Here is a 72,089-nt window from a genome sequence, read left to right as displayed (position 1 = left end):
CACTTCATCCACCACCCACCACCATCACAACACCATCATCCACCACCATCATCCATTGTCCATCATAGAGTGTGTGAGTCGTCTCGGGATCCAAGATTGGTCGTAAGAGTTCTTGAGTGATTCACAAAAAAAAAAAAAAAAAAAAAAATACACCTTCGGCCGAGTGTGAGTGATTTCTCCCGTGAGGTATGTGAACTTGTATATAAATGGAATTTCAAAAAGGCATGTTATGCCCAAATAAGTAATCTCTCTTATAAAACGTTCTAAAATAAATCATAACGAATAGGATTGTAAACAAATAAAAATAAAACCCAATTAAAGATCTTGGATTCCCGACACTCTATGACAAGCCAGAACCTTCTCTTCTACCCATTCCATTTGGGAGTGTAAGCCACATATTAAAGAGTTTTGCTTGAGGACAAGCAAAATTTCAAGTGTAGGGGTATTTGATGTGTGTAAAATGCAACATATAAATTACATCAAATGAGGCATAAACTAACCCTTTTTAAGTACTAATGTTGAAAAAAGAGTGTTTTTGTCTTCCTTTTGTATTTTCAGGATTAAATTAGCTCAAATTAACAAAAGAAGCAAAAAGACAGCTAAATCTAACATATATACAAGAAAAGGAACATAAGTGGATTGCCCGACCCCTCAACAGCATCCTCCCAAGCAAAATAGAGAAGGCAGAAGACTGAACACGCCCCGTGCTCAGCCAGCACGGGGCCGTGCCCAAGAAGCAGCAGAAAAGATAAATCTATAGAAGCTTTTATTGCCCACCACGGGGCCGTGCCCAGTGAACACGGAGGCGTGGCGAAAGTACTGCAGGCGCATTAATTGTAATTGCGAATTACAATTAATGAGGAGAGAGAATATCAGACAGGCACGGGGCCGTGCCCAGCCTTCTGTTCAGCCTATAAATAGGAGTGCTTGGTTTCATTGCAACTCATTCCTTGGCACACCACCTCTCTCACACTTCATCCACCACCCACCACCATCACAACACCATCATCCATTGTCCATCATAGAGTGTGTGAGTCGTCTCGGGATCCAAGATTGATCGTAAGAGTTCTTGAGTGATTCACAAAAAATAAAAAAAATACACCTTCGGCCGAGTGTGAGTGATTTCTCCCGTGAGGTATGTGAACTTGTATATAAATGGAATTTCAAAAAGGCATGTTATGCCCAAATAAGTAATCTCTCTTATAAAACGTTCTAAAATAAATCATAACGAATAGGATTGTAAACAAATAAAAATAAAACCCAATTAAAGATCTTAGATTCCCGACACTCTATGACAAGCCAAAACCTTCTCTTCTACCCATTCCATTTGGGAGTGTAAGCCACATATTAAAGAGTTTTGCTTGAGGACAAGCAAAATTTCAAGTGTGGGGGTATTTGATGTGTGTAAAATGCAACATATAAATTACATCAAATGAGGCATAAACTAACCCTTTTTAAGTACTAATGTTGGAAAAAGAGTGTTTTTGTCTTCCTTTTGTATTTTCAGGATTAAATTAGCTCAAATTAACAAAAGAAGCAAAAAGACAGCTAAATCTAACATATATACAAGAAAAGGAACATAAGTGGATTGCCCGACCCCTCAACAGCATCCTCCCAAGCAAAATAGAGAAGGCAGAAGACTGAACACGCACCGTGCTCAGCCAGCACGGGGTCGTGCCCAAGAAGCAGCAGAAAAGATAAATCTATAGAAGCTTCTATTGCCCACCACGGGGCCGTGCCCAGTGAACACGGGGGCGTGGCGAAAGTACTGCAGGCGCATTAATTGTAATTGCGAATTACAATTAATGAGGAGAGAGAATGTCAGACAGGCACGGGGCCGTGCCCAGCGGACATGGGGTCGTGCCCAGCTTTCTGTTCAGCCTATAAATAGGAGTGCTTGGTTTCATTGCAACTCATCCCTTGGCACACCACCTCTCTCACACTTCATCCACCACCCACCACCATCACAACACCATCATCCACCACCACCATCCATTGTCCATCATAGAGTGTGTGAGTCGTCTCGGGATCCAAGATTGATCGTAAGAGTTCTTGACAATCAAGGCCATGTTTGCCTAAGTCTCTTACATCACTTGGTGAAGACAAGTGTTTAGTATAATACTTTTTATTTTCAATCTTTTGCACTTTTTATTTGGTTTTGTATTAATGACTTTAATAACTAGTTGCTTATGTTGAAGGTGATCTTTCCTTATCGTTTGTCCGTGGTGTCTTGGCATTATTTTACTGTCTATATAAAATAAAAGATTTTCACCATTCATATCTCCACGGTCTATATGGAGGTATGTTGGCTACCTGGTCGGGGGTTAAGGGAACGGTTTGGTAAGGGTCTTGCCCTTGTTCAGCGTTTAGAGGTCCTGCAAGGGACCTGGGTCAAATTTAGTAGGATCTCCTTCAATACCCATAGGTATTGGATGGCGGGGATCCAAACTCTTTGACCCCCTCATGAGTTAACTACTATTAATACTATAACCCGGCTATTTAGGACTGTATCCCTGCTGACTCAGACTACTTAGTCGAGGGTAACGTCACCTCCAAAAGAGGGGCCTACCATAATTTGCATTAATAACTTAATTCATTATCTTTCAATAATCCGACCCTTTAGGATTGTATCCTTGCTGACTCAAACTACTGGGTTGAGGGTAACGTCGCCTTCAAAAGAGGGGCCTACTACAATAACTAAGATAATCTCTTAAACAAGTGCAAAAGTGCGAAAATAATCAAAGGTTATACTAATACACGAGTCGGATTCAAGTGATTCATCTTGTCTATCTGTTTTTATTTTTATTTTATTTTTCAGCATTTAGTTAGTTTTTATTTTCTTAGTTTAAAAATCTTTTCTAACATTTTTGATTTGATTAGACGTTGAGGATAAACCGGTACTAAAAGCTCTTGTGTCCTTGGACGACCTCGGTATCTTACCAACACTATACTACGTCCACGATGGGTGCACTTGCCCATATGTGTGTTTAGTGTTAGTGAATATCGTGTTCTATAAATTTAAAACTTGGCTAAAATTGTAAAAAGGGCTTAAAATATACATCTAAAATATAATACACTTCACGCACATCAAGTTTTTGGCGCCGTTTCCGGGGACACAAAGATTTTAAGAAAGTTAGGAATCAACGGCCTAATCATATTTTTATTTTTTATTTTTAATTTTTTAGGATTTTCTTAGTTTTTCAGCTTATGCAGAGCTTAGCACGGGCCGTGCCCGCTGAACACGCCCCCGTGCTCAATCATTGGAACTGGCAATCCTGTTTTAAGTCAGACAGTAAGCTGAACACGGGGTTGTGCTCACTCAACACGCCTCCGTGCCCAAGATTCACTTACTGAAAACAGAACCGTTAGATCCCGGCGGTTGGTAATTTCTGACACAAACATGAGTGATGGTAATTCTTTTTACTTTCGGCACTCTTATGGTACATGGTGTAAATTATGTGGAGGCGAATATAAAGAATTAGAATGTTATTGTCTAAACTATAAGCCCCACTATATAGACCCACCATCTCCCTATAACCTTAAGAGGGGCGAAAGGAAAAATAATCACTATCTCTCCCTCGAATGCGCCCAGCCAGATATTCTAGGAGAAATGCTCCTTGACGAGTTATTTCAACTAGAAGATCTAATTCTAAATTGGTCAAAAGAGCTTAGGAAGGATTTCCTTAAATCACCCCAAGACGAAGACCATGAAGAAATGTTGGGATCGCATTCCAACAACCTCGTTGCTCCCAAAAATACCTTCATACCAGCGAAGACTTGGACGATAGTCGTCCCTGTGCCGATTGTGCCGTGAAGGACTCTCCATCGACTTCGTTCGGTGCATACATAGACCTGAGCGATTCGGCATACACCTTCTTTAACGAGAGCCCGGGAAAGGGTTGGACTTGTCCACCTAGAATAAAAATAGGAATTACCCTCACCAACAACCTCTTGCGTTCTCGCCTTAGTCTAGAACAATTAAGGTATCTTAGGCACTTTGGGGTTGTTCCAACCAGTCAGGAGCCGCCCGATACTATTAAGTTCCTTAAAAATTACACAAACTTCATAAAACAGTCTCTCAACACGGGGCCGTGTCTAGCCAACACGCCTCCGTGTCCACCATAAGATTCCCTTCTGATCCTTACGTCAGAATACGGACAAACTGTGTCAGAATTCCACCTGCACATGGGGCCGTGTCCACTGAACACGGGGCCGTGTCCAGGATGATGTCGTTTTCTATAAATGCAGTCAAGAATTCTGCACATTTGGACCAACTTGGGACAGAGATTTGAAGGAATCTTCTCTCAACTATCCTAGGTAAGTTCTAAAAGAAGGTTCCAACAACCCATCTTGTCCTTTCCTCTTTTAACCATTTCCTTCTTCTCCATCTTTCTCCAAGAACCACCATTAAAGTTTGAATTTTTCAAGCTTTGTGGTAGGGATTGATGAGTTTTGTTCAAGGAATCTTAGTAAAAATTTGTTGTGTAACATTGTTTTAAGTTAGTAATGTTTAAAAAAGACCCCACAAGTTCAAGAAAATAACTTAAAACCTCAAGTTTTCTTGCTTCAAAACTCTGCAGAAAGATGAACACGGGGCCATGCTCAATGAGCACGGGGCCGTGTCCGGTTTACTGTTTCAACAAATAAACTATTTTTAGTTTATTTTTCGTAGAATGTCAAGTGAAAACAGCGAAACATCTTCCGTGCATTCATCAGACAACCGAAAAGGAAGGAGGCCATCCATTGAAGCCACACTTATGCACTATGTAATAGCATTAAGGGAGGCTCTCGACGAAATGACGTCAGTAGAGGAGGTCCTAATCGACCGTATTAACGATCTTACGGTGGGACTCGAGAGTAGCTTTCAAGAAATTAACCTCTTGCACCAGAGGTTAAATATTCCTGTAACACCCCCAATGGAACCGGTCCTCCCTCAACAGGATTGGAACCTGGCACTCGGAATTAACAACCCTACCGGGTGGGACGACTTTCCGGCGGAACCTCCCATGGAGCACCAACAAGAGATCCCGGTGGAAATCGCAACTCCTCAAACTAATGCTAATGAGCCTTCTTTTTTCCTTCCAAGGGAGGTGGTGGAGTGGCTCGCCGACATATGAGGAAAGCCACACCCGGAAGGAGTTCTATAAGGCCATATCTAACCAAGACTACTAGCTTCTTGGAAATTTTGCTAATTAAAATAAAGTATAGGCTAGAACTCCATGGTTTAATGCTTCTTTGTTTTCTTATCCAGTTTAATATAAATTTAGGACTATGTAAGATCTCTCTATGATTTCAATGGAATGATGGTTTTAAAGTTTGAATGGTTCGTAATAAATAAAACACACTCATGGTGGTAAAGGATGACAAGGGAAACGAGAAACATAGCCCCATGCACAAGAACAAGGCCACCCGACAACAATTTCTCCATTACAGAAGGTTCAGCACGGGCCGTGCCCAGCCAACACGACCCCGTGCTGAACCCCCTGCAGAAAAATGCCCAGTTCAGGTAACTGGACACGGGCCGTGTTCAACAGACACGCCCCCGTGTCCAGACTTCTGTTTCTTTTCTTTAATTATCGTTACTGGCACCTGAACACGGGGCCGTGTCCGGTCCCCACGGGGCCGTGTCCAGACTGCCAGTAACATAAATTTTTGCTTTTAAGCACCATGTTACACATTCAATCAACCTAAAAATTTATTTTTGGGACACATTGAGGACAATGTGTAATTTAAGTGGGGGGGGGGGGGTGTTAAAACCTTGAATTTTGCAAGTCCTAAAAACAAGCCTTACACAAAACTCTATTGGAACCGCTAATCACCCCAAATTTTTTCAAAAAAAAAAATTTCAATTTTTTTTACTTGTCTAAAGTTTAAGTTGGGAATTCTAAGACTAACAAGGTTATATTTTTACAAGTTTACAACCGATAGCGTCGTGATAAAAAGAAATAACATAAGAAAATTATGAAACGGCATGGCAAGCTTAGTTAAAATTCGATTATATATACTTGATCACATAGAAAAACCCATTCCCACAAAAAGTGAGTTTTGAGCCTTTATTGAGCATATAAATACACATCTTTAAGCTAAATGCTCATTTTTCGTTTCTTGTGTGAATAGCCGCTTGGTTCTTACAACTCTAGAACTTGCCACGACAATTCATTCCCGGTCCTCACCAACTTAAACCCAAGTAAGTAAATGATGGAGGCATTAGGACTAACCTTTTTTCTTTCAAAACCATTATTTTTATTTTTCTTTTCACCTACCCAAAAACTCCCCCTAGTTAACCCCTTTTAGCCTAAACCTTTCATTTTTTTACCCCCAAAACCTTTTTACCCACCAAAAACCCTTTTTTTATTTTTACCCTTTATTTTAGTAACAAGCTCGGTTTCGTGTGACTGAAATAAAATGATGAAGTTAGAAATAAACAAACAAAGCTCTTAAAACAAAAGCTTGTTTGAAGAAATACTTCATTAAGAATAAAAAGTCACTAAAACAAAATATTTTACGAAAACCGACGTTTTTTACGCTTTTTCGCCCTTTTCTACTAACCATTAACCCAACTACCCACCTTTAGCCCAAGCCTTTACCCAAAAAGTCCTCTTGATATTTACAAAGGTAACAAGTTAAAAAGGAGTAGGATTGATTGCTTGTCAAGACTATGGTAGGAATAAGTTCCATGCCGCTCTCGAGTGATTCACAAAAAAAAAAAAAAATTTACACCTTCGGCCGAGTGTGAGTGATTTCTCCCGTGAGGTATGTGAACTTGTATATAAATGGAATTTCAAAAAGGCATGTTATGCCCAAATAAGTAATCTCTCTTATGAAACGTTCTAAAATAAATCATAACGAATAGGATTGTAAACAAATAAAAATAAAACCCAATTAAAGATCTTGGATTCCCGACACTCTATGACAAGCCAAAATCTTCTCTTCTACCCATTCCATTTGAGAGTGTAAGCCACATATTAAAGAGTTTTGCTTGAGGACAAGCAAAATTTTAAGTGTGGGGGTATTTGATGTGTGTAAAATGCAACATATAACTTACATAAAATGAGGCATAAAACTAACCCTTTTTAAGTACTAATGTTGGAAAAAGAGTGTTTTTGTCTTCCTTTTGTATTTTCAGGATTAAATGAGCTCAAATTAACAAAAGAAGCAAAAAGACAGCTAAATCTAACATAAATACAAGAAAAGGAACATAAGTGGATTGCCCGACCCCTCAACAGCATCTTCCCAAACAAAATAGAGAAGGCAGAAGACTGAACACGCCCCGTGCTCAGCCAGCACGGGTCGTGCCCAAGAAGCAGCAGAAAAGACAAATCTATAGAAGCTTCTATTCCCACCACGGGGCCGTGCCCAGTGAACACGGGGGCGTGGCGAAAGTACTGCAGGCGCATTAATTGTAATTGCGAATTACAATTAATGAGGAGAGAGAATGTCAGACAGGCACAGGGCCGTGCCCAGCGGACATGGCGTCGTGCCCAGCCTTCTGTTCAGCCTATAAATAGGAGTGCTTGGTTTCATTGCAACTCATCCCTTGGCACACCACCTCTCTCACACTTCATCCACCACCCACCACCATCACAACACCATCATCCACCACCATCATCCATTGTCCATCATAGAGTGTGTGAGTCGTCTCGGGATCCAAGATTGATTGTAAAAGTTCTTGACAATCAAGGCCATGTTTGCCTAAGTCTCTTACATCACTTGGTGAAGACAAGTGTTTAGTATAATACTTTTTATTTTCAATCTTTTGCACTTTTTATTTGGTTTTGTATCAATGACTTTAATAACTAGTTGCTTATGTTGAAGGTGATTGATGCGTGTCGGTGTGTATATATTTTAGATGTATAATTAAGCCCTTTTTACACTTTTAGCCAAGTTTTAAATTTATAAAACACGATATTTACTAACACTAAACACACATATGGGCAAGTGCACCCATCGTAGACGTAGTATAGTGTTGGTAAGATACCGAGGTCGTCCAAGGACACAAGAGCTTTTAATACCGGTTTATCCTCAACGTCTAACCAAATCAAAAAAAGTTAGAAAAATGTTTTAAACTAAGAAAAATAAAAACTAACTAAATGCTGAAAAATAAAATAAAATAAAAACAGATAGACAAGATGAATCACTTGGATCCGACACGTGTATTAGTATAACCTTTGATTATTTTCGCACTTTTGCACTTGTTTAAGAGATTATCTTAGTTATTGTAGTAGGCCCCTCTTTTGAAGGCGACGTTACCCTCAACCCAGTAGTTTGAGTCAGCAAGGATACAATCCTAAAGGGTCGGATTATTGAAAGATAATGAATTAAGTTATTAATGCAAATTATGGTAGGCCCCGCTTTTGGCGGTGGCGTTACCCTCGGCTAAGTAGTATGAGTCAGCAGGGATACAGTCCTAAATAGCCGGGTTATAGTATTAATAGTAGTTAGCTTATGAGGGGGTCAAAGAGTTTGGATCCCCGCCATCCAATACCTATGGGCATTGAAGGAGATCCTACTAAATTTGACCCAGGTCCCAAGCAGGACCTCTAAACGCTGAACAAGGGCAAGACCCTTACCAAACCGTTCCCTTAACCCCCGACCAGGTAGCCAACATACCTCCATATAGACCGTGGAGATATGAATGGTGAAAATCTTTTATTTTATATAGACAGTAAAATAACGCAAGACACCACGGACAAACGATAAGGAAAGATCACCTTCAACATAAGTAACTAGTTATTAAAGTCATTAATACAAAACCAAATAAAAAGTGCAAAAGATTAAAAATAAAAAGTATTATACTAAACACTTGTCTTCACCAAGTGATGTAAGAGACTTAGGCAACCATGGCCTTGATTGTCAAGAACTCTTACGATCAATCTTGGATCCCGAGACGACTCACACACTCTATGATGGACAATGGATGATGGTGGTGGATGATGGTGTTATGGTGGTGGTGGGTGGTGGATGAAGTGTGAGAGAGGTGGTGTGCCAATGGATGAGAGAGAATGAAACCAAGCTCCTCTATTTATAGGCTGAACAGAACGCTGGACACGGCCCCGTGTCCGCTGGACACGGCCCCGTGCCCGTCTGACATTCTCTCTCTTCATTAATTGTAATTGCGAATTACAATTAATGCGCCTGCTGTACTTTCAACACGCCCCCGTGCCCGCTGGGCACGGCCCCGTGGTGAGCAATGGAAGCTTCTACTGGTTTGTCTTTTCTGCTGCTTCCTGGGCACGCCCCCGTGTTCGCTGGACACGGGGCGTGTTCAGACTCTGTTCTCTTCTCTTTGTCTTGGGAGGTGCCGTTGAGGGTCCGGGCAGTTTACTTTTGTTCCTTTTCTTGTATTTATGGTAGAATTAGTGGTCTTTTTGCTTCTTTTGTGATTTTGAGCTCATTTCATCCTGAAAATACAAAAGGAAGACAAAAACACTCTTTTTCCAACATTAGTACTTAAAAAGGGTTAGTTTTATGCCTTAATTGATGTGTTTTATATGTTGCATTTTACACACATCAAATACCCCCACACTTGAACTTTTGCTTGTCCTCGAGCAAAACTCTTTTAATGTGGCTTACACTCCCAAATGGAATAGGTAGAAGAGAAGTTTTTTTTTTTTTTTTTTAACTTGTCCTAGAGTGTCGGGAATCCAAGGTTTGTATAGGTTCTATTTTTATTTTATTTACAATCTTATTCGTCATGGTTTATTTTGAACTTTTCATAAGATAAACTACTTATTTGGGCATAGCATGCCTTAAAATTCCATTTATATACAAGTTCACATACCTCACGGGAGATCACTCAATCACTCGGCCGAAGGTGTATATTTAAGTGAATCGCTCGAGAGCGGCACGGATTTACATTCTCCATATGCTTGCCAAGCGATCAATCCTCCTCCTTTTTAACTTTTTACCTTTGTAAATATCAAGAGGTCTTTTGGGGTGAAGGCTTGGGTTTAAAGGTGGGTGGTTGGTTAGTGGTTAGTAAAAAGGGCGAAAATCGTAACAAGTGTCGGTTTTCGTAAAATACCTTATTTTTGGTGACATTTATTTTTGAAGTATTTCTCCAAACAAGCTTTTTGTAGCTTATGTTTGTTTTTGACTTCATTTTTTTTTTTTTTTCGTCACGTAAAGGGTATGTTTATGAAAAACCGAGTTTGTTACTAAAATAAAGGTGAAAAAATGAAAAAGGTTTTTGGTGGGTAAAAAAAATTGTTTTGGGGGTAATGAAATGAAAGGTTTAGGCTCAAAGGGGTTTTCTAGGGGGATTTTGGGTAGGTAAAAAAAAATGAAAAATAATGGTTTTGAAAGAAAAATAGTTAGTCCTAATGCCTCCATCATTTACTTACTTGGGTTTAAGTTGGTAAGGACCGGGAATGTATCGTCGTGGCAAGTTCTAGATTTGTAAAGACCGAGCGGCTATTCACACAAGAAACGAAAAATGAGCATTTAATCTAAATATGTGTATTTTTATGCTCAATAAAGGCTCAAAACTCACTTTTTGTGGGAATGGGTTTTTAATGTGACCAAGCATATATAATCGAATTTTAGCTAGACTTGTTATACCGTTTCATAATTTTCTTATGTTAGTTCTTTTTATCACGACGCTATCGGTTATAAGTTTGTAAAAATATAACCCTTTTATAACTTGTTATTCCCAACTTAAACTAAGACAAGTAAATAAAATAAAAAAAATGAAAAAGTTTTTGAAAAAATTTGGGGTGTTTAGCGGTTCCAATAGAGTTTTGTGTAAGGCTTGTTTTAGGATTTTGCAAAAATTCCAAGGTTTTAGCATCCCCCCCACACTTAAATTACACATTGTCCTCAATGTGTCCAAAAATAAAGTTTTTGGTTGATTAGAATATGTAAAAGTGTGTTTAAAAACAAAGATTCGTGTTATTGGCGTTCTGGACACGGCCCCGTGTCCATTGGACACGGCCCCGTGGCGAACTGCCAGTAACGAAAAACTTACAGAGGGTGAACACGGGGGCGTGTTGGGTGAACACGGCCACGTGTCCGGCAAAAATCTGCAGGTCAGTAGCCAAACAGCAGAACTGGGAGATGGACACGGGGGCGTGTCGGCTGGACACGTCCCCGTGTGGACAGTCTGTTAGCCAGAAAAAATAGGGTTTTCTCCCGGTTTCTTCCTCCTAGGGCTGCGAGTGCTAATGTTTAGCATTCTAACCCTTGCATTGCACCTGTTCAAGCATTCAATACCATCCAACCAAGCACAAACCATCCTAATCTTACCATAGTCAAATATTATTCAAACATAAAGTAAAAACAAAATAAAGATAAAAAGTAGTTAAGGAAAGTAAATTGTCTTGACAAATGGCACGCAGGCCATGAATTGTTCGATGGAAAAGAAGGGTAATCAAACCTGTGGGCTCATCACCAGCTAGCCCCTTGCTCCTCCCAGCCTCCTACTCCATATCTTCATCACTGTCTTCACCTCCGCCTCCCTGCCTCGCCATGTACTCCCGGATGCTACCGATATCATCTTGTATATCGTTGACGCTGCGTTCGATAGCTCCTACCCGGAGGTGTGTGTTGTTGGCGAGGTTGTAGGTGTTCCTGGTGCACATGAGGTTTTCCTGCAAAAGATCATGTAAACTTTGGAAATTAGGAAAACCGCCTCCTTGAGAGGAGGATTGACCCGGATCGCCTTGGGGAGGGTATTGGTACTGTGGAGTTGGTGCATGAAGAACTAGAGCCTCTTGCGGGTTCCATGCGTAGCCTTGTGTCCTCTGAAAGCTCACCGTCCCGTCCTCCGCTTCATAGAGCAAGTTCATGGCCCGGCAGATATGGTAATCAACCCGTCCCGACCATGGACTCCTTTCGAAGGACTTCGGGATGTTCGTGAAGTGCTTGAAAAGACGGTACACCCATCCCCCGAAGAAGATTGGTGTAGGAGCAGAGGCAAGGCGGTTCAAGTGCATGTTCCGCAGTAGGAGGTAAGGAACATCGAGAGGCTTCCGGTTGTGGATGCAGTGAAGGACAACCAAATCTCTAACCCCAACAACGCCACTACTGTCATGGCGTTGGTTCAGCGAGTACGTGAGGAGCCTGTGGATGTAGCGATATAACGGGTCTCTCAGTTTGGTACTCTTTGTGCTGCTTGAGTTGTAGATCCCATCACCGATTTGAGCCCATGCGGCTTGGCGTTCAGTTGCGTCCAAGTCTCGCAATCCCCCGGTATTCTCTTCATTCCCCGCTTCTTCGTCTTTGTACAGCCCAATGATTGATCCGAACTGCGCCATGGAGGTTCTATAGGTCGTACCCCCACATCGAAACTCGACCGCCTCGTGATCAAACGGTTCGCGTCTCGAGTTGAAGATGAACGTGCTATAGAACTCCAATGTGCATTGATGGACCGACCGAAGTCGGGTAGTCAATGCGACGTGCAGTGGACCCGTCACTATGTTGTTGAAGCGGTCCAGTTGGTTTACCATTGTCAGAAGATCGGTACATGCCCGCCTTGGATACTCTTCGGGCCTTGTTTGTAGGACCTCGTAGCGAGCCCTGGCGTCAAGTTCGCTGGCATTGAACCGTGTGAATTTGGACATCTGAAAAGAATACAGCGAAAGTTAGTGCGAAACATGGAAATTCAGGTTGAAAACTGCAAACAGTGGGCTGGACACGGCCCCGTGTTCAGCGGACACGGCCCCGTGTTCAGGCGTCTGTAACACCTAATTTTCATTTTTTCGTCCCGGTTTCGAAAACCTGAAAATTTTTAGCCTAATAGCAGCGGTTTCCCCCGAAAATGAAACCCTAAGTGTCATTTTTCCAAAATCAAACCATTTACCCTTTCAATTTTGTGTTTTTCGGTTCAAGAACAAGGGTTTGTGTTTTTAGTTGGAAATCGGACAAATCTATCAACAATACATGTCTATTTACTTCCTACTACTCTACTCTAAACTACTACTAACAATTTTAATCAAAAATTTTGAGTTCGATCCGGATGAACATGAAGAACCCTAGATTTCCCCCAATTTTTGATGTTTTAACTACATGCAAGTAACTAATCTAACTACTAAGAAGGATAGAATCATACCTTGACGTTGTTAGGTTCGGTGGTAACGTTCGAAATCTGCAGAAAATCGCCTCTAACCAGAGAGTTTTCGGCGAAACGGGGCGTGTGGAATGGTGTAACTGATAGAAAAAGAGGGTTTTATCCCGACAGTCGCCTCGACACGGCCCCGTGTCCAGCGGACACGGCCCCGTGCCGGGTGAAATTTTTGAAAATTATTATTATTTTTTTTTTACGTGTTCGTGTGCATGCCCCTTATCTCCGAATAATGGTTAGATGATTTTACCGGTTTCGAATGTATACTTACCTGTAACATGTCGGGTATGAGTTTATTCGTTGACCGTTTGAAGTGCGATTTCCTCTTCCTCATCCTCAATGGATCCTCTGTAGAGTTTCAGCCGTTGGCCATTGACTTTAAATGGTGTCCCATTTCGAGTTTTAATTTCTACTGCACCGTGTGGAAAAACATGGGTGACTGAAAAAGGTCCCGACCACCTAGATTTTAACTTACCAGGAAACAATCGAAGTCGCGAATTGAACAATAGAACTTGGTCTCCAACCCGAAATTCATTAGATTTAATATATTTATCATGCAAATTTTTCATTCTTTCTTTATAAATTTCGGAGTTAGAATATGCATAATTCCTAAGTTCTTCTAATTCGTTTATTTGACAAAATCGATTCTTACCGGCAACTTCTAAGTCTAAGTTTACGTTTTTTATTGCCCAGTAGGCTTTGTGAGCGATTTCTACTGGCAAGTGACAACTTTTTCCATAGACGAGTTTATATGGGGTTGTGCCTATAGTGGTTTTATAAGCGGTTCGAAAAGCCCATAAAGCGTCGTCTAGTTTGTCAGCCCATTCTTTTTTATTTATCCCTACGGTTTTCTCAAGTATTCGTTTTAAACCTCGATTAGTCACTTCGGCTTGCCCATTTGTTTGAGGATGATATGCTGTTGAGACCCGGTGATAGACCCCATACCTTGTTAATATTTTTTCGAGTTGATGATTGCAAAAATGGGTACCTCTATCACTTATTAATGCTTTTGGTGTCCCGAAACGAGAGAACAATTTTTTTAGGAATTTTACCACTACTCTTCCATCATTTGTTGGAAGAGCCTCGGCCTCTGCCCATTTAGACAAGTAATCGACTGCCACAAGTATATATTTGTTTCCTTTTGAAGGTGGGAAAGGTCCCATGAAATCGAGTCCCCACACATCAAAGATTTCACAAACGAGAATGCCATTTTGAGGCATTTCGTTTTTGGAAGAAATATTACCTGACCTTTGGCAGGCATCACATGTCTTTACAAGGTTTTGTGCATCCTTGTAAATGGTTGGCCAGTAGAATCCCGAATCAAATACCTTTCTTGCGGTACTTGCGGCACCATGATGTCCTCCGTATGGACCTTCATGACAATGACGGAGTATTCTTCGTGCTTCATTACCATGGACACACCTTCGGATGAGTTGATCGGCACACATTTTGAAAAGATAGGGGTCTTCCCAAAAGTAATGCTTTACATCAGCAAAGAATTTTTTCCTTTGATGATGTGGCCATCCTTTGGTGACTATATCGCTGGCTAAGAAATTAGCGTAGTCGGCATACCATGGTTCTTGTCTGCTTTCCATCATTTCCAGGGACTCCGTGGGAAATTTTTCGTTGATTTGCTCGTCCCTGGTTGTCTCCAAAGCTGGGTCTTCTAAGCGTGAGAGGTGATCTGCAGCAGTGTTTTCTGCTCCTCTTTTGTCCTTGATTTCAATGTCGAATTCTTGGAGGAGTAGAATCCACCTTATCAAACGGGGTTTTGCGTCTTGCTTCTTGAAGAGGTACCTGATGGCTGCATGGTCTGTATAAACTATTGTTTTAGAAAGAACAAGATAAGAACGAAATTTATCAAAAGCAAACACCACCGCTAGTAACTCTTTTTCTGTAGTTGTATAATTTTCTTGTGCATCATTTAGAGTTTTACTAGCATAATAAATTGGGTGGAAATGTTTTTCTTTTCTTTGTCCCAATACTGCTCCAACAGCAAAGTCGCTTGCATCGCACATGATTTCGAAAGGAAATTTCCAATCTGGTGCTATCATGATAGGTGCATTGACTAGCATTTCCTTGAGGGTTAGAAATGCTTGATTGCATTCCTTGTCAAAGATGAAGGGTGCATCTTTTTCAAGCAATTTTGTTAGAGGTTTTGAAATTTTCGAAAAGTCCTTGATAAACCTTCTATAGAATCCGGCATGCCCTAGGAAACTTCTGATTGCTCGCACGGAGGATGGAGGAGGTAATCGAGATATAGTCTCAATTTTTGCTCGATCAACTTCCATTCCTTCGCTTGAGATTTTATGTCCGAGTACTATTCCCTCTGTTACCATGAAATGGCATTTTTCCCAGTTAAGGGCGAGGTTAGTTTCCTCACATCGGGATAGCATTCGTTCAAGATTATCGAGGCATTGATCATATGAGTCTCCAAAGATGGAAAAGTCATCCATGAAGACTTCCATGGTTTTTTCAATCATATCATGGAAAATGGCGACCATACAACGTTGGAATGTTGCAGGCGCATTACATAGACCGAATGGCATGCGTCGATATGCAAAAGTTCCGTAGGGGCATGTGAAAGTTGTTTTCTCTTGGTCTTCTGGTGCTATCGGTATTTGGAAGTAACCTGAAAAACCATATAAGAAACAATAAAATTTATGACCGGATAATCTTTCTAACATTTGATCAATGAAGGGCAAAGGAAAGTGGTCTTTCCTTGTTGCTTCATTTAATCTCCTATAGTCTATACAGACTCTCCATCCTGTGACGGTTCTTGTGGGTATTAATTCATTTTTCTCGTTAGTTATTACCGTCATACCTCCTTTCTTTGGGACTACTTGGACGGGACTTACCCACGGGCTATCGGAGATAGGGTAGATTAGTCCGGCGTCGAGTAGTTTGATGACTTCATTTTTAACCACTTCTTGAACATTGGGGTTCACTCTTCGTTGTGGTTGAATCACCGTTTTGTAGTCATCATTCATTAAAATTTTGTGCGTGCACATGGAAGGACTTATTCCCTTAATATCTACAAGCTTCCAAGCGATCGCATTTTTGTGTTTTTTAAGTAGGTTAACTAATTTTTCTTTTTCTATGCTAGTTAATTTAGACGAAATAATTACAGGTAAACTACCATCTTTGCCTAGAAAAGCATATTCCAAACCCTTAGGGAGTTCTTTGAGCTCGATGGGTGGGTCTTTAGGAGACACCTTATTTTGTGGCTCATTTAGATCAAGAACTTTAAAAGTTTGTTCTATGGTTACCTCTTCGTCGACAAAGTGGTCTTCCTCGTGGTTTGTATCAGGTGGTTCAGCTTCATCTTCAATTAGGGGGTCATTGTTGCCAAAAGGATATTTCATTGAGCGCTCAAGATCTATGCTCCTTTTGAATGCCCCTAATTGAAGAGGTAGATTGTTGAATTTCCGGTTTTTCAAAGCTTTGTGAGTTTGTACAAAAGGTTTTCCCAAGACTAGGGGGGCATCATCTAAGATGACGAAGTCGGTTGGGATTACCATTTGATTTGTTTGAACCAAAATATCTTCGACTACACCGATTGATTTCATTACTTTTCGGTCGGATAGAAAAATGGGTATTTGAAGTGGAGTAAAATCACTAATACTTAACTTTTCAAAAATGTAGTTGGGCATTATGTTAACACAAAGATCTTTATCAATAGTGATATTACTAATAAACGAATTTTGAAAGAAACATGGAACCGGTGTGATGTTAATTTCAAAAGGATCTTCCTTTATTAGCGAGGTTTGATCATTAGTCAACTTAATACTTACTAGGTCATTGATTTTAGCATTAGTGTTTAACTCTTTTAAAAACTTGGCATGAGTGGTTATTAAACAATGATTTTCGAAAGTAGGTGACAAGAGAATAATTTCCTCTAAATTAGACTCTTCTTGAATTTTAACATTATCGGACTCACCATTTTCGTTGTTTAACTCATGTGTCTGTTTTTCACTTTCTTGTTCTTCCATTTTTACACTTTCAACTATCTCTACGTTATTATCACTTTTTAACTCTTCTCTCGCGCGGGATTCCTCTTCCCGTGCGCGAGATTCTTTTATGCAACGTTCGATAGTTTTAAGTTGTTCTATTATCCGATTAGTTACTTCGGTGAGATTGAAAGAATTCGGATCATCAAAGTTTGAATCCGGTTGTTCGATCCTTGGTTCCTCATAGTACTCATATGAAGTAGATGGTTCACACCATTGTTCTTCAGTGTAAGTGTATGATGGATAAGGGTCGAAACTTTGTTCTTCATAGTACTCATATGAGGTGGGTTGTTCACGCCATGGTTCCTCATAATAAGAGTATGAAGGTGGTGGCTCATATCTTGAGTCTTCATAGTATGAGTATGAAGGCTCATACCTTGGTTCATCAAAATATGAGTATGAGGGAGGAGGTTCATACCTTGGGTCTTCATAGGATGTGTATGAAGTTGATGGCTCGTACCTGGGCTCCTCATAATGGTTGTATGAATTGGATGGTTGATATGAAGTATTATATTGAACCGAGCGTGCATTACGACAATTAGTGCAATAATTACCTCTATAATCATCCTCATCATAGGTGTAGTTGTAACCTCTTGAGTATTGATCCATAGGAATCACTCAACAGACTACAACTGAGTCTCGGGACCAGAAAACAAAAATAAGACGGAAACAGAAGCTGGACACGGCCCCGTGTTGGGTGAACACGGCCCCGTGTTCAGGGACTGTATCTGGGCGTTTTAATTAAATTAACTGGTCACGTTGAGCACGGGGGCGTGTTGAGTGAACACGGCCCCGTGGTCAGACTCTGTATCTGGGTATCTACTCTAAAAATATGCAGCACGGGGGCGTGTTCAGCGAGCACGGCCCCGTGTTCAAGCTACTGTAAATGCAAAACTAAACTAAAATGCAGAAAAATGCGCGCGTTTTGAAAAGGTTTTGAAAAACTGATTAGGCCGTCGATTTTAAGCTTTCTTAAAATCCTTGTGTCCCCGGCAACGGCGCCAAAAACTTGATGCGTGTCGGTGTGTATATATTTTAGATGTATAATTAAGCCCTTTTTACACTTTTAGCCAAGTTTTAAATTTATAAAACACGATATTTACTAACACTAAACACACATATGGGCAAGTGCACCCATCGTAGACGTAGTATAGTGTTGGTAAGATACCGAGGTCGTCCAAGGACACAAGAGCTTTTAATACCGGTTTATCCTCAACGTCTAACCAAATCAAAAAAAGTTAGAAAAATGTTTTAAACTAAGAAAAATAAAAACTAACTAAATGCTGAAAAATAAAATAAAATAAAAACAGATAGACAAGATGAATCACTTGGATCCGACACGTGTATTAGTATAACCTTTGATTATTTTCGCACTTTTGCACTTGTTTAAGAGATTATCTTAGTTATTGTAGTAGGCCCCTCTTTTGAAGGCGACGTTACCCTCAACCCAGTAGTTTGAGTCAGCAAGGATACAATCCTAAAGGGTCGGATTATTGAAAGATAATGAATTAAGTTATTAATGCAAATTATGGTAGGCCCCGCTTTTGGCGGTGACGTTACCCTCGGCTAAGTAGTCTGAGTCAGCAGGGATACAGTCCTAAATAGCCGGGTTATAGTATTAATAGTAGTTAGCTTATGAGGGGGTCAAAGAGTTTGGATCCCCGCCATCCAATACCTATGGGCATTGAGGGAGATCCTACTAAATTTGACCCAGGTCCCAAGCAGGACCTCTAAACGCTGAACAAGGGCAAGACCCTTACCAAACCGTTCCCTTAACCCCCGACCAGGTAGCCAACATACCTCCATATAGACCGTGGAGATATGAATGGTGAAAATCTTTTATTTTATATAGACATTAAAATAACGCCAAGACACCACGGACAAACGATAAGGAAAGATCACCTTCAACATAAGTAACTAGTTATTAAAGTCATTAATACAAAACCAAATAAAAAGTGCAAAAGATTAAAAATAAAAAGTATTATACTAAACACTTGTCTTCACCAAGTGATGTAAGAGACTTAGGCAACCATGGCCTTGATTGTCAAGAACTCTTACGATCAATCTTGGATCCCGAGACGACTCACACACTCTATGATGGACAATGGATGATGGTGGTGGATGATGGTGTTATGGTGGTGGTGGGTGGTGGATGAAGTGTGAGAGAGGTGGTGTGCCAATGGATGAGAGAGAATGAAACCAAGCTCCTCTATTTATAGGCTGAACAGAACGCTGGACACGGCCCCGTGTCCGCTGGACACGGCCCCGTGCCCGTCTGACATTCTCTCTCTTCATTAATTGTAATTGCGAATTACAATTAATGCGCCTGCTGTACTTTCAACACGCCCCCGTGCCCGCTGGGCACGGCCCCGTGGTGAGCAATGGAAGCTTCTACTGGTTTGTCTTTTCTGCTGCTTCCTGGGCACGCCCCCGTGTTCGCTGGACACGGGGCGTGTTCAGACTCTGTTCTCTTCTCTTTGTCTTGGGAGGTGCCGTTGAGGGTCCGGGCAGTTTACTTTTGTTCCTTTTCTTGTATTTATGGTAGAATTAGTGGTCTTTTTGCTTCTTTTGTGATTTTGAGCTCATTTCATCCTGAAAATACAAAAGGAAGACAAAAACACTCTTTTTCCAACATTAGTACTTAAAAAGGGTTAGTTTTATGCCTTAATTGATGTGTTTTATATGTTGCATTTTACACACATCAGTGATCTTTCCTTATCGTTTGTCCGTGGTGTCTTGGCATTATTTTACTGTCTATATAAAATAAAAGATTTTCACCATTCATATCTCCACGGTCTATATGGAGGTATGTTGGCTACCTGGTCGGGGGTTAAGGGAACGGTTTGGTAAGGGTCTTGCCCTTGTTCAGCGTTTAGAGGTCCTGCAAGGGACCTGGGTCAAATTTAGTAGGATCTCCTTCAATAACCATAGGTATTGGATGGCGGGGATCCAAACTCTTTGACCCCCTCATAAGTTAACTACTATTAATACTATAACCCAGCTATTTAGGACTGTATCCCTGCTGACTCAGACTACTTAGTCGAGGGTAACGTCACCTCCAGAAGAGGGGCCTACCATAATTTGCATTAATAACTTAATTCATTATCTTTCAATAATCCGACCCTTTAGGATTGTATCCTTGCTGACTCAAACTACTGGGTTGAGGGTAACGTCGCCTTCAAAATAGGGGCCTACTACAATAACTAAGATAATCTCTTAAACAAGTGCAAAAGTGCGAAAATAATCAAAGGTTATACTAATACACGAGTCGGATCCAAGTGATTCATCTTGTCTATCTGTTTTTATTTTTATTTTGTTTTTCAGCATTTAGTTAGTTTTTATTTTCTTAGTTTAAAAATCTTTTCTAACATTTTTGATTTGATTAGACGTTGAGGATAAACCGGTACTAAAAGCTCTTGTGTGCTTGGACGACCTCGGTATCTTACCAACACTATACTACGTCCACGATGGGTGCACTTGCCTATATGTGTGTTTAGTGTTAGTGAATATCGTGTTTTATAAATTTAAAACTTGGCTAAAAGTGTAAAAAGGGCTTAAAATATACATCTAAAATATAATACACTTCACGCACATCAATTTCTAATCCAAGAGTCCACCCAAAAATTAATTGTAGACCCGTCACCCAAAATCCCCACGAAATAACTACCAAGAGTGTTACCGTTCCAAAACATTCATAACAAGTTAAGTACGTATAATTCATTAGAATTGGAACCTAAATTCAAATGTTAACAGGTGGGGGTTTGAGTCCTGCTGTGAACAAGGGTATAGATTTAGAAGTATGATTACACATTAAGAGAGGGCGGGGGTGTTCGCCATTCCAAAAAAAAAAACAATGAACTAAGGGGGTGTTTGGGTTAGCTTATTTTAGAGCAACTTATGACTTATTGACTTATAAAAGTTCATATGTTTTTGTAGTGTTTAGATCAACTTATTTAAGAAGATTTTGTGTGTTGAGAAGTTAGAATTCTAACTTCTCACTTATGACTTATATAAGTCAATAAATCCTTTTTGAGAAGGAATCCCAAACACCCCCTAAATACATACATACATACATACATATATATATATATATAGAATTATAGAGTAGGAGTTGGGTAGAAAGTATATTTTTCCTACAAAGTCTAGGAAGCAATGAGAATTGGACATGTGACATTGAGTTATTTTAACTAAAAGGACAGCTATGTAATTTCACATTTTAATTCTATTTTTGGAGTTTATTTTTCATTAACTAACATTCCATGATTTTCGGAATTTTTGTTGTTTTCGAATTCAAATCTGGAAGTCAATGTGTTTATCTGGAAAACTATCAGCATGTTCTTGGTGATGTGTTTTACTAGTCAGAGAGGTTGAAGTCAGTGTGTTTTAACACTCTAAAGTCAATATATAATCAGGTTCTTGGTGATGTGTTTTAATGATTTACCAGTAAGAGAGGTTGAAGTCAGTGTGTTTTAACACTCTGAAGTCAGTGTGTTTTAACACTCTGAAGTCAGCATGTTCTTGGTGATGTGTTTTACCAGTCAGAGAGGTTGAAGTCAGTGTGTTTTAACACTCTGAAGTCAGTGTGTTAACACCCATAATCGCTTTGTAAAACACGTAGTATAATGACAGTTTGATCTTACGTATATAGAACAAGGAAATTTTCTTATCTTCATCCATGATTTTAGGTATATTTGGTATGATTTTGGGGGTTTCCAAATGTGGGTTTTAGAGAGAGGGAAATTCGCGTGAAAATAGGAGTTGTGATTGCCTGACAGTTTTTTGATTGATTTAAAATCCGGTCATTGACAAAATTGCCCCTACTCATTTAAAACAATCAATTAATTAAACTCAAATATTACAAGATTGTCATTGATTTAATCTCAACCCTTAAACACACCCATTGGATGGACCATATCGCTTCCTAAACTTTCTAGGAAAAACACACTTTCCGCAGGATCCCCACTCTATCTCTCTCTCTCTCTCTATATATATATATATATATATATATATATATATGGTTCGGTTCAAGGAGGAACCACTACCAGTTGCGAGAACCATGAAACTCCCCCCATCCAATATAATTTTAAAACATCACTCATAATTAATTTAATTCAAAAGGGTATTTTAGTCATTTTCTCTCAATTACCGATCTCTATCAAGTTCCAATAATATAAGACCATCCATGATACGGTAAATCAAAAACACCTAAAAACATGCCTAGTCAACTGCCAAATCAGAAAACACTAATTCTTAAAAAAAATCAAAAACCCACCCAATAAGGAAAACCAAAAACGTTGCCATATCACTATCACATTTTACATCAAAAACGTCTTCCCGGCCCCACCATCTGCCACATACCCCACTTTTTCTTAATTTTTTCATGTTTGTGAGGAAATATGTATGTGAAAAATGAATCCAAAAAATGGAGTCCATAATTGGTGAAAATGAATAAGGTGGAAAAATGAGAAAAAATGAAGGCTAAAAATGCCTTATTGTGAATGTTCTAAGGTTTCAAATTGAGAATAATGATTGTGTAAGCTACTCTTCAAACGAGAAATGAAAAAAATACAAATTCAAAGACATGGAAATATATATATATATATATATATATATATATATATATATAGTTGCATAAGTAGAAAGATTAATTATTTTGTTAATACTGATAATGCTGGATAACTAATAATGATTATTGATTTGTGAGTAAATATAATGTTGATCTCCACATATAATTTGATTTGGATTTGTTTGGTTTGGTTTTGTCTAACACAATTATTCAATTCACATATAGAACTTATACCTAAGAGACCTTGATTTAAATCAGTCATAAATATCAAATTTTTTTTCTTTTTAACGGAAAACTCACGCATCCTCTAATTCTACTCTTAAATCTACATATAAAACTACCATGCAACTTGAACCCTCAACCTCATGTAAAGAAACACATTTCCTACACATTTGATACTGCTCAGCCACGAACCCTTTGCTATCAACATCATGTTCCAGAGTCAATGACAATAACAATGTAATTGCTTATTCGTATACTTATAGGTTAGACTTAAACATTTAAGCTCCTCTGCATTTCATACAATGTAATTGCTAATTCGTATAATTATAGGTTAGACTTAAACATTTAAGCTCCTCTCCATTTCATATATTTATTTAATCTCTTACCGCCAATTTCGTTTATTGATCTAATGAACAAACCATTGTCAAAATGTGTAACTTTAAACATAAACCTTCGTAAAAGTCATATATAGATACATTAATATACAAATAATATAATTATATCAAAGACAATTTACCGATGAAAAAATCCGACAAATAACCACAACAACATGACAAAAAAATAAGAGATGTTTATATAGTTATAAATTAGAAAGCCATTATTTGACAAATTGTTTTGAACATATATTTTATTGCTATTTGTTAACTTTGTATCTACTTGTAGGTGATAGGGATAAGGAGAAAAGGAAGAGAAGAATGTGGAGCTGCCTATGATGAGATAACGAATGTGTGTGATTGGAAAGGATCAGGTCAGCCTTGCTCAAGGCCACATGTACCTTATCTTTTGCATCATACATTTTTTTCCATTTTTTTTTTTGCGAGCAGCACATATAACATATATATTATGATCGGGCCGTAAATCCATTAAAAGTATTTTTTATACGAACTAACCTTGACTCAAGTCAGATAGACAAACTAAATATATTTTAAATATTAGTAATATTACTATATAACTGAACCTTTTCGGTTAAGTATATATAGTAGTTGGACACATTTGAGTAACTATGAAATGAGTTTCGACATTTTAAGTTTTAACCAATTTGAAATCCACTAGCTTGACGCTTGAGCGGGAGCATGTTAAGGATAAATTATAATAATATAAAATAAAAGTAAATATTATAGTCAGATATATTTTAAAATAGAATTATGGTTTGGTACCGGTTCAGTATCGGTACCCGATATTAAATGATCATCCCTAGTTGGTAGCAGGTGTAGCTCCTAAGGATGAGAACAGAATGGCTAGATTGGGTGGGTTAGATCATTTATCAAAAATAATGATTTTCGATACATGACAACAGGTGAAGATGGGTTAACCCAAAGCAATTTTGTCTAAAACTTTTAATTTTGTTTAGATAATAAGTAGAGTTAATTGCTCGGATGGTCCCTGTGGTTTCACGTTTTTTCACGTTTAGTCCCCACATTTTGAAAATAGCATGTATGCTCCCTATGGTTTGTCATTTTGTTACTCGGATAGTCCCCCAACATTTACTCTGGGGACTATCCGAGTAACAAAATGACAAACCATAGGGAGCATACCTGCTATTTTCAAACTAACTGACATCTACTCAGGGACTATCCGAGTAACAAAATGACAAACCATAGGGAGCATACCTGCTATTTTCAAAAGGTGGGGACTAAACGTGAAAAAAGTTGAAACCACAGGGACCATCCGAGCAATTAACTCTAATAAGTATGTTAAATGTGATTACACAAATATATCGTCAAAACATTTTTGAAGACTTTTCACCCGTTTCTTTTTTAATGAGTTTTTTAATAGTACATGCTGGAAATATAATATAACCCAATTAAAAGATCATTGACAAATGGATCAAAAAGGTTTACATGTGTGTGTAGGTGTGTAATCTAAGATTCTACTCACCTATGTGTTTGACCATCTTTTCGTTGATGCTTATAATTTGTTTGAGGCTTGGAAATGCTTATAATTTGTTTGAGACTTGGAAACAAAGCTCTAAAATTGAAGATTATGTTGTGGAAATTGAATATAACAAACTCTATGTTGCATGTATCATGCTGCCTTCAGCTTAAACCTTTGCCTTCTCCATGAGCTTGAACAAGCAAAAGACGTATGTAGAATCTTTCCGATTTCATTCCCCTTCTGTTAGTATGTCGAAAAAGGGTTTAGATCAAAACAAGTAATATTTATAGCACGTGTCAAAGTGGACCAAATTTGATTGCACTCACCCATAAACACCATTTACTTGTTAGATGTAAAAACACAAAAGAGTATTCATGAGTCAAAACAACTAGTTATATATTATCACGGGTCATGACAGATTAGATTGGATTGGGCTGACCCCAAACACAGTATACTCATTTTGTTTTTTATAACGATATAAGGGTATATTATTGCATAATAATCCATAATAAAGAGAATATGTTAATCTTCAATAACAATTTCCGCTTTCAATCATTGTTTACCCAACCCATTTATATTCTCATTATCTTCTATTTATAACGGATCAGCTCAAGAGTGACTAATAACATGTTATTTATAATTGAACAAAATACATATATGTGGGTCAACCCCCATCTCAACCCATTATAGGAATCTATAACAAAGGCACGTTGAGTGCACAACCGTGTTGCACAACTTATTCACTTAAGTTAGCAGCCAAGACAACTATATCACCCTCAAAGACCCATTAACAAAACATTACATAAGTGGCTAACCAGAAATAACACAAATCTAAAAATGGTTAACGATTTAGAAAAACAAACATCAAATTCTGTAAAATAATATTATATAGGGAACATTATAGATGATTATAAATAGGGGAAATAGACTGTATCACCCTAAACTATGCAAAATTGGCCAATAACACGCCCGACTTTCAACTTGGCTCCCACCACCCCCAACTTAATACTTTGGTTGTCCTGTCATCCCGTCGTTAACCAAACACTAACTCAGTTAGTTTTTTTATCCTACGTGGCAAAAGAGTTGTGACCTGGCATGCCTAGGTGTACAAAATAATCAATCTACTTAACAACTGCACATCAGCCGCCCACATCTACCAAATCCAGACTCAACTCATTGTCCACCACCGCCACCTGTACCTTAACGCCACCGTAACCCACCATTTCATTGCCGCCTGCCGATCCTTTTTCCTTTAACTTCAGCTTACCTTCTTTACATTCGCCACCTGCACTTCAAACCCCACATCTTTATATGCAACACCCTCATCAAAGCCTTAAATCCTCGTACCTCCATATCTTTTTACACACACATGAACCGCAGCTCCATTAAACCCAACATTCGACAGCCGGAGATACATTCACCGCCGTCTGCACTTTGCATCAGTCATGGAACCGACGTAATCTCTAGCCGGCGCTGACGCCTCCGACACCCCAAACACCACCTTCGATAATCCTACCAACACCTCCGGCGACGACAACACTTCTCTCAAAACCACCAATCCCTTACCTCCAACCGTCACTCCGCCTGCAAATCGCGTCAAATTCACCTTCAGTTCCTTCAATTCAGAAGTTCATTCGGTCCGATTGATCATCAAGTGATGGCAGATTTGTGATGGCAGATCTGTGATGGCTAGAGATCTGTGATAACGTCGAAATATCAAGTGATGGCAGATCTGTGAGTCGATTGATCATCAAACGATGAAGATGGAGACGTTGAGGCATCGCAATTGATCATGCTCGGTCTGTTTCTCTCTCTAGATCTCGTCAGTAGCATCGATTTCTCTTTCTATATAGGCATCGTGGGTTTGACTGCTGTTCTTTGGTCAAAATTGCAGAGATTGAAGAGGAATTGGTTGGGGGATTTGAGTTTTAAGCAGGTGTGTTTTGGTGTGTTCATGGTGGATTAGGGTTTGAAGGTTTGTGCGTGTTTGGGAAGGAGAAGAGAGGGCAGGTTGTAAACACATCTACCAAATCCAGACACAACTTTTAAAAAGAGATTTATATATTAATTATAATTAAAATATACATTTTTTTAAAAATAATTGGCCACCTCAGCATGACACGTCATCAAAAACAAGCTACATCATCAAAATTTAGCCATGTAGGATAAAAAAACTAACTGAGTTAGTGTTTGGTTAACGACGGGGTGACAGGACAACCAAAGTATTAAGTTGGGGGTGGTGGGAGCCAAGTTGAAAGTTGGGCGTGCTATTGGCCAATTTTGCATAGTTTAGGGTGATACAGTCCATTTCCCCTTATAAATATATATAAGCAGCTAATATAATACTAATAACAACAGCACCACCACCACCACCACCAACAACAACAACAACAATAATAATAATAATAATAAGATTTTAATAATCTAAATAATTACTCATTGAACGATAATAATCCATATTGACAATTTAACCGGTGGCACTTCATACTTTTACTTTTACTTTTTGTTGACCAAATCGAACCACTTTAGGGTTCCAGACCGATGTGTGTACCTCTAATCATGGGGTTGATACTTTGTGTTCTGCGTTAGATGGTCTCTTTGCTATGGCCAAGAAAATCAACAAGATACTTGACACGACCAAGACGATCATTGAGGAACTAGTCGTTGCGAATCAAGTGTGAAAGAAAGACAATAAATATCAACTTGAGTGTCAATATATTTTTTACTTTCATTTAATAAATAGATAGTTAGTTGTCAGGCTAGAGGGTATGGGGTACGTCCCCGGAGCGTCCTGGTCCGGCGCCGGGCCAAACACCACGCCGCCCCCTCCCGGCTTCGTCCTCCCCGTCGTCTGCCAGCCGTTTGCGACGGTCCACAAAAGGACAAAAACTCTCCCTCCCCCTCTCACACACTCCTATACATACAATATATACATACACATTTTAGGTCCATCCTCCCATTTCCACACCCTCATCCTCTTTGCCCCATCCTCATGCCTATCCTACGTGTCGCTTCCGTGGCGGACCATCCTCCAATGAAGGACCATCACCATACCATTTAGCCTCACCCACATTTGTGTGATTAATTTGGTGTCACATTTAATTATTTGATTGTAGTATTAAATTTTTTGGTTGAAGTTGATAACAAATTGTTAGATTCTCTTGTGAAAACAAACCTATTATAATCTTGAAAATTCATTACAAATATCATATTTTCTTTGGAAGCGTGTATGCACACTTTTTGTGTGTTTCCCCTCATATCATACGTTTATCAAACATTTCTAAAAACGTATGTAGTCATTTTCTCCATTTTGTCATGTGCCAAAGCCCATCAAACAATCACTTAAACTTATGGGCTATCACAGTCCACCAACCATTAGTAAAATTTATGGGTTGTCAAAGTCCACCAACAATCAGTAAAATATTAAAATGAGTAAATTACTTTTTTAGTCCTATTTTTATTGGTTTTAACCATTTGAGTACAAAATAAAAAATTTTAATGCTCTAATTCTCTAACCGTTCATTTTATAACGGTTTGAATCCTTGTGTTTTAGTGGTTATAAACACTTGAGTCCAAAATTAAAAGTATAATTATTAAAAAGTTGAACTCAAAATGATATAAATGAATGGTTAAAAAGTACAAGTCCAAAATCAAGAATACTTACACTTTTGACCCTTCAAATTTACCCTACTTTTGGTTATTTAAAGAGTACTCACATTTTTATCCCATCATCTTTACCTATATTTTTTTTATTTCATTATTGAACCAACAATATGATGGCACGTGTCACACACACAACACTTTTTTCTATATCTTAAAAATATTTGTTTTTCTTTAATTTCGAATGTAGTGTTGCAACATTTTTAATTTGTTGATGTTACGATATAAATTCTATTCAGTGTCAAATGAAAATTAAATTCGTTTACTATTCTACACCAACTAGAGAGAAAGGAAGCCAAATAGGCGGTGAGGGGGTGGGGTATATAAAGCCTCCCCTCGACATAACATATACAAGCCTCAAAAACAAAAGAAACAACAATATAAAACACGTAAATGTTTTGGTATACATATGTAACACGTATACACCTTAATCAATACATTATTAACTTATTAAGCAAACTATAAGCTTCAATAAAAATAACAATTAGGTTAAGACTTAAGATGTGGTTAAGCTACCGATTAAACACACTAAAATACAATGGACGGTTTACAATACTCCCCACCTTAACTAAACGCCACTATTATTCGTTTTTTAGGTGGGAATAATCGAATATGCATCTAATACAACATTAATCATCACAATCAATTCTTTATAACTAATCAATGAACTAACTTAATGCCACGCAGACACAACGGTGAGAGTCCGCCCCAACCATCCAATGCAAATTCCACCGGATTCTTCTTTCACAGTGAATCCCGGGTTGCCACGTGTCCCAAACTTCAACTTTGACAACAACTCGGTGTCACTCACTGGGTTTGACTCAAACCCAGCCATCCTCATCCGGGCCCGCCATTTGCCAAACACCTCGCATCTTTCAACTCGGTCCCTACCTTCACAAGCAACCGAGTTAACGATTCTCCGACTCAGTCCTTCCTCTATCTTAACTCGCTTCGAGTTATCCATCGAAACACCCGAGTCAAACGAGTCTACAAGCTTAGTATAATAACTAAACAACTCGTTCACACGGCTCGTGAACGAGGCTGTATTCGTGTTTAGTTCCTGCTCCGCCATCGTCACCACCGCCGGCGACAACCGTTTCACACGACGGAGAACCTCGTCTCTTAGATTCTCTGTCGTGACGCTTTCGTCTGGCAACTTATTCAACTTAAAAGCAAAATTTACTACCAAAACGTCGTCGTTTGCAACCGCTAAACCCTGTTTACTGATCTCAGATAATTTGAAATCCAAAGCGTTATAATCAAACAAAACATTTAACTTGTTAGAAAGCGATTTGAGTCCATCACCCACAAGTTTCAATCTTTCAACACTTTCGTTACTAAAATCTTCAAAAGTTGTGAGCTTTAACGTGATGGGTGCTCCATAATCAACCTTACGCGCCGCCGCAATCGCGTGAATTAAGTACACGTATTGAATCCCATGGCCTATGTCAAAGTCCACCACATGGATATTTCTTTCGGGTCGACCCGAACCCGATAAAGTTTGCAGGATGACATTATTAGCCGCCATGAAAGCTAGCTTGAAGCATGGTGATACGTCGTAGAGCAACTGCGTTGACAAAATGTGTTCTTTTGTGTACAACTCAGCTGCTGAAGACGGTTGTTCCTCCGCCGTGGAGCTCACGCGCAGACGCGAGCGTAGAGCACACGCCATGTAAAAGCCTAATCGTTGTTCAGGAGTACCACGCGCGTTGGAAATTTGGTTCAGGCGCGTGATTAATTCAACCACGATATCTGGTTTACCGTCTGATATTGCATCTGCGGCATTTGATATTAACTGTCTTGGAGGAATTGTTGACGAAGAAGACGCACATGATGACGACGAAGACGACGTCGTTTCCGGTTTTTCGTCCTTCACCGGGTTCAGTAACTTCTGAATCGTTTCCGATAACTCGGTATCAGTCACAGCCGAAACGCCGTCGTTTTGTTCTTCTTCATCGTCATGCAAAAGCTCCTTTTCTAGTTCTTGTAGACGATTCTTCATCTTTCTGTCAGTTTCTAGATTCACCGAAACGGGGTCGTTTTGTATCCGGCCATAATAATCATTACTATGAAAATCACTCATCACGTACCTTGGTTTCACGTTCCTCAAGTACACCGAAGCTTGTTGCCGGAACTGATGGTTCTGTTGGAACTCCAGCAACGATCGTTTCCGATTCAATTCACACTGTGGCTCAATCACCGGGGATCTGTAATTTAATTGTTGCATGTAGCTACTTCTGTTAACGTTGTTCGCATTCATCATGGACGACACAGATCTCCCAACAACGTTGTTTACGCCGCCTCTTTTGGCATTGAGGAAATCTGGATAGCCGCCGGAAAACCCGGACGTCATTGTTGCCGGATGTATTTAGAATGAAAAGCTTTGATGTTTACGGTGGAGAAAGAGTGATGGAGAGGGAAATTCAAAAGGGGTTTTGTGAATTTGATCGAAAAGCAAAGTTGGATTGATTCTTGTTTTTGATCATATCTTGTTGGTTCCGTATAGAGAGGAAATATAAGTATTGTGTATCCCAACTGGCTTATAAAAAGCTTTCTTTTTCTTGACGGGAGCCACGTATTACAATAAATATACTCATAAAATACGGTTGATTATTGAATTGTAAATTAAATAATGTTGGATACATTTAAATATTTACCGTTAAAAACTTATGATTTATAGTTTTGCATTAATTTATATATAAATTTGTTTGGTAGGATTATATGGTTGCATATTATTTTAATAGTCTAGTGGCATGTTAGGGGTGGAATAATGCTTTGAGATCAATAGATTCTGAGTTCGAGTTCGTTTCCTACAAGAGGGGTTTTTCGATGAACGAGTGGTTTCAGTGGTGGTACGATAATACTCCAATAGTTCGTTAGTGATCCAAATTTGTTGTTAAAAAACAAGGATTATGATATGGTTGTGAACTTAGTTAAATATATAAAAAAGATAACATTGAATGCAAATATCTTTTTTTTAAACTCGATCATTTTCTTATTGTTGTGTTTTAAATAACCAACTCTATATACAAATAAAGTTAAGGCTATAATTATTAAACATGTTAATTTATAATTTATCGGATTAATGTAAACGAGAACATTAGCTAAATATATAATAATTCAAGTAGTTGAATAAAGCTAACAAGACATTATTAAATAGATAAGTGGATACCATAGATACTTTATGCGTTACCTAATTTACCTAATAGAGTGCGTAGATTTTAGATATTAGTGAACATGGTATGGATCTTTTTTTAAGGTTTGGTACCCACACATATTACCAATGTGGCGCATGGTACGGTATTAAACATCATACCATGTGTTGTGGTACTTGGATTTTTCAAGAAGATAAGTGATTAATTCACCTTTGATATCTAAAATGACAACAGTCATGCGATCATTTGAATTGACTTTAAAAATAATTAAACTAAATGTCTAACCTATTACATACCAGTTATCTAACAAATTTTCAGACCAAGCTCTATCATTTTCCTCTCTATAATACATTCTCTCTCACCTATTGATTCTCGGAAACCAAAAAAGGCGGTTAAAGCCGATCAACAAGCAAAGATCAACCACAAAACGTACGATCAACGACAATCCTAGTATGTGCAATCTCAATATCCGCTTTAACCCAGGGATGAACATTTGATATTGGGTATTGGTATCGTATTATACCAATCATTTCTGGTACTGCTAACGGTACCCATTTTTGTTTTTTGTTTTTAGGGACCAGTAACCGTTCGGTATGATACCGGTGTTTTAGTTGATTTACATTCAAATATTGGTACCGTACTGATTATTTTCAGTACATTTAACCGCTATTGTTGATTTTCAGAATCAGTTCGATACCAAGCTCATTCATACTTCAACCCGCAAATGTTCGCACAATTCAATCACTATGGTCACATTCAATCACATTTAAACCAATATATACATGTTTTGACCATGTCTTTCTAGTTCTCTGCTTTTTTTTTGGTCTCCAATAAACCTACTCTATGTTTGTGTATGTGTTTTTTATTGAGTGAATTGCAAGGATTGTCGTTTATCTTTATACCCATTTGCAGGCGCTGTCCTTTATGTTTAAAACTGACGAGTTTTGTACTTTATGTTTTCAAATCATACACGTTTTGTCCTTTAGCCCTAACCCAGTTAGATTTTTCTGTCAAATATGGTCATGTGCAAATCACATGAGGGCATATCAGTCATTTCCACACCCTTTTCATTTTCCCCTAATTAATACCAACCCAAACCCCTACCCTTTCTCCCAACCGTTCACCAGCAACCATCCAACCACCATACAAGCACCACCGTCACCATCACTAGAACCACCGTTCACCACCACCACCATCCTCGTCGTTATCCTTAACCATCATCGCCGTCATCGTGGACCACAGCCGACACCACCTTCATCACTTTCAATCAAAACCATCATTGGTGTCTCCTTCAAGCACAACCGCCTCCGTCATTATCGTTGCTCCACATGACCACCGCCATCACCCCGTCGTTACACCCACAACAACACCAACATCTGTCATCATCCCCGTCGATCTAAGCTGAGCTGTTCAAGCGTCGTGTCAGACAACCGTCGACCACCGGAGCTGCTAAAGCGTCGTGTCAGACAACCGTCGACCACCGGAGCTGTTAAAGCTTCGTGTCGGACAACCGTCGACCACCAGCTCCCCCACTCTCTTTCTCTGCGTTTTCTCTCTCTCTCTCTAACCTCTCACGACCATACTCTATCTCTCTCTTTGATTCTTTCTCTCTCTTCTGTTTTCTCTCTCCATCTCACTCTTTCTTTGGGTTTTCCAAAATGAGGAAAGTGTGTGTTTATGGGTATTTGTGGTGGAAGTGATGGTGGAATTAGGAGAAAAGAGGGGTGGGGATGGTGTAGCTGGTATGTGGTGGGGTGATTAAAGAGGTTTTGTTGATAGTGGTGGTGGTGAACGGTGGTTCTAGTGATGGTGACGGTGGTGCTTGTAGGGTGGTTGGATGGTTGCTGGTGAACGGTTGGGAGAAAGGGTAGGGTTTGGGTTGGTATTAATTGGGGGAAAATGGAAAGGGTGGGGAAATGACTGATATGTCTTCATGTGACTTGCACATGACCATATTTGACAGAAAAATTTAACTGGGTTAGGGGTAAAGGACAAAACGTGTATGATTTGAAAACATAAAGTACAAAACTCGTCAATTTTAAACATAAAGGACAACGTCTGCAAATAGATATAAAGATAAAGGACAATCCTTGCAATTCATTTTTTTTTATTTTTTAAAGATTGTATTTGGTATCTCAGTATATAAAAATATGTGAAATAAAAAGAAAGAGAGGGAAAATGCATCTATGATTATAATTTATTTAATTAATTATAAAGTGAAGATTACTTCAATTATAGTTTAATTAATCTTTACTCATCGTATTTGGTGATTTTGTACAAAAAAGTCATTTTAACAAATGGACTTCAAGGTCATTACTTCAAACCAAAAACTTTACACCAAACACATTGTCAATTTGACTTGGGAATTGGTTACAGTATTATTTATTTACTTACTTTTCAACTTTAGTTAATAACGCTCTACTTTTCCCTATTAGTTTTTTTAACATCAATTTTTTTTTTATTTCTGTCATTTGTATGACTTGAATTCAATACATCCCCTCTTAAGGTGTTTAAAAGTTTTGTCTTTGCCAATAAACCACCACCCCATTTTTCATTGATATTTCTTAGAAATATCCAAATTGTGATTTAGTCCAGAAAGAAGAGAATTGAAATAACATCCACATTTTTCATTGATATTTCTTAGAAATATATTCGTGAATCGTGAATGAATAAAGGTATCCGCATATATTATACATAACTTATTTCAAAGATAATGAAGATATTTGCAACCTATAAATTACCAAGATGTTTTTGCTTTATGTTATAGTAACATGTGCATTGGGGGATTTTCAAAAAAAATTTGCATTTTGCGTTTTTAACCTACAAGTTTCTATCTTTTGCATTTTAATCCCTTAACTTTTTTACTAATAACCCAAAACTTTTCATCTGGTTATAGTCGACGTCGATTCATCATTTTTAACGTCTCTAATTCAAAACCGAACATGAAATTTACAATTTAACCACAACACTTTTTTGCTTTCAACTTTGTATCCCCATACTTTTCATCTTTCGCAAGTTTCCCGTTTTACTTTTCGATTTGAGTGGAGTCAAATTGTGGTTTACTTTTTTTCCCTTACGTTTCGATTTGAGTTGAGTCAAATTGTGGTTTATTTTTTTCCCTTTTTTAAAAGCTATAATTAACTTCTTTTGATTATACGTGTCAGCTTTTCCGTTATACCCGTTACGTTTTCTATGTATGAGTCGATGTCACATATAATATGTTATGATTGTATGGTATAAATTTGATTTACTTTATGTTTGATCCAATCGCTATGCTTATATAGGTTACATTGAGTTCAATCAGATACAACACAACGAAGCGTGTGTTTTCATATAGTTAATACTAATAACCCAAAACTTTACATCTTTTACAATTTAACCACAACACTTTTTGTTTTCAACTTTGTACCCCCATACTTTTCATCTTTCGCAAGTTTCCCGTTTTACGTTTTGATCTGAGTGGAGTCAAATTGTAGTTTATTTTTTCCCCTTTTTAAAAGCTCTAATTAACCTCTTTTGATTATACGTGTCAGCTTTTCCGTTATACCCGTTACGTTTTCTATGTATGACTCAAGGTCACATATAATATGTTATGATTGTACGGTATAAATTTGATTTACTTTATGTTTGATCCAATCGCTATGCTTATATAGGTTACATTGAGTTCAATCAGATACAACGAAACGTGTGTTTTCATATAGTTAATGCATCACATAACGTTTGGACTAATCAATTCGATGTTTGCGATGTACCCGCGCCGCAACGCGCGCGGAATCTTATTTCTAGTTCATATATAATATATAAAAGAAGATAGAGAAAAATACATAAACTAATGGGCTAATGGCATAGTCTTCAACAACCACGCCATTGAATCATAAAACTCAACTTTATATCTAATATATGCAATCTAAATATAATAAACGTGTGTTTTCATTTATATAAGTGGAAAATTACCAAGAAAGTACCAAGTTTGATACTAAAATGCGTATATTAAAGTTTCTTATGAAAGATTCTAGTTATTTTATTTCGAATAGCACTAATCTATTATGTATATTAAAACAATACATTTTGGTGCCACATGGCAGTAACTTAAGCCAATCTCTGCCACGTGGCAATGTGATATTCCTCCTCTATAGATTTTGAGCGGCATTTTATTTTCTCAATAAGCGGCTTCTCAAACACAACTTCTCATCCGTGTCATTCAAAAACCCTAATTCTATCAAACACAAAAACTCTCATCTAGGTATCTTTATCATCTTCAACATGCTTTCAGATCTTGAAGATCCATCCAATTCTCCTTTTCCTTCGTTCATCCCTTTTCATTATCATCGATTTTCTTTTGTCTTCCCCTTTCATAATCCTCTGTAAACCCTAGAGGAGTCTACACCAGTTCTTCGAGGTTACTGATTCAATCTGATGGAATGATGGATCTTTATTTAGGCATTTGGAGAGAGGGAAATGGTCGATATATGGCAATAAGAGAGAGGGAGTGAGTGTTAGAGATAGAGACGGTGGTGGCTGTTGTTGCGACACCACTCGCCACCGGCGACGAGGATGACCATCGGTGGTCAAGGGTTTAGAATAGCGGTCTCGCTTATGACCACAGTGGCCTCCGGCAAGCGTTACATAGTCGATTGGCTCCCGCTTCGTTTTTACCCAACATGTGTCGATTTCTTCATCTCGAAGGTTTGTTTTTCGTATAATTATCCTGCTTCGTTTTAACTTTCTTTCATCGATTTAATGTTAAATATGCATTTGTTTTTTGGTTAGGGTTTTTAGAATCCTCCAATTGATTTGATGTTGAATGTTCATTTGTAAGGTATGTTTCATTATCATTTAACTTCCTATTTTTTTGAATCCATCTATTTTTTTTTATAGATTGGGGTTTTCTTTAGGCATCCATTTTAGATTAGGGTTCTTTTTTGGGTCTGGAATGTGTTTCTATTACGCATAAGGTGAATTCAAAAACCTTTTGAGATAAAAGATCAATATGTTGTACTTTATATCTAATCTGATGGTGTTTTCTGTAGGTATAAACACACATTCATTAGGTATATTTTCTTAAAACGTTAAGTAGAATTTTTACGTTTAAATTCATTCATAAACCCTAAAGTTAGATTTGGGGGTTTTTCTAAATCTGTAACCCTAATCTTTTAAAAAACAATTTGTTATATGTTGTTCGTTGAATCGTTCTTTCTATTTCAGATTGTGATTCTGAGATAAATGTTTTCCGCTTGAAGCAATACAGAAAATATGTTGTTATATATGTTTTTTGTTTGTCATTTATGTCAATGTATGTAGATTTGGTTTTAAGTTGTTGTGTTTCTTATTAGCTACAGATAATACTGAATCTGTATTGAATATTTAAAGATATGTGCAATGTGTATTTGCGGTTCGAGTTGTTGTATTCTTATTTTTAAGGTAGAATGTTTATGTGATTAAAATTAGTTTTGGTTATAACTACTGAAGGTAGATGGATCCAAGTTTTGCCACGGTTTTAGTCTACCTAAAATCCTTTTATTTGGTGAGTTTTCAAGGTACATCATTAGCTTTCTTGATGTCCTTATATGCTTTTGAGGTTAAAAAGTGGGGTTTAGACATCCTAAACTGTGATCTCAAAGTTATATGGTATTTAGACATTCATTTTTGTTGTTTTACACGAAGAATCAAGCTCAATCTTCTTTCGATCTGGTAGGTTTTCAACTTGATTTATGTTGGTTTTTTATTCAGCTGTGTGGTTGAAGTTGCGTAGGTGATATATGTTGCCCTAAAAGTCGATAACTTTATTTGACAATTACTGATTATCCCTTATTTTGTAACAATGATTTCTTGCATAGTCTGGATGCTATATTATATGTTGGTGGAATCATAGAGGACCACTGAGAATCTACCACAAAGTTTGCAATTATGGTTGGTGCATAAGTTAATACAACAGGTAAATGATTTTGTTAAATGACTTCAAGAAACTATTGGTTTTTTTCCATACTTATAGCCTTATTTTTCGGTATTATAAATTTGTTAGTGTAACTTTTGATGCTTGCTCCGTAGCCTTGCAACGGAGACGAAAGATTGTTTATATGTCAATCCGTATGCCTTATTACACTTTTTACCAAAAAATTTCTTTTACGGGAACTTAAACCTTACCGTATATATTATTATTTTTGTATAGAAGTTATGAAATGGGTAGTAAAAGAACGTCAAGTCTATGTATAATAGATTTGGGTGTATGTATATCTAGCAAAATAAGTGGGGTAACGGGTTAAAATGGGTTCGAGGTTTGGGTCAAACCTATACGAAACTTGATTTCCGATCAATTTGAATATTATCTTCATCGATTTTGAACTATATGCTTTCCGATGTGTATGGAAACTTGATTTCCGGTTGATTTGAATATTGCTAACCACTTATTGTTTTGTTATTAATTACATGTTAAGTTTCATCGATCGTTGTCGCCTATGTAATTGTGTGATCACTTGCATGTGTGTTCGTCTGCGCCTATTTGTTCATCAATTTATGCTATATGTTCCAGTTTCTGTTTTATAGGTTGTCATGATAGATTTCCTGGCTTTTGTGACTATTTGTGGTATGGTTACTTTGAAAATGAGGCTCTAGCCGAGATGTTTATGTCTTTTAATTTGTTTTCACATGGCAAGCGGTTTTGTTTGTGTTTAACCTGAGATGATTTTGAGATTATAGGTTGTGTGTGTATATTGTTGACATTTCTGAACCTCAGAGTTCATATATGATGATGAGTTTCATTGATTTTGTTCCTATTTTAGTCGATTTGTTGACGGATGAAGCATTGGTCGGTCGATTTGTAGACTTATGGTATTGTAGCCAAGATGATAAGTTGCTTGACTTTCTTTCAACATGGTAGCTGTGATTTTCTATTTTCGGCCTCATACTATGGCGATTCTGATTTGTTTGTGGTGGTGGCAGCGTTGATGTGGTCGCCGGACTGATTATTCACCGGTGATTCTTTATCGGCTTTTTATTACAAGTTCGTGTGTTATTCTTTGTGTTTGGCGGTTGTCATTGGCGGCTGTTAGGTGTTTGACATGTTGATAATCAAACGCTTTCAACTGTTTTGTTGGGCATTTTGGTAATTTACTGGTGGTGGTCTTGCTGGTTACTCCGCATACATAGTTGATTTCTTTGGTTCCCTACAACGGTGAAGCTTGTGGTATTGTCACCGGTTTGCCGGTGGGGGGATTTTTCATCATTTAGGATTTGTGATATAGGCTATGATGAGGCAATATATTCGATTTTAAAGATGATGAGAATATCGCCTTGGCATGGTAGGGTTGAAGGATGGCAGGTCATTACCTGCAACCTTCCCTGCAGCCATGATGGTATCCTTCTTTTCTAGACTCTGAGCCTGTAGGTAGCATATTTACCATAACGAATCTATCTGTTCATGCCATAGATATGTGGACAGCGGCGGAGATAAGTTAGATTTGATTAAGCGTTTCTTGATTCTACTAAGTTTTGCAATGTATGTTCTTTGTTTCTTTGTTTGATTATAAAAAAACGCAGATTTGGAGGATCGACGGAGATTTGTGGAGGCATATTTCAACTCTGCAGGTTAGAAGCAAAGTTTTTTATTGATTTACACGCGTTTTATATCAGACAAGAAGGAAAAAGCAGTGTTTTCAGACCCGAACTGGCCGGTCGAACCGGGACTGGGATTTTAAGGGGTCGAACTGGATTTTGAATAAAAAATCATTTTACCTTTTCTATTTTTATATTATTTAGGATATCATCCGGTTTTCACATCCGGTCCAACCAGTGGACCATTAAGGATTCAACATCCAGTCATAAATCATTTTACCTTTTCTATTTTTATATTATTCGACAGCTTTTTCTCACCTTCTAATGAATCCATAATAAGTTCTTTAGCTTCCAAAAAAGGTATTTTATACTGCTTAGAAGCAGTCAAGTATTACAATGATCAAATCATAAACACCATTGATGAGGTTGGTAATTATATTATCTTGATATCAAAATATTACCTTTGCTTCACACTGCTTTCAGTATTTATATAAAATATGTATGTGTATTTTTTTGTAGGAACTTCAAGTGATATTCAAGGTAGTGAACATCAACTCTGGACTAATTTTCACCAAAGATGCAACTCTTTTCGATTTTCTGAATCGAGTAAGAGACGAAGAGGTGCTTTGGTTGGCGTTAGATGAAGTTATAGACCCACAAAACTTGGGTGCTATAATCAGGCCATCGTGCTTTTTGGTGCATCGGGGGTTGTAATTTGCGCAAAGAATTCCGCATCGCTTAGTGGGGTTGTAAGTAAAGCGAGTTCCGGTTCACTTGAGCTAACCGAACTTCCGTCGTGTAAGAACATGATGCAGTTTTTGGTTTCTCCAGCTTAAAACGATTGGAGGGTTCTCAGTGGTTCGGTTTCTTCACTAGCTGTGGATATAAACGAGGGTGTTAAGACCTTCATTGCAAATTTGAACACACAGAGCTTTCTGGTTAACTATTAATATTTTTAATGAATTTATGCACAAATCTTGATAGAATTTAGGTAAAGTGTTTTTTTTTTTTTTTTTTTTTTTTTTTTTTTTTTTTTGTTTGTTTGTGTGTTTATATAGAATGGCTGGAAGCTGGGAAGTTACAAAGAATAGTTCTTGTGATTATGAGCAAGGCCCCACTAACGAAGTACTTGAAAGGTGGAATTTCAGTATAGAGACTGATAAAGAATTGGATAAAAAGAGTAAGATATTGTTGGAACCTTTGATTAATACATCAGATACATTGTTTTTGTATTGATTCAATGTTTGTTGGTTTGCAGAGTTTCAAGAGAGAATAGTGATAAGGAAATCATGAGGGAGATTCAAGCAATCATGAGACAGATTGCATCCAGCATCACTTACTTGCCATGCCTTCATGAACCCTGTAAGGATTAACACGTTTGTCATATTGAGTTTTTTTTTTTTTTTGTTAATTTTGGTCGAAGCAGGTGTTTTTTCCTTTTGTTTTGAGGTATTTTGTATGGTTTGTCGGCAGGTATATTTGATGTGTTAGCATATACTGATATGGATGTTGCGATACCTTTCACTTGGACCGAGAGTGATCCGAAACTGATTGCGAATCCGCAGATGGTGAAATTGCATTCTTTCGATACCAAGGTAACATCGAAACACCATTCACAAAGAAAAGGTGTATAAGTTTTATATGTTAAATTGTATAATGTAATCAACTATGAAAAGGTGTATAGGTTATTAAAACAGGTTAGGTGTCATCATGAACTGCAAATGTAACAAGATATTGTTTTATTCATGTAATCAACTTGAACGGTTATTTAATTCAAACGATTAGTTCAATAAATTAAACTTATTCATTTGTGTTTTAATCCACCCGCGAACCTCGCGGGTTCTTAAACTAGTCAATAAATAAAATGAAGGTTTTGTTTACAAGTTATTTATGTGGCAATCCATGGGTTGTCCACATAAGTAATGTTTTCAATATTAAAATAGTGAAATGCAATATATCTTTTAGTTTTTTTTTGCATTTTTTGGTTGGGCGTTTTGATTAAAACGCCGAATGTTTAAAGGTTTCAAAGTTTGACCAATAACAAATTTCCAACTCATTTATTCGTTTTATTTTTCTAAAATAATAATAATTGGGTAAGTATTGTTGGGGCATTATACCACTACACCCCTTTTTAACAAATGCCCTTTTGGTGACTAGGCAGCCACGTGTCTCTTCATGCCCAAGGGTGGGACATTTGTTTCACTCACCAGTCAGTCCATGTGTAGTGGGGCGTTTTTTTTTAAAAAAAATTCAAAAACAACGCCTGAAAACGCCCACCCCTCCATTACATGGGGCGTTTTTTTTTGAAAAAATTTTCAAAAACTTGAATTTGGCGTGTTTATGATAACGCTTAAAGGGGAGTTTGGAACCAGCCTTTTTCTGACAATGAAGGGGACTTTTAAAGAAATTCACTTTAGTCAACCAATCACTTTTGCCCATTCAACCTGACATCTTGACCCTTTTTTTTTCATTAAAAATAATATGAGGGTTATTGACATAATGCCCCACTACGCCTATTTTGATATAATGCCCCATGTATGACTAGGATGACACGTGGCGTATAATGCCCCATGTTGGGGGCATTATTCTTGTTTACCACTACGGGTGGTCTCACCACTACACATAGTCTTAGATTGATGTGTATCTGCCCTTCGTTGCTCAACATCACCACCTACTCCGTTTTTGTGTTGGAAACATTCTCTATATCCTAAGGAGCACCTTTTGGCATAGCATTTAGTCATTTGTAACTTCGGTTCGAAAATTAATCAATATAATTTTTTCATTCACCGTGTTGTTTGTGGTGTGCGAATTATAAACATACATTTAAGGTTGCGGAGGTATCATCGGGGTCGTTGCCATTGTCATCATATTTGTGGATTCTCAGGAACTTAGTGCGTCTGAAAAAAAAATGAAAAAATTATTGAAAACCTTATAAAATTTAGAAAACATTAGTGAGAATTAAAAAGAATTTATCAAAGTGAACTCATTAGAATATAATTTTGAATCCGTCACTGGAGGCGGCCGAACAAGAGTGAGAGTTTGGAGTTTGGACGTTGATTGATTTCTTATCAAATCTCACTAGCAAAACCTGATGACACAAAGCCATCATTAGCACTCTTGAATTGGCTTTACTATTAAATTGCACAACTGCACAACTATGTATCAATACAACATCTTATGGAAATCTATGATTTAGTCCTGAAGATTAAAGCCTTCAAATATTCGTGTGAGTCTCAGTGATTCCATTTACTATAATAGTTATAGTCTATAAATACAAATATGAGATTTATATACTTATGTAAGTAAAAACTTTAAAATATAAAATGAGGTGTATTGAACTTTAGAGTGAAATCAAATAAATAATAATAGTGGTTCTCATCATAATCTAGATATTGTGAGGATATTTATCAAATTTGGGCAATCTTAACGTAATAATAGTGGTTACGTAGAAAATCAAAATACCATAATGCACGTCCTTTAATTCATTAATATATCCTTTTTTAAAAGCTATGAAAAAAAGCATCTAACCACACCAATTGTCCACTTGCCTAACTTTATGTTATTTCCATGTTACTTGTTTTATAAAGAAATAATAATCCATCGTTAGTTACTAATTTTTTTTTAGTGTCCCAAAATATAATTTTACAACAAATGAATATCCAATACGATTACAAACTAATGGTAGGTAGACGAGCAACAAACTGCGCCGCTACCCCTTTCTGAATAGCAAACCCTACCCTGCTAAACACAAAATTCTGCCCCTTAACATGTGCGGTGTTACTGCTTACCACCTGTTGAACCCGCTTTAGGAACCGCACCGCGTCAGGGGAGAGAGCGCCAAATGTATCGAAAGCGAATGGGACGAACACGTGCTGATTCTCGATGCAAGCTTTTTCGTGTTTAGCTACTTTGCCCGCCTCTGCCTTGGTTATCGCCTGTCCCGCCACAAACCCGTGGTCCCTTAGCCCAACGAGGGGGGACACACCTGTCAAATCGACACACGCATGTTTCCCTCCTTCCCATCCAAAAACAAGAATGTCAGCGGGCCGTAGCGTAGATCTCCCTTCTAATGGATCAGTCAAGAAGTTCACCGGAGCTTCCTTTTTTGCCGAGATCCCTGCTCGCTTAAGGACATCATACAGCACATCTCGAACTAAATCATGTCGATACTTAAAGCCCGGTAATTCTTTGCAATGTACTGCATGCTCCCCAAAAGAATCCAAGCAACACTTCCGACATACAGGACACGGGTCATCATCCGGGAAAAGGGGTATCATTAAACGGTACTTGAGGATAGCCCGGTATTCCACAGCCGACATACATTTCCCTAAACCTTCGATGGGAACAACAGACAGGAAATCCTGAGCATGGGGGGCTCGCAAGCACTCAAACACAGCTCGCTGGCGAGGGGAAAAGGCAAACTTCTCTTCAACTGTTTTGACGATTTCTCCATATAAGGCATTCGCCAGAATTTTCTGGGCTTTAATGGGGGCGGTGTCTTTAATGTAGAAACCGCCAAGATCAAGATCGGGAAGAGAACTATGCAGATTGTCCAACGCACCCTTGTAATCAGAGTCCAACAGCCCTCCCCCACATTCGCGAAGGATGTGGTCTTGAAGAACCCAAGATTGGGCCCTTGAAGCCACAAAAGCGTAGGAAGAGGCATCCTCAGCTGAGCAAATCCCAAGCCCCCCAAAACGTGTCGGGAGGGAAGCTAACCTCCATTGTAGGTCCCCGAAAAAGGCACCCCCACAAACAACAATGTCCTCGATCGTATTCCGAAGCCCCTTATCAAAAACAGAGACGGCTTCCCCGACATAAAAAGGCTGACACGTTCTAAGCCCAAACAACAGTTTAGCAACCCCCATACACGAACGAAGTAGAAGGAGTTCGCTCTGAGGGTCCTTAAGGCGTTTGAGGCATCCCATCAGCTCAACCGCACATTTGGCTCTTTTGAGGGCCAACCCACTAATAAACTGCCCATCTCTACTGACAGCACCACCCAAGAGTTTCACACCATGCACCGGCCTACCAATCTCCCGCGGAAATAAACCCTCCTGAATCTTCACCCCGTCGCATGTAGGCCAAAAAACTTCAGTTTTTTTAATGTTGAGAAGGAGGCCCAAGGAGGGGCCCTCCACTCTAATGATGTCTAAAGCCTTGGTAACCTGAGTAGCATCTCCAATAATGGTCTCGTCATCCAGGTACCAGGCGTGAAAAAGAAGCTTACAATGATCTCTGATTCGGAAATAATCATTCAAACTATTTATAGAGTTACGCTTACGCACCTGCTCAAAATCAAACAAACCGATTCAACTCAAACCAAACCAAAACCGAATGAAATACCACCTATTAAGATCACATCACCGACTCAGTTCAAAATATATAATCATTATGAAAGGTTTAAAGGCAAGTAGATCACACATGGATCATAAAGTGTTATGCAACCGAAATGAACTACCATTAGTTTTTTAAAATGCAACCAAAATGAACTACTATTAATTTTTTAAATTCATAAATGCATTTTTTTTTCTCAAGAAATTGACCCGTCATTATTTATGGTGCAAAGTGTTCAAGAAGTTGTTTGCTTGAATGAAGAAAAGGTCATTTCAAAAAATTACGAGAACAGTTCGGAATAAAAAGACTTGTGGTATTTAGATGCTGCTGCGAACAACAACATGACGAATAATTTATCTTTTTTCTCTGATTTAAATAAGAGTCTTGGTGGCAACTTTAAATTCGGGGATCGGTCTCAAAGTTAAATATTTTGGAAAAGGTCTATATTACTAGTGAGTAAAACATGGGAGCAATGATTAGTGACTGATTTTTATTATAACCATAGTTTGCTAGTAATATAATTAGTCTCGGTCAAGCAACAGAGTGTGGATGTGATATTCGTATGGAAGACTGATGTGAGTTGTAGTGTATATAAATATTGGTTATTTTTAGCTGATTTTGTACAAAATCAAGTCTTAAATTTAGAAAACACGATAAGATACCATCAATCATAACATCACGCTCGGACAGTTTGGTTTCCTTGCACCGTGAGCAATTTGGTAACTAGGGGTACTTGGCATATATAATTGGATTGTACGAGTTATTATTAAATACATGTCTTCAATCATCATTTAAACTGATCATCATTTAAACTGATTGATCCTAAGACTATGTCTATGTCGTGTCTAATTAACCAAACAAGTTTTGTGTGAAACTTATAACCTAAAATCCGGAGGAGGTTGTTTTCTCATATATTGTTTTCAACGCCAATCTAAGCACTATTTAGTTATTTTCTAAAATCAATAAAAAACAAATTCAGTATTAAATTAATTTATTTATTTTTAGTTTAAATAATCAAATGAAATGTGTAATACTAACCATATGATTCTCATGAATTTGATACATGACTTACCCTAGCTATATAGGTTATTTCGGTTTTTCATGACCCCAATGACAGGTTATCAGTTTGCGTGGCTATAGTTCAGTGAAGAAGACTGAAGGATATCGCCTAATGCCATTTTCTCTACAACAAAATTGTTATTTTTAAGTCAAATTCAGTGTCTTCCAATTTCAGAGGTTAATTTATGAGAAAATTATACTTTTTGAAGTACATAGAGATTAGTTTATGAGAAAATTATACTTTTTGAAGTACAACTCTAGATTTTGAAGTATCTAATCATACATTATTAATAAAGCTATGATATTACGTGTAAGTTATATTTCTATTTCCTGATTGTATTTTCTTTGAACTTATGGACGCTATGATATATTGTGCTTAAGTTCTATATCTATTATCTTCGGATAGACATTATGCTTGTTTCTTATCGAATGACAAATAATGTTTATTGATAAGAAAATTAGAAAGGAGTTAGTTAAACAAATAGTCTATATGGTTTGATATAATTGAAATCTTTAGGTAAAAATTTTAAAGTAACAATGTTACTAGATATAGTTTTTATTATCAAATTGACTAATCATAAGTGTGGCACAAACATAAAACATTCATGGGATGTGCCTTGTTGATTGTTAAAAAAAATGCTATCTTCCTGAAGATCCTATGCCTTAACAAGCTCTCCCAATATTTAGTTGCCTAACCAATGTCTTCGGATCGAACAATATACAAGCATACACTACAGGAAGAAGCATCTACTTCCGTTTCGTGTACGATCGGTAAACTCAGGACAAGTCACCCACAATATCAATTAAGAGAATCTCTTTTGTTATGCCATAAACACAATGATTTCTTTAAACATTGATCATCATGAGAATCTATCATAACAAATTTGCCGAGGAGTTCATTCAAGGAAGCTTTGGTTACATGTTAAATTATAGTTAGGCGTAAATGTAACAACAATGGCCACTATTTGTAACGCTTCACATTTATGTACTTTCCTTATTTAGAAAGTGTATTCATAGTTCTATTTTTGGAAACTTGTAATCGTATTATATTCTTGTATCCGAGACTTTGATCATAATAAACATCCTCTTTTATATACTTATGCGTGCCACAATACTTGGGTTATACGTTATCATCTTGAATGCATATTTATACGTGCAACCGATACTTAAAATACTTATAATTATAATTTGTACTCACATTATACTCATACAATACGCTATTATATTTTTTTTTCTCTTCCTACATACTCGAAACAAGCTAAATACGAAAAACTGACACGAACTAACCCCACCCATAATCTTCGGGCCGAAGACAGACGAAGGCAGCCCAAGAGGCCACATTCGTGACCTTCGTGCCACATAATAATAATAACAATAAAATAATAAAATAAAATAAATGATCGCCTTAGTGCCACATAAAGAAATGGACTTCGTGCATTTCTCCCCTACACGAAACCACAAGGCCTAGTGGCCTTCGTGCCACTCATATGGGCCTTCAGCCCCTTCCCTTTCGCGAAGCCCACTAAGACACGAAGGCTTTATGCCTTCTTGTCACATGCCACACGAAGCCCACCTTCGTGTCACATGGAGGTGACCTTCATGTAAAAGATGATATCTTCACGTGGACTTGTCTAAACCAGCTCCTTTTTACGCAAACTTACAGAAGGTTCTAAAACCTTCTGTTTTCACCTTTATTTTAACTGTCAACCACCTGTAACCATATTAAATGCTTGAACCATAATATTAGCCTATAAATACAAGCCTCCTTTCATTCTAAAACCTTTTCACTCACCTCAAACTCTCATTTTCTCTCAAAGTGATTCAAGCACGTCAGTGAACTTCAAGAGTTCACAGTGAGTTCCTAACTCACTATTTTCATTTTTTATTCGTCTTGTTTTCTCTAAATGATGTGCGTGAAGTGTGTTATATTTTAGATGAGTATTTAAGCCCCTTTTTACACTTTTAGCCAAGTTTTAAATTTATAAAACACGATATTTACTAACACTAAACACACATATGGGCAAGTGCACCCATCGTGGACGTAGTATAGTGTTGGTAAGATACCGAGGTCGTCCAAGGACACAAGAGCTTTTAATACCGGTTTATCCTCAACGTCTAATCAAATCAAAAAGTGAGAAAAAATGTTTTAAACTAAGAAAAATAAAAACTAACTAAATGCTGAAAAATAAAATAAAATAAAAACAGATAGACAAGATGAATCACTTGGATCCGACACGTGCATTAGTATAACCTTTGATTATTTTCGCACTTTTGCACTTGTTTAAGAGATTATCTTAGTTATTGTAGTAGGCCCCTCTTTTGAAGGAGACGTTACCCTCAACCCAGTAGTTTGAGTCAGCAAGGATACAATCCTAAAGGGTCGGATTATTGAAAGATAATGAATTAAGTTATTAATGCAAATTGTGGTAGGCCCCGCTTTCGGCGGTGACGTTACCCTCGGCTAAGTAGTCTGAGTCAGCAGGGATACAGTCCTAAATAGCCGGGTTATAATATTAATAGTAGTTAACTTATGAGGGGGTCAAAGAGTTTGGATCCCCGCCATCCAATACCTATGGGCATTGAAGGAGATCCTACTAAATTTGACCCAGGTCCCAAGCAGGACCTCTAAACGCTGAACAAGGGCAAGACCCTTACCAAACCGTTCCCTTAACCCCCGACCAGGTAGCCAACATACCTCCATATAGACCGTGGAGATATGAATGGTGAAAATCTTTTATTTTATATAGACAGTAAAATAATGCCAAGACACCACGGACAAACGATAAGGAAAGATCACCTTCAACATAAGTAACTAGTTATTAAAGTCATTAATACAAAACCAAATAAAAAGTGCAAAAGATTAAAAATAAAAAGTATTATACTAAACACTTGTCTTCACCAAGTGATGTAAGAGACTTAGGCAAACATGGCCTTGATTGTCAAGAACTCTTACGATCAATCTTGGATCCCGAGACGACTCACACACTCTACGATGGACAATGGATGATGGTGGTGGATGATGGTGTTATGGTGGTGGTGGGTGGTGGATGAAGTGTGAGAGAGGTGGTGTGCCAAGGGATGAGATGGAATGAAGCCAAGCACCCCTATTTATAGGCTGAACAGAAGGCTGGGCACGGCCCCGTGTCCGCTGGACACGCCCCCGTGCCCGTCTGACATTCTCTCTCTTCATTAATTGTAATTCGCAATTACAATTAATGCGCCTGCTGTACTTTCACCACGCCCCCGTGCCCGCTGGACACGGCCCCGTGGTGGGCAATGGAAGCTTCTACTGGTTTGTCTTTTCTGCTGCTTCCTGGGCACGGCCCCGTGTTCGCTGGACACGGGGCGTGTTCAGTCTTCTGTTTTCTCTTCTTTGCCTTGGGAGGTGCCGTTGAGGGTCCGGGCAGTCTACTTTTGTTCCTTTTCTTGTATTTATGCTAGAATTAGTTGTCTTTTTGCTTCTTTTGTGATTTTGAGCTCATTTCATCCTGAAAATACAAAAGGAAGACAAAAACACTCTTTTTCCAACATTAGTACTTAAAAAGGGTTAGTTTTATGCCTTAATTGATGTGATTTATATGTTGCATTTTACACACATCAAATACCCCCACACTTGAACTTTTGCTTGTCCTCAAGCAAAACTCTTTTAAATGTGGCTTACACTCCCAAATGGAATAGGTAGAAGAGAAAGTTTTTAGCTTGCCCTAGAGTGTCGGGAATCCAAGGTCTTTGTAAGTTTTATTTTTATTTATTTACAATCCTATTCGTTATGATTTATTTTGAACGTTTCATAAGATAAATTACTTATTTGGGCATAGCATGCCTTATTAAAATTCCATTTATATACAAGTTCACATACCTCGCGGGGGATCACTCAACACTCGGCCGAAGGTGTAGATTTTTAGTGAATCACTCGAGAGCGGCATGGAACTTACGCCTTCCATAGGCTTGCCAAGCAATCAATCCTCCTCCTTTTTAACTTTTTACCTTTGTAAATATCAAGAGGACTTTTGGGGTGAAGGGTTAGGCTTGGGTTAAGGTGGGTGGTTAGGTTAGTGGTTAGTAAAAGGGCGAAAATCGTAAAAAGCGTCGGTTTTCGTGACATACCTTGTTTTTAGTGATTTTTTTTATTTTGAAGTATTTCTCCAAACAAGCTTTTATATAGCTTTTGTTTGTTTTTGACTTCATCATCATTTTTTTTCACATAAAAAGGTGAGTTTACGAAAAACCGAGTCTGTTACTAAAATAAAGGTTAAAAAAAATAAAAAAGGGTTTTTGGTGGGTAAAAAGGGTTTTGGGGTAATGAAATGAAAGGTTTAGGCTCAAAGGGGCTATCTAAGGGGATTTTGGGTAGGTGGTAAAAAAAAGAAAAATAATGGTTTAGAAAGAAAAATATGGTTAGTCCTAATGCCTCCATCACTTACTTACTTGGGTTTAAGTTGGTAAGGACCGGGAATGTATTGTCGTGGCAAGTTCTAGAGTTGTAAGAACCAAGCGGCTATTCACACAAGAAACGAAAAATGAGCATTTAGTCTAAATATGTATATTTTTATACTCAATAAAGGCTCAAAACTCACTTTTGTGGGAATGGGTTTTTAATGTGATCAAGTATATATAATCGAATTTTTAACTAGACTTGTTATGCCGTTTCATAATTTTCTTATGTTGGTTCTTTGTTATCACGACGCTATCGGTTGTAAATTTGTAAAATTATGACCTTTTTAGAACTTGTTATTCCCAACTTAAACTAAGACAAGTAAATGATAAAAAAAATAAGAAAGTTTTTTGAAAAAATTTGGGGTGTTTAGCGGTTCCAATAGAGTTTTGTGTAAGGCTTGTAATTAGGACTTGCAAAATTCAAGGTTTTAGCATCCCCCCACACTTAAATTACACATTGTCCTCAATGTGTTCCAAAAATAAGTTTTTCGGTTGATTAAAATGTGTAAAAGTGGGTTAAAAACAAGATTTTATGTTACTGGGTAGCTGAACACGGGGTGGTGTTGGCTGAGCACGGCCCTGTGTCCAGACTGCCAGTACCAAAAGTAAACAGAAGGCTGGGCACGGGGGCGTGTTCAGTGAGCACGGCCCCGTGTCCAGGTACCTGAACTGGGCATTTCTGCAGATTTTTGGGCACGGGGGCGTGTTGGGTGAGTACGACCCCGTGCTGAACTTGCAGTAATGAAGAAAAATTGTCGAGAGGCTCTGTTTTTGTGCATGGGGTGTTGGTTCAAGCTTCCCTTAGTATCCTTCACCATCCCGAGTGTGTTTTATTCCTGAAAATTAAAACTAAACTAGAAATCATAAAAGTTAAACTAATCTAAAACTAAGGATAGTTTCGCGGAATGCCTCCGTGGTGCGCCACGTTTATAAGGGTCCTTGGCTAGACCCTCCTTATCGGGTGGTTCTGGCTCATCTTCAATTAGGGGGTCATTATTGCCAAAAGGATATTTCATTGCGCGCTCAAGATCTATGCTCCTTTTGAATACCCCTAATTGAAGAGGTAGATTGTTGTACTTCCGGTTTTTCAAAGCTTCATGAGTTTTTACAAAAGGTCGTCCCAACACTAGAGGAGCATCATCAAGGATGACAAAGTCGGTTGGGATTACCATTTGATTTGTTTGAACCAAGATATCCTCAACTACACCGATTGATTTTATTATTTTCCGATTAGATAGAAAAATGGGTATTTGAAGTGGAGCAAAATCACTAATACTTAATTTTTCGAAAATGTAGTTAGGCATTATGTTAACACAAAGATCTTTATCGATTGTGATATTACTAATAAAGGAATTTTGAAAGAGACATGGAACCGGTGTAATGCTAATTTCAAAAGGATCTTCTTTTATTAGTGAGGTTTGATCATTAGTTAACTTAACACTTACCATGTCTTCAATTTTAGTATTAGTGTTTAACTCTTTTAAAAACTTGGCATGAGGGGTTACTAAACAATGATTTTCGAAAGTAGGTGACAAGAGATTAATTTCTTCAAAATTAGACTCTTCTTGAATTTTAACATTATCGGACTCACCTTTTTCGTTGTTTAACTCATGTGTCGGTTTTTCACTTCCTTGTTCTTCCATTTTTACATTTTCAACTATCTCTACGTTATTATTACAATTTAATTCTTCTCTTGCGCGGGATTCCTCTTCCCTTGCGCGAGATTCTTTCATGTAACGTTCGATAGTTTTAATGTGTTCTAATATCCTATTGGTCACTTCGGTGAGAGAAAAAGAATTTGGATCCTCAAAGCTTGAATCCGGTTGTTCGATCCTTGGTTCCTCATAATACTCATATGAAGTAGATGGTTCACACCATTGTTCTTCATTGTAAGTATATGATGGATAAGGGTCGAAACTTTGTTCTTCATAGTACTCATATGAGGTGGGTTGTTCACGCCATGGTTCCTCATAATAAGAATATGAAGGTGGTGGTTCATATCTTGAGTCTTCAAAGTATGAGTATGAAGGCTCATACCTTGGTTCCTCAAAATATGAGTATGAGGGGGGAGGTTCATACCTTTGGTCTTCATAGGATGTGTATGAAGTTGATGGCTCGTACCTGGGCTCCTCATAATGGTTGTATGAATTGGATGGTTGATATAAGTTATTATATTGAACCGAGCGTGCGTTACGACAATTAGTGCAATAATTACCCTTATAATCATCCTCATCATAGGTGTAGTTGTAACCTCTTGAGTATTGATCCATAAGAATCACTCAACAGACCACAACTGAGTCTCGGGACCAGAAAACAAAAATAAAGACGGAAACAGAAGCTGGACACGCCCCGTGTTGGGTGAACACGGCCCCGTGTTCAGGGTCTGTATCTGGGCGTTTTAATTAAAGTTACTGGTCACGTTGAGCACGGGGGCGTGTTCAGCGAGCACGGCCCCGTGTTCAGACTCTGCATCTGGGTATCTAACTAAAAATATGCAGCATGGGGGCGTGTTCAGCGAGCACGACCCCGTGTTCAGGCTACTGTAAATGCAAACTAAACTATAATGCAAAAAAAAAATGCGCGCGTTTTTAAAAAGGTTTTGAAAAACTGATTAGGCCGTCGATTTTAAGCTTTCTTAAAATCCTTGTGTCCCCGGCAACGGCGCCAAAAACTTGATGTGCGTGAAGTGTGTTATATTTTAGATGAGTATTTAAGCCCCTTTTTACACTTTTAGCCAAGTTTTAAATTTATAAAACACGATATTTACTAACACTAAACACACATATGGGCAAGTGCACCCATCGTGGACGTAGTATAGTGTTGGTAAGATACCGAGGTCGTCCAAGGACACAAGAGCTTTTAATACCGGTTTATCCTCAACATCTAATCAAATCAAAAAGTGAGAAAAAATGTTTTAAACTAAGAAAAATAAAAACTAACTAAATGCTGAAAAATAAAATAAAATAAAAACAGATAGACAAGATGAATCACTTGGATCCGACACGTGCATTAGTATAACCTTTGATTATTTTCGCACTTTTGCACTTGTTTAAGAGATTATCTTAGTTATTGTAGTAGGCCCCTCTTTTGAAGGCGACGTTACCCTCAACCCAGTAGTTTGAGTCAGCAAGGATACAATCCTAAAGGGTCGGATTATTGAAAGATAATGAATTAAGTTATTAATGCAAATTGTGGTAGGCCCCGCTTTCGGCGGTGACGTTACCCTCGGCTAAGTAGTCTGAGTCAGCAGGGATACAGTCCTAAATAGCCGGGTTATAGTATTAATAGTAGTTAACTTATGAGGGGGTCAAAGAGTTTGGATCCCCGCCATCCAATACCTATGGGCATTGAAGGAGATCCTACTAAATTTGACCCAGGTCCCAAGCAGGACCTCTAAACGCTGAACAAGGGCAAGACCCTTACCAAACCGTTCCCTTAACCCCCGACCAGGTAGCCAACATACCTCCATATAGACCGTGGAGATATGAATGGTGAAAATCTTTTATTTTATATAGACAGTAAAATAATGCCAAGACACCACGGACAAACGATAAGGAAAGATCACCTTCAACATAAGTAACTAGTTATTAAAGTCATTAATACAAAACCAAATAAAAAGTGCAAAAGATTAAAAATAAAAAGTATTATACTAAACACTTGTCTTCACCAAGTGATGTAAGAGACTTAGGCAAACATGGCCTTGATTGTCAAGAACTCTTACGATCAATCTTGGATCCCGAGACGACTCACACACTCTACGATGGACAATGGATGATGGTGGTGGATGATGGTGTTATGGTGGTGGTGGGTGGTGGATGAAGTGTGAGAGAGGTGGTGTGCCAAGGGATGAGATGGAATGAAGCCAAGCACCCCTATTTATAGGCTGAACAGAAGGCTGGGCACGGCCCCGTGTCCGCTGGACACGCCCCCGTGCCCGTCTGACATTCTCTCTCTTCATTAATTGTAATTCGCAATTACAATTAATGCGCCTGCTGTACTTTCACCACGCCCCCGTGCCCGCTGGACACGGCCCCGTGGTGGGCAATGGAAGCTTCTACTGGTTTGTCTTTTCTGCTGCTTCCTGGGCACGGCCCCGTGTTCGCTGGACACGGGGCGTGTTCAGTCTTCTGTTTTCTCTTCTTTGCCTTGGGAGGTGCCGTTGAGGGTCCGGGCAGTCTACTTTTGTTCCTTTTCTTGTATTTATGCTAGAATTAGTTGTCTTTTTGCTTCTTTTGTGATTTTGAGCTCATTTCATCCTGAAAATACAAAAGGAAGACAAAAACACTCTTTTTCCAACATTAGTACTTAAAAAGGGTTAGTTTTATGCCTTAATTGATGTGATTTATATGTTGCATTTTACACACATCACTAAACTTCTTGGATAACCTCTAGGAAGGGTTCCACAAGTTCGCCTTGGCAAACTAATGTGGAACCTCACCACATTGAGGTCCAATATAGTTATAAAACTTATTATTTTGAGTTAACATTCTTATTTCTTGTTTATTTTAGCTAAAACTTGGTGTAATCTTGTACCCACCAAGCTCCCAACTAAGTTCATAGTTGTGGGTTTGTGTTGTGGTTGATTCCCACTAAGAACATAAGCATAAACCTTATTTAAATTATGTCTGAATGATCTAAGTGATTGAAAACCATCCAAACTTCAACCTTCTATGCTGAAAGTCTTACGCATGAGTTATGTGTGAACTACGAAAGCTTTGGCTATCTAAATAAGTTCCACAAAACCTCACTTGTTCACACTTTTATATATCAAGTAGCTTCCAAGATTCAAAGTAACACAACCCCGCCTGAAGAAAAACTAGTTAAATGACCGGAATCAGATAAACCAGGGGGTTAGGTTCTGTATAAAAGGCTTGGTTTCTCCTCATTCGGTTCAGGGGTAACAAATCTTCTTCTCTTCTCGACAACTGCAAAACAACCACCGTTAGACTTGCCACGGGGAGAATGGGGGTTCTCTCCGTGACCACCCTCCGGCGTGAGAATAAGTATCGGTATATGAAGAAGAAGAAGTATAAGTGAAGTGAATGTAACTTAGAGATTATACCTGAATTATCCTTCTATTTATAGCCGAAGTTTGGGTAGGAAAACCTGTTATTGAAATATTGACGGAAGATGCTAACTCTGTAAGCGGTTATTTTTCCCTCCGTTAATCTCTTAATCGAATGTAAGAACAAATGGATGAGATTGTGGTATGGTCCCAAGTACTTAAAACGAGGTTTTTGGGACCTTACCCCTTCAAGTCCCCCCAGTCTAGTGTTGCTCTTATGCAAATAAGTGGAGCACTGGACTATGAGAGAGAGGTGCTTTTTGCTATAGAGGTTTTTTGGCGCGAAAATGGAGAATCTTCCGGGAGAAGATGCTCTTGCTTATTATTTTGATTTTGAAAATCTTGATTCTGAACAAAACGTAGAAATCTTTGTGAAGAAGTTTGTATTTTAGCTTTTGCTCTTTGAACTGTTTACCTGAGGAGTGTTGTAATCATGAGCTGACTGTTGCTCACGTCATTCGAGAATGGAAATGTATTTTGTATTACCGTTTCGTCTTCTTGTTGAACAATAGTTCTAAAAGATCGTGCAGATTGTGTTAGAGGGTTTTTAATGTGATGTGACGTTTGTAGTGGCATCGCCGTTTCTGAGTCAACTTATTAGACACTTAATCATCACAATCCTTCTTTCAATGCTGACACCATCCTTCTCTGGGCTATATATGTTTCTGAAGTGTGCAGATATTTTCCAAATTTGGGGAAAATGAAGATTAAGCGACGGGTTCGATGTTGAAGAATTTCCGAAATCTTGAAGACCTTCGAAGCTGCTGACGCTCTGCTTCTTCTCTCTGGTTCAATGGTTGATCCTACCACCGGTGATGGAGGTTTTTATGGTGTCATTCTTCCTGATTTTTCAAGGGATCGGATCATCTCTGATCTTGTAAATGATAACAATGGTGGAGTTACTAGGTTGTCAGCACATATTGTAACTCGATCATTTCCGGCTGATCGGAGGGGGAGTTGCTCGATTGTATACCAGCGGCGTCGCCGTGGTGCTCCTCCGGCCGAGGCTCCGTCCGGTGAGAATATGGCTGTTGCTGTTGAAGATGACAGAGAAGATGCTAACCCTTGGATTATCGATCCTCACCCTCTTTCTGAGTATGGTGAAGTTCTTCATACTCCGTTTGGTGTTTTAGACATGTTTCCTGGTGTGTAGCTTGTTTGGCTTGTAGCTAACATTTTGATGCACTGTTGTGCTTTTGTAAATATTGTTAAAGTGCTTTGTTGCACTAGTAACTTTTTTGATGCAATGCATACATGTTTTGGGTTTGTTGCTTTGGCCTATTAGTTTATGTTTGAATTACAATATGTTGCATGTGTATAATTACTTTGTTTAGGTAAAGCGAATGAGAATTGTATTGATCTCACATAGGTCTGGGCTGTGCTCTTGTGCCCATTTAGACCGTTTATGAGGTTTTCAATGTTTCACCATGTTGTTTTCACGCGTATCAAAAGGAATTACATGCAATTTGTAATAAACAGTAAAATGTGCAAGGATAGTCTTTGTATTAATAAGGCGCGGGGACAATAGATACAAAGTAGAATAATTAAGATAAATACATTACCTGTATAAGATTTGGCCTCTTGCAGCGAATAGCTTGGTTCCATCATATGTAACACCGACGCAGTTGCTGCGCATTCCAGGTGCGGTGAACGCTTATTCCGTCGAGTCTTTTCAAAGTGTACGCCCCTTTGCCCAGGACTTCATGGATAATGTATGGCCCTTCCCATTTAGGAGCTAATTTGCCTTGCTTTTCCACGTTGGATGCTTCGTTGTCGTGCAAGACGAAGTCCCCTGGAACGAAAGTACATACGCGTACTCGCGCGTTGTAGTACTTTTCAAGTTTGGATTTATACCTTACTTCTGCAATGGCAGCGTTCTCGCGCCTTTCCTCGAGAAGGTCTAGATCCATTCTTCGTTCTTTTTCATTGTCTTGCTTCTCCATGGCAAGCATGCGTGGTGACGGAAGGCTGATTTCAGTTGGGATTACCGCCTCTGATCCGTATACAAGACTAAATGGGGTTTCTCCCATACTGGTCTTTGGCATGGTGCGATGAGCCCATAAGATGCTAGGGAGCTCATCTACCCATCCTCTGCGCGCCATCCCCAATCTCGCTTTGATGCCATCGACGATTTGTTTATTGACACTTTCGACCTGCCCATTTGCTTGTGGGTGCGCCACAGAGGCAAAGTTGTGCTCGATCTTCATTTCCGTAAACCACTTCTGGAGGTCCTCCGAGGCAAAATTTGTGCCGTTGTCGGAAATGATACGCAATGGCAACCCGAATCTGCAGATAATATGCTCCCATATAAATTTGCAGATTACCATCTCTGTGGTTGAAGCTAATGCCTTAGCCTCTACCCACTTGGTGAAGTAGTCGACTGCAACGACAATGAATTTAACTGCGCCAGGCGCGTCGGGGAATGGACCAACGAGGTCGATGCCCCATTGTTTAAAAGGCCAGGCCGATGTGATTGGAACTAGGGGATTTTTTGGACGTAGAGTTTTTGGCACGTGACGCTGACATGCTGCGCATTTGCGCAATAACTCCACTGCGTCCACATGCATCCCTGGCCAGTAATAGCCTGCATTCATTATCTTCGCTACTACCATGCGGCATGCGCGGTCCGGCGTGTATCCCGCATAATCCTTCGTGGATTTCCCTTACTAAGTACTGCGCATCTATTTTATCGACACATCGTAGAAGCGGACCCAAAAATGACTTCAGGTATAAAATACCATTCGCCATTTCGTAATTCAGCGCTTCGTTCTGGATCTTCCTATCTTCTGCTTTCCCTTCCGGTAGTTTGCCATGCTGTAAGTACATGATGATCGGAGACATCCAGGATGGGTTGCCGACTTCGATGATATTTACTTGTTTGAGAGGAACGGATGGGTTGGATAGTACCTCGATGCGCACCTCCTTTGCTAGATGTTTGAAGCTGGTGGCAGCCAATTTGCTCAGTGCATCCGCATGCTTATTTTCACTTATGTTTATATGAATTATCTTGAATGTTTGAAACTGGCTGATAAGCATTCGTGCTTGTTCCAGATACAAAACCATGGCTCCCATTGCATCGTAGTGACCGTTAACTTCCTCGGCTACTAGCTTTGAATCGACATGAGCTTCGAGATTTTTTGCTCCCATTTTAAGTGCCAAACGGAGGCCTGCAAGAAATGCTTCATATTCTGCCTCGTTGTTTGTACTCTTGAAGTCTAAGCGTATTGCGTACGTAAGCTCGTGATCATCTAGGCTAACTAGTCGAAGGCCTGCGCCTGCCCCATCATCGTTAGAAGCTCCGTGTGTGTGCAACGTCCAAACCCTATCGTCGAAGACTGGAATAGGGTTTTGGATCGCCTCGCATTCCTGAACTTTGTCTATGGGAACTTCTGTGCCGAAATCTGCTAACACTTGCCCTTTGATTGCCGGTCGAGCCTCCCAGCTCGATGGCCCGTTTGGCCAATCTCCCCGCAACATCGGGTTTGGACAGAATTTGTCCTAGATGATAATTAGTGAGAACTGTAATAACATGACCAGAGAAGTATCGGCGTAGTCTTCGTGAAGCATGTACTAGCGCGAGGACCAGTTTCTATATCATCGAGTAGCGCGTCTCTGGGCCGGTTAGCATCTTACTAATGTAGTATATCAGGGTCTGAACTCCCTCTCTTTCCACCATTAATACTTCGCCAACCGCTACCTCTACTGCGGACAAATACAAGATTAGCGGCTCTTTTTCTCGCGGTGCTGTTAATGTTGGTAGCTGGATTAGACATTCCTTCATTTGCTTGAAGGCTACCTCCGCTTCTGGAGTCCACTGAAAATGGCTTTTCTTGTCACAATTGCGCAATGTGCTAATGAAAGGATAAGATTTTCGCAGCGTGATTTGCCAAGAATCTGTTCAGGGCTGCTAATCGTCCCGCAAGTCGTTGCATTTCTTTCACTGTTGCAGGTGATGAAATTAGCTGGATGGCCTGTACCTTCTCCAGGTTGACCTTAAAACCATCTCTAGTTACTATGAACCCCCAAAATTTTCCTTCTTCCATTCCGAAGGAGCACTTTGTTGGGTTAAGTTTTAGATTGATGTTGCGCAAGTAATCGAATGTGCGCTGAATGTTTGCGAGCATGGTCTCTTCTTCTTGGCTCATGATGAAGAGGTTATCCATATAAACTTCTATCGTTTTACCAATGTCTTCCCCGAAGACTGTATCCATCAAGCGTTAGTAGGTAGCTCCTGCATTGCGGAGACCAAAGGGCATTTTCGTATAGCAAAAGATGCCTTTATCTGCACGGAAGGCTGTCTTGTCTTCATCTTCCTCTTTCATCTGGACCTGATGATAGCCCTTATAACAGTCTAGAAAACACTTCCAGCGGAAGGACACTAGAGAGTCAACTTTCTTGTCTATTTCGGGTAGCGCATAACAATCCTTAGGGCATGCTTTGTTGAGGTCTTTGAAGTCGACACACATGCGCCATGTCGCAACCCCCGTCCCCCTATACAAAGATAGGAACGGGCGGCCACAACCAGTTTTGGTAGTATCTTGTTATTGTCTAATGTGGCAGCGGAATTTTCATCAGGACCGTAGTTAGGAAATATTTGATCAGAGTAAAATACCACACTTTCATTATATTAAACACACGGGATAAAACCCAAGTTTGCAGTACATACATTTTCATAGGAATAAATCCTATTTTTATTTAATAAAAACATCTCTTTTATTTTAGGTAACTTTATTGCCACTTTTCCAAGCCTTCAGTGCTGTCCAACTGGCTTCTATTTGGCTTTTACATATTGTTACCTGAAACGCGTTTAAAAACATTTTGTCAATGGGAAATACTGGTGAGTGAATCCCAGTTTAATCAAGTTTAAATAAAAACCATTGTACAGTATTGAGGGCGGTCTCGCAATTACATTTGTTTCCAAGTTATACCAATTACCACCCACGGTACTGTCAAACCTGACTTGTGGAAATGTTATTCCTTGACCAGGTGGTAACAAATTTTGTATACAAAACCCCAACATACCGACGATAATTGTATCCTTACAAATACTCAATAACTGTTTAATATATAATTAATTAAGTGAGGTTTTGTAAAAACAATTTACAAAAAGGTGATTACTCACATTACTGTCTTAGATTTTAGAGTAAGGGTTTCTTGAGAATTATCTATAAAGTACACAAATGCACACGTGTTAGTATAATAACCCATTTTAACATTAGTAATACCCTCCCCGCATTTCAACGACTACGTCGGGCAGAACCACGACAGCCGTTACGGAACCCTAGATCATTCGGGCAGAGTATCTAATACGTCTCCAGGGGTTATGATACTTACAACGAAGCAGAACCTCGTTATTTAGGGGGTATTAGACCCGAGTATAACTTCTACTATGTGGAAATTCGAGATTAAGAAAAGAAATTGAGCGAGTCGACTGAACTGCCGATGCCCTTCTTATATAGGGCCTGATCTTGACCTTGTCGCGGCCCGCGTAAAACAAGACCAGGGCTTACGCGGCCCGCGTAGTAGCCCGGTAGGGTTTAGGTGATCCGGGTCATCGACTAGGTTCAACACGCGTTATGACACGTGTCAACACCGGGGTTTGCTAGACCTTTAAGTTGTCGCGGCCCGCGTAGGGGTAAACAAAGGGCTACGTGGCCCGCGTCAAACCCAAAAATTGATTTTTAATTATTTTTAATAATATTTAAGGTATTCGGGGTCCGTTTTCTCGTATGGGGTGTTTTTAGGGACATATTGGGATATTTTAAATATTTTTAGGTTGTCGGAAAATATTACGAGGGTGTCAGTTTCGGGTTGTTATATCCTCCCCACCTTGTTTTAGAGCTCGTCCTCGAGGTCTACTAGAACAGGTGTGGATATTTCCCTTGCATTTCTGATTCAAGCTCCCATGTGTATTCTGGTCCTCTGTTGGAGTCCCACCTTACCTTGACCAGAACTAATCTCTTGTGCTAAAGATTCTTAATCTTCCTGTCTTCAATTTGTAGAGGCCTTTCTACAAATTTTAATTGTTCATTTACCTCTATGTCCTTAAGAGGCACTATCAGTGATTCATCAGCTAAGCATTTCTTAAGATTTGATACATGGAATACATCATGTATTCCTACCATTTCCTCTGGCAGTTGTAGCTGATAGGCTACATGTCATATTCTTCTAATAATCTCCAAAGGTCCAACATACCTGGGACTTAGCTTTCCTCTTTTGATGAATCTTACTACTCCTTTTCAGGGAGAGACTTTTAACAATACTTTATCTCCTACTTGAAATTCCAATGGTTTACGTCGGTTATCAGCATAGCTCTTCTGTCGGTCACGTGCTGCTTTTAGTCGTTCCTTAACTTGAATGATCTTGTCGGTTGTTTCCTGCACTATTTCAGGTCCAAATAGTTGATTTTCCCCAATTTCTGCCCAACAGACTGAGGTTCTGCACTTTCGTCCATAAAGTGCTTCGAATGGTGCAGCTTTGATACTAGTGTGATAACTGTTATTATAAGAAAATTCTATTAAAGGTAAGTGATCGTCCCAATTACCTCCGAAATCAATTACACAAGCTCTAAGCATATCTTCCATTGTCTGAATTGTCCTTTCACTTTGCCCGTTCGTTTGAGGGTGATAAGCGGTGCTTAGATTTAGCTTGGTTCCCATTGCTTTTTGGAAACTTGACCAAAAATGAGAGGTAAAGCGGTTATCCCTATCAGAAACAATTGATAAAGGAATTCCATGTAATGAAACGATTTCATTTACATATAATTTAGCTAATTGTTCCATACTGAAAGTTTCTTTCATTGGTAGGAAATGAGCTGATTTGTTTAACATGTTTACAATTACCCAGATTGTATCATTACCTTTTTCTTGTTTTGGGTAATTTGGTAACAAAATCCATTGTTATCAATTCTCATTTCCAAACTGGCATTTCTAACTGTTGTAATAATCCTGAGGGTTTCTGATGTTCAGCTTTGACTTGCAAACAGGTTAAACACTTAGAAACGTAAGCTGCTATATCCTTTTTCATTTCTATCCACCAGAAATTCTTTCTTAAATCCTGATACATTTTATCACTTCCTGGATGCATTGTATACTTACACTTGTGGGCTTCTTCTAATATACGGTGGCGCAGGTTTCCTAATTTAGGTATCCACATTCTTTTCTTATGGAATCTCCAAATTCCATCTGTTCCTTGTTCTAATTCCTTAATCATTCCTTTTAATTTTTCAGTATCTTCCTTGATTACTGATTCTTATGCTTTTCTAATCTGTTCATTTAAATCTACTTGTAGATTTAATTTAAGAGAACGTACCCTCTTTGGCTTTTCGTGATACTTTCGGCTTAAAGCATCAGCCACTACATTGGCTTTCCCTGCATGATACTGGATATTACAATCATAATCACTAACAATCTCCATCCAACGTCTTTGTCTCATATTCAGCTCTTTTTGTTCAAAAACATACCTTAAACTTTTATGATCTATAAAAATGGTAAACTTACTACCATAAAGGTAATGTCTCCAAATCTTAAGGGCAAAAATTATGGCTCCTAATTCCAAATCATGAGTTGAATAATTTTCTTCATGATTCTTAAGTTGACTAGATGCGTAAGCTATAACCTTTTGACGTTGCATTAATACACATCCGTAACCTAACTTAGAAGCGTCACAATAGACTATAAAGTCTTCAGTTCCTTCTGGTAATGCTAATATGGGTGCATGGGTTAGTCTTTGCTCAAGAATTCTAAAGGCTTCTTCCTGTTTTGGTCCCCATTCAAACTTAACAGATTTACAGGTTAACTTAGTTAAGGGAATGACTATTCTAGAAAAATCTCGAATAAATCTTCTATAATAACCGGCTAAGAAACTTCTAACCTCGGTTGGTGATTCAGGGGTTTTCCATTTGGTGATCGCCTCGATCTTTGTTGGATCCACATGAATTCCTTCATGGTTGACTAAGTGTCCAAGAAACTGTACCTGTTCTAACCAAAACTCGCACTTTGAAAATTTAGCGTAAAGCTTTTCCTTTCTTAATAGACTTAAAAGTGCGTGCAAATGCTTTGCATGATCCTCTTTACTTTTAGAATAAATGAGAATATCATCAATAAAAACAATTAGGAATTTATCCAAACATGGGTTACATATTCGGTTCATCATGTCCATAAATGCAGCTGGGGCATTGGTTAAACCAAATGGCATGACTGTAAATTCATAATGGCCATACCTTGTTCTGAATGCGGTTTTAGGAATGTCCTCTTCCTGTACCTTTAATTGATGATATCCTGATCTTAAATCGATTTTTGAGAAAAATCGAGCTCCTTGAAGTTGATCAAACAGGTCATCGATCCTTGGTAATGGGTACCAATTCTTAATCGTGACCTTGTTCAATTCACGGTAGTCAATGCACATACGCATTGATATGTCCTTCTTTTTGACGAATAATATCGGCGCTCCCCAAGGCGATGAGCTTGGCTGTATGAATCCTTTCTCTAACAATTCGTCTAACTGTTTCTTTAGTTCCTGCATTTCTGTGGGTGCCAATCGGTAAGGTGCTTTGGCAATCGGTGTTGTCCCTGGTAGCAAATGGATTCTGAATTCAACTTCTCTGTCTGGTGGTAACCCTGGCAACTCTTCTGGAAATACATCTGAAAACTGAGAAACTACTGGAATGTCTTTTAGTTCTTTTCCTTTAGTGTTAGTGATTATAGAAATCAAATACAGTATAGATCATTTTCTTATATAACTTGCAGTTTTCATCACATAGATGAATTTTGTGGATCTAGACGGCTTATTTCCTTTAATTGTGATCTTTTCACCCCTTGGTGAATTTACTTGAATTGACTTTTGATCACATAAAATACTGACTTTATTGGCTATTAACCAATCCATTCCTAATACAATGTCAAATCCTGCCAGATTCATTGGGTAAAGGTTCACAATAATTTTTTGGTTTAAAATTTCTATTCTTGCTCTTCTCGACAACTGCAAAACAACCACCATTAGACTCGCCACGGGGAGAATGGGGGTTCTCTCCGTGACCACCCTCCGGCGTGAGAATAAGTATCGGTATATGAAGAAGAAGAAGTATAAGTGAAGTGAATGTAACTTAGAGATTATACCTGAATTATCATTCTATTTATAGCCAAAGTTTGGGCGGGAAAACCTGTTATTGAAATATTGACGGAAAATGCTAACTCCGTAAGCGGTTATTTTTCCCTCCGTTAGTCTCTTAATCGAATGTGAGAGCACACGGATCACGATCTTTGATCAACGGCTGGGGTATTGCCACGTGGAAAGTGGGCAAGTGAAGATCTCTCTTCAATTCCGTGCCATCAACGTGACTTCAAGGGAGCCTGGGATGATGACACGTGGCCAGACGGTTATAGTGGTGCACGATTGAGCCTTCTAGAAGATTACAACTGTAATCCAGTGTGGCTTCTTACTGTATGTCATCAGTGAAGTAAATAATATCCAAGTCTGGGCATCATTTATGCGGGAGTGTTTAATAAGAATTTTATCCTTATCTGTTATGGAGAGAGGCGCAGGGATTCGTTAGTTTCCTTTTGGCGCGCAGGTGTTGTTTGTTGTTTTTCTTCTAAGTTCTCTTTGTAGGAGCAGTGCGCGGCCGCGCAAGGTCTAAAGGGAGTTAGAAGGATGAGATTGTGGTATGGTCCGAAGTACTTAAAGCGAGGTTTTTGGGACCTTACCCCTTCACCGCCGCACCTCCAGCATTTGCCATGATGGTATGGTCCTGTATTGGACTTGAAGGTCCTTCCTCATGTAGTGGCGGATAGTGGCTACTACTAGAATGTCGAGGAGTGCTGAAGTGGTTACCCCCTCCTCCTCGTGTAGACATACGAGCATTGGTCCTCCTACGCCTCGGCGGATCAGGTATTACCGGTTGTGCCGGTGGCGGAGGTGGTGGCGTAACTGCCTCAAAGCGTGAATCCTCAGAGGGATCCTGTGGATGTCTCGGTTGCGATGTCTGATGAGATGGTGTGTTGTACCACTCATGTCGGTCAAACAAGGCCATAAAGCTGTCTGGGCCTTGATATTGTGGACCATGATATGAAGATCCATCAGATACTTCTATCGGATGCGTGGGCGTACCACGAGCTGGTTCAGTTGGATCCTCATCTTCCTCCATGGGATCTTCAGAAAAATGGTCTTGTGGCCCTAGTGGAACAAAACCTGAAGGTTCCTGTATGTAGTCGGCCGGATTAAACTGAGCTACGTAGTATGGACTAGGGTCGTCATAATTCCGGTGCGAAACCGAACTTTGTAGAGGTATGAAGGAAGGTTGTGGGTTGTTGGGATTATTTTCTGAATCTGGCCCGAAGGAGTGCCGGTAGGATGGCGTCGAGCTGTGCGAAGTGGAATGCCTCGCGGGTTCGTAAAGATCTCTTCGTCGTTGTGGCTCTTCGCTTCGTGTCATCGAAGGATGTCTTGTACCAGATGGTCCAGCTTCTTGATCGTGATGTGTCACGATTTCTCCTCGGCCTCTACGTCCCCTTCCTCTTCCTCAGAATATAACAGGTGGCATTTTCCTGCTCCAAAACTTATTAAAAAAAATCAAATCGAAAAATAAAGACAAAAAGGAGTATTAATCCGAGTTTGTCCTAAGTTCTTGTCTAGACTCAAGTATGTGCAATTGTGTCATTGAGATTAAACACAATAGGATAGTGTTTAATTCACTCAATGTTGGCTCTGATACCAACCTGTCACACCCCTATTTCCACGTGTGTCACCGGTGGGCCCGGTGGGGGATTACCGTGACGATGTTGGCAACAATATAGTCAAACCACACAATTATATAATGCACAGCGGAAGCATAATTTAAATATATAATTTCAACCTCTGATTGTAATATCAAAATGTATTACAGAAGTTGAATATCCACAGTGGATCGTAAATACAGATAAAGTATTGTTCCATCAGATACTGCAATCAAGCTTGCGAGGCTTATCCCGACGCTAGGGAGCTAATACCAGCCAATTACGTTTAGGTACCTGCACTTAATCTTTTTGGGGAAAATACGTCAGTTTACACTGGTAAATACGTTCAACTGACACATTTGAAAATGTTTATTAAAATTGATTTGAATGCACAAGGCACAAACTCTTTTATAACTTGGGAAAATTCATAATGATCTTGTGAACGTTTTACATGTTCTTTTATGCGTTCAGTAGCCCGGGTCGTGCCGGGTTAAAGATTTATAGACACACCACGTTTGCGTAAAACCGTAGTATGAAAACCAACGGCTACGTCTTTTAGTTTTAATGTCGACACTTTATACCGGGTGTACGCCTACACCGGGATGTCGATGGTCGTGGCCATTTCGTAAAATGATGCCTAGGATATCCGGGACAACGGTCATTAAACCCCCCAAAGGCTTATAAGCAACAAAACTGTTTAAATGAGCCAATCATATTTAATCAATTAACCACCTAAGCGATGGAATTATATAATGCTCAATCAAGCGGTATTAATATACCGTAACCCAAGCCCATATAGGGGAAATAAGTTAAAGTATTTACCTTTGCAAGTATTAATCCTTAATTTAGATCAAGTCACCGATAGCTTTTACTGGGGCTCCTAATCTGGAACGAAGGTTTTAATTAACCTCTTAGAATCCTAACGGTCCTTGTATTAGCCGTAGCTTAAACCGGTTGATTCCGATATATAGATATGGTTAATTCGCACGAAAAGGCGAAAACCGAGAATGGAGTATGATTTGGACCCGACAAGTTCAGTGACTTGTTTTATATGGGTTTATAGTTCATACTCTGGATTTTGGGGTTCAAATAATATAATTTGACCCATATCGGCTATTGCACGAAAACTAGTTCCGTGGGCCGTACCGTGTGCGCAAATAGGCGAAACGGTTAACCATAAGAGTCCTACGCTTATTTCCTAAGTCAATATGCCTTAAAAGTATTTTGGTATCAGTAGGATACCTTCCGTAATGCCCGTAACGAGTTTGAGTTAATATTATGCCCCGTAGGGGCTTTTCGGACATTTTAAAGACTTTAAAAGGGATTTTCGAGTTCTACAGGAAATCTGAGTTTCCCGAACAGCTTTTAAAGCTCAAAATACTTTATTTATTATTTAAAACCAGTGGCAACTGGAATCGGGTCAAAAGACCTTGTAGAACTCTCGTTTTGGCCAAAAAGGGCATATTCGGTATTAACCGAACCGTAGCCATAACCGCAGGTTATGAGCAAGGTAAAATTTATTAAAAATCTTTAAAATTCCCAAAATATTATTTTACCGCAGTGGGTAAAAGTTTTGGTGATGAAAACTTGGGTTAGATGGGCGTTATGCTAATTGCGCCGTTAATTACAAAACTTTCTTAAAAGTGCGCCTTTTAACATAACTCTCATTCTAGACCTCGGATTGACGTGAAACTTTAAGGACATGCTTATAATTTAATAAGCAAGGTTTTGGTCCGTTCACGTGTCCGAAATACTCGTTTTAATTTTAAAAGGCCGTTACGGTCAACTTTTAGGCGAATGACGGAAATATGTAAAAGACTCGGATAACTCATGAACCGACCACAGAGGCGTATACCAACATGTGACCTGGTCCTAAGAGAGTCCTAAGGTATATTTATACCTCACTCAAAAGGGTCAGAACTGAAGTCAAAGCAAAAGTCAAACTTTTGCGACATTCGGCTCCGAACCGGTTCTATATAGTAAATGATCGATGCAAACGAGCGCAAACATGTTTATATACTTATTATCATGTTTTATGATTATCAAAACAGGTTCCATATCATATATATTACAGATTATGCATAATTCGCCAAAATAGCTTTCTGTTGACTTTTTAACCGCAAGTTTGACTCGACTTTTGACATAGTTAGAGTGGTGATCAGGGGGAACCATTTTAGAGGTTTAATACCCACATAAATACCAACTCATAACCATTTTTGATTCGTCATAAGACTGAACCATTACTGATTTATCGTAAAGTCAAACCGTAGTTACGACGGTTTGGTTTTTAGCTAAATACTAAGCAAATGTGGAACCACAAAGGTTGAATTACTTACAGAAGCTTAAGAGAAGACTTAAGAACACATGGGAAAGCTTTAGAGCTCTTGGAATGATCAGAGGAGTGAGTTTTGATGTTGTGAATGTTATGAGCACAATGGTGCTATTTATAGCCAAAAACAAGGCCTAAAATCATTACACAACATGCTACTACTGATCATGATGATGGGTAGATGTCCCCTGAGTGATATGGGTCAATTGTAGGGTGCCCATGCCTCTTTGATTAAGGTTTGATCGTTCAAATGGTCCAAAAGCCAAGTAGTTACTACAATTCTGCATCTGGGCACTTTACGCGGCCCGCATGGGAGTTCCCATGCTTTTTAATGCGGGTCGCCTAAAGGTGAAGAAATCAGGCGAATTAGTGAGGAGGCTCGCGGCCCGCCTCAACTAATCCTTAACCTTCACGCGGGTCGCCTAAGGTTAAGATTTCAGGATTTTTAAATCTTTTTGTAATAATTACAGAATCTGGCCATTAATAACGAAATCTTTCGTAATGATTTGCCTGACCTTTCGGATTTGAAGGGGTAACTTTGCGGTTTGGCCCTCGGTTATTTACCGATAGGGGCCTCGTGTTAATTACCCGCGCTATTAAGTCCCCGGTTTATTTATTAATTATTTGGAAAGCCTTAACTTTCACTGTTGGCGCTTTTAACCCTTCTTCTACGAATTCGATCGTAACTTTCTCGTTTCATATCGAAACTTCGCGAAATTCATATATATTATTTTAGTGAGGGTATAATACCGTTACATAGTCTTGGGAACGTTAAAGGGTCACTCAGAGGTATTATTAAACATGTTGACGCAGTTAACCCCTGTAGTTTGTAATCTCTCACTTTCTTCCGCGTTTTATATTTGTACGATGTATAATTTATTCGTTTGAAGGTTTAAGCATTATTTAGGGATACTATACAGTATATTTACCCTTGTTGACATTTATAACCCTCGAATTTATATACTTTCAAGGTTTGTCAAAATTAGTCCTTTATTTATTATAGATGCCACGTGTAAACAAATGACACGTGTTAACACATCATTGGACGCAAAAATTCGAGGTGTTACATCCTCACCCCCTTAAAATAAATCTCGACCCGAGATTTACTCAAATAAGTAGGGGTATTTTTCTTTCATTGTAGCTTCGACTTCCCACGTATATTCAGGACCTCTACGAGCATCCCATTTGACCTTAACAATCGGTACGTGCTTTCTGCGAAGCTTCTTCACCTGTCGATCTTCAATCGACAAAGGCTTTTCTATGAACTTTAAGCTCTCATCTATATGCACATCTGTGTGTGGAATCACCAACGATTCGTCGGCGAAGCACTTTTTGAGATTGCAGATGTGGAACACATTGTGAATTCCATTGAGCTCTTCAGGCAAGTTCAGTTTATAGGCAACTGATCCGACTCGTTCAATGACCTCAAAAGGTCCTATGTATCTCGGACTCAGTTTGCCTTTCTTGCCGAAACGCATCACCCCCTTCCAGGGTGACACCTTAAGTAATACTTTTTCACCCACTTCGAAGTGAAAATCCTTACGCTTTGGATCAGCGTAGCTCTTCTGCCTATCGCGGGCAGCCTTGAGACGTTCCCGGATCTGGATAATCTTGTCCGTTGTCTGGAAAACAATCTCTGGTCCCGACAATTGGACCTCTCCTACTTCCGCCCAACAAACAGGCGATCTGCATTTCCTACCATATAATGCCTCAAAAGGCGCAGCCTTTATGCTGGTGTGGTAGCTATTATTGTAGGAGAATTCGATCAGGGGTAGGTTTTTATCCCAGTTACCACCTAAATCGATCGCACACGCACGAAGCATGTCTTCTAGCGTTTGGATAGTACGCTCACTTTGACCGTCCGTCTGTGGATGGTAAGCCGTACTAAAGTTTAAACGCGTGCCCAAAGATTGCTGGAAACTTTTCCAGAAGTGAGATGTGTATCTAGTATCCCTGTCGGAGATAATAGACACAGGTATGCCGTGTAAGGCTACAATCTTATCAACATATAGTTGGGCTAACATATCGGAGCTATACGTCTCCTTGATGGGTAGAAAGTGAGCTGATTTAGTCAGCCTATCAACTATGACTCATATTGTATCGTTTCCTTTCCTGGTTTTGGGCAACTTGGTTATGAAATCCATAGTTACGCATTCCCACTTCCACTCGGGAAGTTCAGGCTGTTGTAGCAAGCCAGACGGCTTTTGGTGCTCGGCTTTGACTTGAGCACAAGTCAAGCACTTTGCTACATGGGCGGCAACAGACTTTTTCAAGCCTATCCACCAATAATTTGCCTTTAAGTCTTGGTACATTTTGTCAGCACCAGGATGGACTGAGTATTTGGAACTATGGGCTTCCTGGAGAACAACATCACGTAGTCCTCCGTAAATCGGAACCCATATACGTCCGTTCAGCCTAAGAATTCCATCCTTGCTACGAGTCAACTGCTCCTCAGTTACTCCCAGCTTTTCTTTAGGATAATTAGCTTCCAACACAGCCTCACGCTGCGCAGCTAATATCCTTTCCATCAAATTATTTTTAACTTCAATGCTCTTGGCATTGATTCGAATGGGTTTTACCCTTTCTTTCCTGCTCAATGCATCAGCGACTACATTCGCCTTACCGGGATGGTACCTGATTTCACAGTCATAATCATTCAGGGTTTCCATCCAACGGCGTTGTCTCATGTTCAACTCCTTCTGGTTGAACAGGTGCTGAAGGCTTTTGTGATCTGAATAAATCACAAATTTAATACCATAAAGGTAGTGCCTCCACAACTTCAGTGCAAATACAACGGCACCCAACTCCAAGTCGTGGGTGGTGTAATTCTTTTCATGCACCTTTAATTGCCTTGAAGCATAGGCAATCACCTTGCCCTTCTGCATAAGCACACATCCCATGCCTGTGTGTGATGCATCGCAGTAAACCACGAATTCATCAGTACCCTCAGGTAAGGTCAACACAGGTGCGTTGCTTAGCTTCTGCTTCAGTATTTCAAAGGACTCTTGCTGCTTCGGGCCCCAAATGTACTTTTCTTTCTTCTTGGTCAAAGAAGTCAAGGGCGCAGCAATCCTTGAAAAATTCTCAATAAATCTCCGGTAATATCCTGCTAATCCCAGGAAACTACGGATTTCGGTAGGCGTCTTTGGCTCTTGCCAGTTCATGACTGCCTCTACCTTAGCGGGATCCACTTGGATACCACGCTCACTCACAACGTGTCCTAAAAACTGGACTTCTCGTAGCCAGAATTCACATTTCGAGAATTTGGCGTAGAGTTTCTCACGCTGTAGTAATTCAAGAATGCAACGGAGGTGCTTCTCGTGGTCAGCTTGATTCTTGGAATAGATTAGGATATCGTCTATGAAAACTATGACGAATTTGTCCAAGTATGGCTTGCAAACGCGATTCATGAGATCCATGAATGCAGCCGGTGCATTTGTGAGCCCAAAAGGCATCACTAGGAACTCGTAATGACCATAGCGAGTCCTAAATGCAGTCTTGTGTACATCTTCATCTCTGACCCTTAGTTGATGATAACCCGACCTTAAGTCGATCTTGGAGAAGTAGCTTGCTCCTTGCAGCTGATCGAATAGATCATCGATCCTTGGTAAAGGATATCTATTCTTTATGGTAACTTTATTCAGCTCTCTATAGTCGATGCACAACCGCATTGATCCGTCCTTCTTCTTTACAAATAGGACAGGAGCTCCCCAGGGAGATGAACTAGGTCTGATAAAACCTTTCGCCAGCAGTTCATCCAACTGGGTCCTCAGTTCTTTCATTTCCGTTGGCGCTAATCTGTAAGGCGCTCTTGCTATCGGAGCTGCTCCAGGTATGATGTCAATTCTGAACTCCACTTGTCTATCTGGTGGCAAACCAGGTAGTTCTTCAGGAAAAACCTCGGGGTATTCAGAAATGACAGGAAGATCCTCGATCTTCGGCTTTGGTTCTTCAATTATCACCTGAGCCATGTAAATTACACAGCCTCTGTTCAAACACCTTGAAGCTTTCAGCATAGATACGTCTTCGGGCAATCCGTAATGCGTATCCC

At 39.0% G+C, this 72,089-nt stretch overlaps 1 protein-coding gene and 1 long non-coding RNA gene across 3 annotated transcripts; one reads left to right on the top strand and one right to left on the bottom strand.

Moving 5' to 3' along the window:
- Nucleotides 1–28,882: 28,882 nt before the first annotated feature.
- Nucleotides 28,883–30,944, bottom strand: LOC110905105 (scarecrow-like protein 8). Its single transcript, XM_022150988.2, has one exon. It carries the CDS (start codon nt 30,744–30,746, stop codon nt 29,067–29,069), a length of 1,680 nt encoding a protein of 559 aa, XP_022006680.1. The 5' UTR covers nt 30,747–30,944; the 3' UTR covers nt 28,883–29,066.
- Nucleotides 30,945–35,738: 4,794 nt separating this feature from the next.
- Nucleotides 35,739–38,002, top strand: LOC110906314. Of its 2 annotated transcripts, XR_004879918.1 has the most exons (4): nt 35,739–36,234; nt 36,319–36,367; nt 37,018–37,072; nt 37,386–38,002. It is a non-coding gene; the product is annotated as an uncharacterized LOC110906314 (long non-coding RNA). The 2 variants fall into 2 exon arrangements; XR_002573820.2 differs by having other exon boundaries at nt 37,018–38,002.
- Nucleotides 38,003–72,089: the final 34,087 nt, after the last annotated feature.

This window comes from Helianthus annuus, chromosome 14 (assembly GCF_002127325.2).
Source record: "Helianthus annuus cultivar XRQ/B chromosome 14, HanXRQr2.0-SUNRISE, whole genome shotgun sequence".
Lineage (NCBI taxonomy): Eukaryota > Viridiplantae > Streptophyta > Magnoliopsida > Asterales > Asteraceae > Helianthus > Helianthus annuus.
This window is presented reverse-complemented; position numbering and strand designations above follow the sequence as displayed.

Bases quoted from the DNA above. Each gene is read 5' to 3' on its own strand.
- LOC110905105 (XM_022150988.2), bottom strand. From the start codon at position 30,746: ATGACGTCCGGGTTTTCCGGCGGCTATCCAGATTTCCTCAATGCCAAA.